The following is a 71,476-nucleotide window of genomic DNA, read 5'->3' on the forward strand; positions in this document are numbered from 1 at the left end:
CCCTGCTCTCTGCACTTCCCATGCGCGGAGAGGTCTAATGTGCCAGGGAGGACAGAGCCGGTCCCCTGGGCGGTACAAAGAGGGCCTCCGTGGTAAGGGCGTGTCTGGTGTGGGGGGAAGGGGTGCGGCTCCGTTTCTAGTGACAAGAACCTGGGAGACCTTCCTCTTTGCCAAATATTGTCTGTGGGTCCAAGTTACTTTTCGACACATGACTCTTGGATAGTGGCTACAGGTGCTGGCACTGTCAACCTGGGGGGACTACCCATGTGGGGTCCTGGAAGGAGGGTGTTGTGTTGAATTTGGGTCCCTCAGGGAGGCATCAGGGAGCAGGTTGATGTAGTACCGAAGATTTCCAGGAGGGGGCAGTAGGGACCAGGCAGAGACCCCTACCTGGGAGCCAGAAGAGACGTTACGTTTTCCTAGACATTTTCCCCACCTCTGGGTGGGCACTGAGGTCCTGGGTTGGTGTGAATTGAATTACAGTACCTAGAGCAAGAGCTGGTCTACTGAACCCATCACTGCCCCTCCCAGTCAGGTAGGGAGAGCACATGTCCTGGATCAGTTGTTCACTTGCGTCCCTCAGAGCTGGCCTGTAGAAAGGCAAGCCAGGTGGCTGTTTGTTCTTGTTCATGGGTGAGGAGACCAAGGGGGGGTTGCACTGTGGTGGTCACAGAGCAGTTGGGCTAGAAAGATGCAGCACGATGGGATTGGGTCCACCTAGATGGTCTGGATAACCCCCTCTTCTCAGGGTCTTTGCTTGTAATCCATCTGCAGACTCCTTTGCCACAGAAGGTGACATCCACAAGCCTTGCCAGTAGAGACAGACATCTGTGGCGTTACTGTGCCACAGAAGCTGGTCTCGCGGCCTTCTTGTCCTTGGGCCCCAGTGTCTTGTTTCCTTCCCGGGGTCGGCCCAGCTCAGGAGGATGCTCTGTGGCCAGTGAGACTCCAGCCTGGATTTGGCTTGTTGCACAGATGGCTGGGGTAGGGTCGTGCCTCCCTCTGCTCCAGGGCCCGGCCTTCCATGCTGGCATGGCCCTGGAGCTCCATCTCGAACTTGCGCAGCTCCTGCTGAGCTCTCTATTTGGGCGGCGCAGATGCCAGCTTCCATGAGGTGGGGGTGGTGGCGGACTGGGTGGGTGGTGTGAGATTATGAAGAGGGTGGCAGTCCGTCTTCAGTTGTCTACGAGGAAACTCGGGCTCAGAGAAGTAGAAACCTGCCCAAGGTCTCCCAGCCAGTTGGGTGAGTCCAGCCTGACTGTCAGCCACCACATTTAGAGTTCCTGTAAAAAACACATGGGAGGGTCTGGATACAGGAGGGGCAGGAATGAGGATAGTCCCCGCAGCTCGGAGCAGGGGCAGTGCCCTGCCAGTGCCCCGGGAGCCCTAAACTCTGCAGTTGAGTGGGCTGGGCTGAGTCTGCACGTTTTTGGGGTGAGGAGGCAGTTGGGTTGGTAAACAATAACAGTAAATTTGGGGTTTTCCTTTGACTGGGTTGGAGACAGGAAATTCAGAGGGCTGTGAATGACGAGTGGGTAGGTCGGGCCTGCTCAAGGTGTGAAGAAAATTCAGTTATTCAAGGGAGGAGGGCGAGGTAAGGTGGTAAGGTGGGGAAAGTGGCTGTCCCACTGAGGAGATTGTAAACAAACGGTGCCTAGAGTCCTGGGGCAGTGGGTGGAGACAGGAGGTTTAGGGGGCAGCCTTGGCATTCTAAGGTTGGAGAATGCAGTCCCTTCTGGATATGCTTTCTTTGGGTACTAGGGTTCAAGCGCAGGGCCTTGGCACTGAGCTGCACACATCCCCAGCCTGACAGCATCTTGCTGAGTTACCAGGTTGTCTAGGCTGAGTTGGAACTTGTGCTCCTTCTGCTTCAGACATCCAAGTGCTGGGATTCCAGGTCTGCGCCTCTTGAAGCTTGTGTCAGGGGCCCCAGCAACTCAACAAGGGTCTGGGTGAGTTTGGGACCAGCTGCTGTTCAAAAGGGACCTCAGCTCCATCTCTGAGGACCCATTTGATGACTTTGTCTGGCTCCCATGCCTTTACTTGGGCTGGTGTGGAGAAGCTGTTTGACACGATGTCACTGAGCATCTGGGCCTTCTCTGTGCCCTGTGCTGAGGGGAGCAATGATGTCTAAGACCAGGCTCTGCCCTTGGGGAGCTTCTGGGAGGTGCAGAACCCCTGTGTGCAGCAGCAAATGGTCTCCCTTTCTGTCCCCTACACCCATGCGCCTGGACACTTAGAGCCTGTTCCAAACAGGTGTGTCCTCCAAGCCCAGGCAGCACCAGAGCCTCAGGCCCTAGATGTTTGGAGACAGAAGAAATGAGTGAGTTAGAGGAAGTGGACACCAGCTCCTCAGCCTGTTTGGACAAAGCCCTCACGTCCTGCCTTGGTTGGGGGTGATAGTCACGCCTGCCCTTGCCCAGGCTCTTGAGGATGGAGTGAAGCCATGCTGAGACGGAGCAGTGGAAGAAGCACTGTTTGAACATTTGTAAGTTTAGGCCAAGCTCTAGGCCATCTTTGCAGTGGGTCAGAGGTTTGACTTCTTCAGCGAGATGTTCAGCCTCACCCCAGAGCACAGATGCCACTTGATGTGAGGAGCTCTGTGTCAGGCCATCACCCAGGACTTGGGGGCCATGGGTGAGAGCGTAGGTTCAGCTCCTACAGGGCTCCATGCACAGGAGTGGGTGGTGTCCCTGTGGCAGAAGGCAGGAGAATCTGTGCTGATGCAGAGGGAAGCAGGTGGCATGGTGCAGACAGCTGGCTCACTGGCCCTCTGTCAGTAGATCCTGGCAGCCCTTCTGGCTGGCAGCGAGGCACGATTCTGCGGTCTGAAGGAGACAGCAGCGTGGTGTAGGCAGCCGCATGGGGTTGCCACTCCAGTCTCTCCACCGCAGCAACATCCTCCTTCCTGAGGCAGCTCGTTCCTTCTGTCTTCTGGTCAGACGGAACTGCTGTCTGCTCTGCGTTTCAGTTTGACCTTTAACTCAGAAATCTGGTTGCTCCATCTCCTGGGGTGCCCAGCGATTTCTGTCCAATTTCTCTTTCCCATCCCTTCAACCTGGAGGCTTCCCAAAATCAAAACTTGGGAACATAGTCTGGCAGGTAGTTCCCCACTAATTTTTCAGTTCATTAATAGATAAAAAGCCTTACAAAATAATGTTTTAGACTTACTTTATTTATAGGTAGACATTTTATGAATCATTATCAAAGAGGAAGGCTTCACATGAAGTTGGGGGCCCTCCTAGAAGAGCAGGACGAGCGATTATTGGCTTCCTTGCTCTTCTTGCCTCTGCCACTCATGAGCCATAGCTCTTCACAGCTGCCCTCACCCTCAGCCCTTGTGTTCCTGCACCGCTTCTGAGTAGCTGTGAAGCCCTTGGGGGCCTCAGTGGGACGAATACTGATATTAATGTGCTCTCGTGTCTGTCATTTCTGTTTCATACACCAGCATCTCAAATGTGGGGTTACCTTGGAATTAATGTTTTCCCTCTAGAGGGAATGATAATTGCTCCCAAGGTAAGTCACTTCCCTAGGCCTTAGGGAGGCCTGCAGGGTTCCAGGTGGGGCCCTGCAGCAGTGGGATCTGTGCCTGGTAGGTCATTTTTAGGGACCAGGACTGGCATGCAAATGTACTCATTTGCATAACTTCCTCACTCTCAGGCACAGTAAAGTTTCCTACTCTCATCTCACACCCTTGCCAGGATTTGCAAGTGAAATATTAGGACTGGCTTTTTCCCTTTGCCACCCCCTCCCTACCATCTGTCCACTGGGGCTCACATGACTGCAAACTAACTAGTCTTCTCTGATCCTAAGGGTTTAGTGATCCCAGTGCAGGATTATGCAGTGCAGTTGAGGTCAAAGGCTGTGCAAGGAGTGCCCTGTTGGGGCTCTGGCTCTAGCCTAGTGGTTACTAGCACAGGCCCCTCAGTCTGAGCTCGTGTAAAACGTGCTCTTGCTCCCTGCCCAGCCCAGGCAGCTGTGGGTCACTTGTTCCTCAAACAGCTGGAGGCCCTTGGGGTAATAAGGCCTCAGGTTTCAGAATGAGCGGAGTGCTCCCTGTCCTTACCCTGTGATTTGGAGACGTGTGGTTCTGAATTCACCAGTCAGAGGTTTACTTTTCAAAGAAACCACGATCTCTTCCGAGGCTGAGACCAGACTTTGGTTAGCCGGAGTCTGTGGTGCAGAGAGCTGGTATTTGCAGTAAGACCTAGAGGGGCCTAGTTTTCTGGTACTCAGATGTCTACTTTTCTGGTCATAAGTATGTTCTAAGGAAACTGCCCTCATGGTGAGTCTGGAACCCTGCTTCTCACCCACCTACCCCTCTGCAGGAGGGGCAAGAGGACAGAAAGGACCATCCTCAGTGCAGCCTATGAGGAAGAGGGGAGATGAGAAATACTGTCTGACCGGGTTCCAAAAGACAGCTTACTAGGGACAAGTGCTTGGTATCTGTGGAATGAATGAATGCATCTGAAGAAAAATGCATGCAAGTAATTTCAGTAATTCAAACAAATTATGCAACAGAATAAAGTGTGAAATTCCTCTTTATAACCTCTCTGCACCATATGATGTCAGTTCTCTAGAAATAACTTGTAACAGCATGACATACTGATTTTTATCCAGATGTTTCTGTTAGTTTATCTGGATGCATGTATACTTATACATACAAATGAGAAATTTCTTTGAAGGTTATAGCAAATGTAGATGCAATCTTTAGATGTAATTCTGCAGTCTACTTTTCATGGAACAAAATTTAACTACCTTAACTATTTTTAAATGTGCAGTTTAATAGTATATTTACAGTGTTGTGGCCCAACATCTAGAACCTTTTCCTACCCATTAAGCAACATACTACCTGCTTTTTAATTTAGTTTATCTCATTTTCCAAGATTTCAGTCGTAGAACTATCTTATTCTATTTATTTTGCAGTGCTGGAATTGAACCCAGGGCCTCACGTATAATGGGCAAGTGGTCTGCCACTGAGCTCCCCATCCCCAACCCTCAGTCACGTAGGTGTTGCAAAGATTGTGCAAAGTATCTTGCACAGTATCTTGGAACACGTGTGTAAGGATAGATTCCTTGAAATGTGTAATAGCTGGATCTAAAGGTATGTACGTTTTGAATTTTGGTGAGCACTACCAAAAAGACTCAGTTCGTGGATGAATGTACTTTATATTTTGCTTTGTGAATGAGAGGTCTGTGAAAGGACTTTTATCAGCAATGGAGCAATCTAAGGGTAGAAAAAGCCAGCTGAGAATAACAGGACATTTGAAGCACTTCCTAAAATTGATAGACACATACCCTTGGCAGAGTTGTGAGCAACTAGAAAAAAACCGAGAGGCAGGGGGTTCCTTCAGCGTGTCCCCACACCGATAGCTCTGCTCTCTCAGTTACAGTTATTTGCATATATTTCGAACATGTAGACAGAATGGCTCAAAGACTAAACTCTTCAGCTTGTTCCGGCTCCCACTAGGTTTGTCTGGAACAGGCTACGTGGCCGGCTTTGGGCCGGGTGTGAGTGCCCCTGGAGACAAGTATGCTGTAGATCACACCAACATTTGGCAGGTTGCTGGGTGCTATAGAGACTCTCAGTGCTGAGGGCATCTGCTCTGATTTGGGATATCCAGAGAAGGCATGTGGCAGAAGAGGTAGCTCTTGCTCAGAGTCATAAGTGTGATGGGGACACAGGACATGCGCATGTATTTTTTCTTGCTGTGTAGGGCCTCAGCCCCATTGACAACCATGGGATCTTTATAGGGCTCAGGTCAGGCTTGTGATATGGAAGCATGCTTCCAGGAGAATGTCTAGGGGTGGTGGCGGGTTCACATTGTGGGTAGCAATGACATGACCTCTGAGCCTCTGTTTATCAGCCAGGAAAATAGGGGTGATTGCTGAGCTCCCAATTTTCCTATAGGAACTTAGTTGTGTAAGGGTCCTGGCCACTGTTAGAAATTGTGGTCTCATTTTTGAGGGGATCATGCTTGCCTGCCTGCTCCCAGCCACTGGCTGAACTCTGCAGGGTGCAAAGCCCTTCCTGGGAGAACCAGGACTGCAGACATGGTGGCTTTGGTACAAGAAGCCCCTGCAGCTTTGTGGAATCTTTCTAGACAGGCGGTAGATTAGGACCCTTGTGCCTTCCTCCACCCACTCCCTCCTCCCCTTTCTCCTCCTCCGTGGCATGGATATGGTCCCTCAGCCTTGCTTTGTGCTCTCCCAGACTAACCATAGCATCACCTATGACCTTGGTGAAAAATCATGTGAAACACTGGGCAAAGTGTAGCATGTGGACACCACTGCCTGGCATCTAGCGCTCCTCATTACCGTGTTACATACCACAGTAGTTAGGCATGGTTATTAAGCTGCTGTGAGGAGGTGGATTAACTTGAAAGGGTTGGATATGGGTGTCAAGAAGAGTGTTTTCCTACCTTTCCCTGTGCCGCCACTTCTGAGCTCTCCACCCCAAGGGCCCTCTGGATATGCTGGGTTGCCCCTTGCCTCTTGTGTGTGCAGGTAGGTGATTAACAGCACTATGGCTGTGGTTAGGAAAAGCTGCTATGAGGATCTGCTGCAGGGAAAGGCACTGCTTTGGGTCTGTGGCCCTTCAGCTCTAAAGACTTCCCTGGCCATGCCGAGGGGTGGGCTCACTAGGAGGCAGCAGCCGGCTGAGTGGTGGAGGATTGAGGAAGGAGCATGGGAAGCGTGCCCTCAAGTGAAACATCACGGGAGGCCAGGGTGAGTCACAGGTTCCTCTCAAAACCCCGTGCCCATGGTGTCTAGAGTGAGCTGAACATGGAGCCCGCTGGCCCCAGCTCAGTTCTGAGAATGCCCCCTTCCGTCCCTCCCACAGTTGCCAACACTAATCAGGCTTTCAGTGGTGGGGGAGCGGTGGGGTTGCTCTCTTATAAGAATTCAGCAAAGAAAACCCCTGGGTTGTATCCCAGCAAAGGAGGTGGCAGAGATTCAGGCTGACTGGTAGGAAATGTGAGAGCCACGGAGTCTAGTTTGGGTTTTAGAACCCAGTTCTTCCTGCTTGCCCCACAGACAGCATTTGGCTGAAGTGGTTTGAAAGAGGCCATGTGGTGTGTTCAGGGGGAGCCCAGGCACCTGCAGACTGGGGCTTCATTCCAGCTCCGCCCCTTGCCGTGATGTCCTGCTGAGTAAAACTCTGATCTTTGCTTGCTGTTGTAGAATGAAACAGCTGATTGGTGCCAACCATGGCCCATTTCCAGGCACACAGCACATGCGCAGTGAAGAGACTTCCAGCTCAGTTCAGAAACCAGCTCCCTTTGGACCTGTCTGGGGTTTTTGACTGCTCACAACACTAGGAGTAAGGGTCCCAATTCTTGTTTTACAGATTTGCAAACTGAGGCTTAGCTTGACAAAGAGAGCTAGGAAACACTCTCTTTTAGCACAGGACACTGAGGTTTGGCAGAGGTGTAGGCAGAGTGGAGGTGGTGGAAGCATCTAAGGCTCAGGAAGGCTCAGGCCCCTTGTCCTTATGTAGGCCATGCCATAGTTTTAGGGCCTACAGTGTTCATGGACCTAAGGGCCAGATGGATATAATGTAAGCCACTTTGTCTGCCCCCAGGTCCCCAACATGGAACATTCCTCTTTTAGATATCCACATAGACCATTTTATTCACATGCCACACTTTCAAAGCTGCCAACCCCTACTGCCCTATTTACAACTGCAATCTTTCCTCCTTCCCTATTATGGTTTGGATCTGCAATGATCCCCAAAGGCCACATGCTAGTAGCTTGGTTGCCAGACTGTGGCACTACTGGGAGCTGACTGGTATGCAGCCTTTAGGAGGGGGAGCCTAATGGAAAGAGGTGAAGTGCTGTGGTTTGAATATAACCTGTCCCCCACACTCATGTATTGAGGGCACTAACTCATCCACTGAGGAATCCATTATCTAAATGAGCTGTCAGGAGGCGGGGCCAGGTGGAGGAAGTGTGCCACCAAAAGATTATATTCTTGCTCCCAGCCCTGTCCTTTTTCTCTGGCCATCTAGCACTTGCTCTGCTTCCTGGCTGTCATGAGGTAAACAGCTTCCCTGTGCTATATCTTTTTACTGTGCCATGACTGCCCTGGAGCCAGCAAACCATGGACTGAGCTGTCTGAATTCATGAGCCAAAATAAACTTCTCCAAGTTATGTGTGTCATGTATTTTGTCCCAGGAATAAAAACCTGACTAACATATGCAGTTCCTGGAGGGGTGCACTTGAAGGGGATACCAGGACTCTGGCAGGTACCTATTTCCTGGCTACCATGATGTAAGCAGTGTTACATCACTGCACATCTACTATGTGCTCTCTCTGTCATGATGCTCACGTCTTAAGTAGACCCAAAGGATGGGGCCAAGGGAGAAAGGGCTGAAACAATGAACCAAAATAAATCTTCCCTTTTCCTTAAAAAAAAGAAAAAAAAGCAAAAGCAAAAAAAAAAAAATATTCCTTTGAAGAAGATGATCGCAGGAATTTTGTCACAGTGATGAAAGCTGACTGACGTTCTGCTTACTCCTCACTTGGCACCCTCAAAACCATACAGGGCGCAGCTTTCAAAAGCCATCTTGAGTGAGCTAAAACATACATACAAGACGCTGTCCCCTTATGTTTTCCCTCATAGATGTAGTCCCTAAAAACATGTATGCCTTTTTGATATGGTTGGCAGGTAGCCCCACTGTGACAGGACTACATGAGCTGCATTCACTGGCACACCCCAGTGGCTGGCGTGGTGCAGCTCGGTGGCTCCAGCTGGATCCCCATGCTCTGCAGAGTGTGTGGCACAGGAATGTAAGGCGCAGTGTGAGGAGGTACCAAAGCCAGTGGAGAGTACTGTGTGCTTACGGTCCAGGAGCAGCTCCCCAGAGGTCTGTGAGACCAAGGAAGGCCTGGAGGACACTGGCAGGCCCTGAGTTTTTGAGCTCCCCTTTTCCTAACAGGAAAGCTTCCCTCTGTCACTCCCAGTTCCTCCTGCTGCAATTGCAGCTATTTCCTCGCTTCTTGCCCTCAGTGGGCCCTGTGGCAAGAACTGTACCAATCCTTTTGATCTCTCCCATTGCTCAGCCACCTCCCAGCAGACCGAGCAGCAGCTGCTGCAGATAAGTCGCCCACAGGCTTGGTTTGCCTGGGTGCGTGGAGGACACTTTGCCCTTAGAGTAAGGTTGAACTCATGCAGGTGTCCTTGGTCCCAGCCATGAAGCCTGTCTTACTTTTCTCTCACTGCTGAGACAAAATACTTGACGCCGAAAATTAAGGAAGGAAAGGTTTATTTAGTTCACAGTTTGTGGAGGTTTCAGTCCACAATCAGCTGGCTCCAACAGAGAGTGGAATGGCACAGGGACAACACTCAAGGCCACAGAAGACAGCAAAGGTAGCAAGGGCAAAAGAGGGCGGAGGGAGCAAGCCTCTTCTTCCTCCCTTGTAATGAGGCTCCTCCCCCTCCGGGTGGGTACAGCACTGACACCATCATCTCCCTGCTGTCCTCTTGCACAGGCTCAGGCTGTTTACAAACCGAGGACCCTGGCCCACTGCTGAGTTGCTTAGTTAATTTTTTTTGTTTTGGTCTGGAATGGAACTCAAGACCTTGCACTTGCTAGGCAAGCACTTGTGCCACTGAGCTGTATCCCCGGCCCCTTAGTTAAATTTCTAAACTTCTCAAGTTGACAAAATATGTCAACCATTATAAAGCCCAACACCTAAGACAATCCTCAGTAAATATTGGATAAGTGAATGAATAAAGCAGAGGGTTGAAAGATTACTCAGCTTCTGTCTAGTCACAACAGAGCATCATTTTTCCTTTCTTCCTCTCCCTTTCCTTTTTATAGTAATAGGGATTCAACCCAGAGCCTTCACACTTTCGCACTGAGCTGCATTCCAGGTCTTCCTGTTTTTCCTTCCTCCCTCCCTTCTTCCCTCCTTTCCTTCCTTGAATCCTTCCTTATCGATTAGTCCCCCAATCTGCATAGAGTGGAGTACAGCAAGGGATAAAGAGAGACACTTTCAAAGTACATGGGGTGATGGCTGGAAGGTCAGTGCCTCAGGATGGCAGAGACAATGATACTCTGGGCTAGCCATCATTTATTGGGGGTACACAGTAACTGGAAGGATTACTGGGTGACAGAGAGGGCAGTGGTGATCTTGTGCTGAGAAAGTCTAGTATGTTGATGAGAATCACTTTTGATGACTTAGAGGGCTACAGCAGTCTGGTGCTAATGAGGATCTTTACTTTGATGAGGATGGTGGGGAGAGATGACAGATGACCAGGGAGTTTGTCTTTTCCCCAAAGTGAAACCCTTTTCTTATTATTACTTGGTTCGAGAAACCAGGATGTCTTCAGCTGATGTAATCTTGCCCTGGGACATCACAGCAGCACAGGGCCATTGAGGCCTCAGCTGTGACCAGAGGCACCTGGAGTTATGTTTCTGTGTACCATAGCCAGCTCTTACAGCAAGATGCTAGCCTCAGACAGCCCTAGTCACAATGTAATTGAAGTTATTTTCTCCCAAACATTATATAGAATGGCTCTTGACACTTTAAATTTTGAGACAGTTTCACTAAATTGCTAAATTGCTTGTGCTGGGCTTGAACTTTTGATCCTCCTGACTCTGCTTCCCTGTGGGCTAGGAATACAGCAGTGACATCATTAGGCACATATTTGGCTGAATTTTTACTTTATTATGTATTTGTGTTTAGTGTGTCACTTTATGCCACTTTTCCCTCACATAAAATCTACCAGAATTATAAGCAGTGTGATATAGCTGACTACAAATAAGAAATTCAAGAAAATAATGGAAATGGGAATGTGGGGAGAGTTGCATAGGGCCCATGAAACCCAGAAGAGTGAGACACAGGCGCTGAAGCCCAGCTGTTGTCCAGGTGCTCTTTCCCCAGTGAGCCACTCTGAGGGTCACCCTGGGCTGCAGCCCTGCTGCGGGCAGGGTCCTGTTCCTCATTCCTCGCCCTAGGGAAGGGGTGTCACAATTCCTAACTCCTCCCTGGGTTTATGTCACATGCTCCTACTGGGCATGGGCTAGAGCAGGACGGTAGTACTGGGCTTCTCAGAGTCAGATTCAATGAGGAATATTGGTGTTTCCCACGCTTTGTGAAATCACAGAATGCCAGTTGATAATATTTGTCATGCTTGTCAACCTTTCACTTAAAAGCTTTCCCTGTCTCCCATCCCTGAATAGTGATAGAGTAAAAGCTGATGGGACATACTTCCTTTAGGTTCTGAAGTTGCAAAGAGGCGCTATGATATCTGGTGCACTAACGGAAGATCTATGACAGTATTACCTTTCTCAATTCTTATGACACATTTGCAATTATTTTCAAAGGATCGAGGCTTGAGTGAGCTTATGAGCTCTATAGCTAAAGTCGCCAATCCCAGAGTTGGCTCGCTCCTACCAAGGAGTTCTGTGACACTTCAGAAACCTCACCCTGTGAAGGTGAGGAGCGGCTGGTGATGGCCTCTTTGAGTTATTCACAATAACTCAGGGACTAGGAGACTTCCACGGGGCTAATGTACCTTGAGCTTCTGAGCTCTGACTTGCAAGGACCCTTTGCTAAGTTTACTTGGTCTTGTGTTCCTATGTGTGGCAGGGAAGGCTGACTACAGGACTCTGCCTTCTGTACGCGTTGGGAAGGGAGTGCTGAGCCCGTTTCATTTCCCAACTCTCTCACATCTCACATCTTACATCTAGCTGACTTGGTTCTGCCAGGCAGTGTGGCCAGAAGGGTTACACTCACTGTTCCCAGGCCTCCCGCATTGGAACAGAACCTGCCACACAACACTCTGCTGTCCCTCTCTTGTCTTCTGGGTGCATGTTGATATCCAGGGCAACCTTGGAAGTTGAGCATCAGTGACAGTTTTGAAACCCACCACCTCTTATCCCCATCCACCCCACAGAACTGATAAGAGAGCCTAAGTACCCTTCCTTTGGCAGTGGCAGGAAGCTCAGACCATAAAATTCCCAGTCTGTACCTGGAAAGCCTTAACTCTCTCCATCCTATAACCTCTCTAAGCCCCAAGCCAGTTCCTGTGTCCTCTCTAGCCTTTTGTGGACCAGCTGGGGAGCCTTCCTGTTCTCTCCAGAAAGCCTCCTTAGGTGAGCAGCAACTCTTTCATTTCTTCTTGTGCCTGAGCATCAGACTGCATTGCCAGCCCTGGCACTTAACCCAAGTTCTGGGTGTATGATGTGCATCCCGTTTCTGAGGAGTGACTGGAGCACGGCTGCTGTCAACATGTGTGGCTGTGAGGAGCAGGGTGCTCACCTGTGCTGCTCCTGTCCCCTTCACTGCTGCTCCTCCACATACACTCTGAAAGAGGAAGAAACGCCTACTGTGTTAAGCCACTGAGACTTTGGAGGTTATGTATTCCAGCACCTTAACTAACGGACCCAGTGATAAACATGACTCCAAACATTCTCTGTGCAATGAATTCCAGTGACCTAAGTAGCTTTTGGGAAATATGAAAAAATAATCATTGAGTAACTTTCCTCTAGCTATGGAGAAAGTGCTACCTCTTTGTCAGCAAAGAGATTGTGGATAGCAGAGACTTTAGGTTCAGGGCACAGGAACAAAGATGCTGTAGTTCTGGAACTATGGATCTTTTCTGTTTCATGAAGAATATGTTTTTATTTACAGTACTTTCCCGAGGCAAAAGGATGAGAGGGAGGAAAGGGTTACATATGTTATGAAACAATTGGGGAAGGGGGACAGGAAGAGCTGCATACAGCAAAATCAACCATAAAAAATAAAAACCAAAAAAACTGTAGCACAGGTCCAGGAGAGATGCAGGTCAGGATTGAAGAGACAGGATGGACGCAGGGAGGTACACATTCCCCATACTGTCAATATGCAATATTTACTGCAATGCTTTGTTTTCTGGCAATGAACATGGAAATACATTTATCTCATTTTTATGTTCAACAGGCTTCAGCATCTGTGCCCCACTCCTCCCATCAGCAGGAGTTTCTGATATACACGTATGGTTCTTTCTCAATCTCCTGCCCACTCCCAGTTTCTGTGCAGAGGGCTCCCTCTGCTTGTCTGTATCTTTGCAGTGAAATACAATGCTCAATAATAGAACAATGGTCTGGGGTAAGTAGGAAAGAAGGCAATAGTCACTAGGGACCTCACTGTTTAGGTCCCACCTTAAGGGTATGAATGCCACTTACTGCGATTGTGCTTAGAGAAATGCCGGAGTCAGGAGGAATCTGTAGATGTGGATGCAGGGTCAGATTTTAGAGGAGCTGCAACGTCAGGTTTTGGCAAGAAACCTCAGGTGTGAAAGCTGAGGCAAGAACAGAACAAGCAGCCTGGTTGGAGTCAGATTGCCTGGAACAGAGGAATCAAAGTTCACTCATAATGAACAGATGATTATGGTCATACCTGACTTGTAGGAAGAAGGCAGATCTTAGGTCATTCCGGGAGAGATAAGTTACTTCTTTCACATGGCCACTGGACTGGTAGATTTAGATTTGTGGCACACTTGGTGTATCTGGATTTCATCAAGACATCAGAGAAAGTCTTACATGACAAATTTGTGGATAAAATATATACTATTTGTGGCTAGGAGAAGAATCTTTATTGATAATGGATGTACCATGTTTATTCCTCTATCGCTGCTATAGTTTGGATCTTAAGTGTCTCCCAAAGGTCTGTATGTTAAAGGCTCAACCCCCAGCACAGTTATATGGGAGGTGGTAGATCCTTTGCAAGTGGAAGGTGGTGGTAAGAAGTTAGGTCACTGGGGCATGACTTTGATGTGGATTGTGGAACCCTGGGTTCTTGCTCTTCTTTTTACTTTGCCACTGTGAGGTGAACAGGTTTGGTAGGCTTCATGCTCCTACCGTGCTGTGCTGTTCCCTCAGCAGGGGACTAAAAGTGATAGGTCCAATAGACCATAGACTGGCACCTCCAAAACTGTAAGCCCAAGTCAACCTTTCCTCTTTATAAATTGATTTATCTTAGGTCCTTGTTACAGTAATGAAAAGGTGACTAACAATCAATTTGGGCAAAGGGACAGAAAACAAGTGTATCAAAAGCTACATCAATTGCCTAAAGAATCTAAGAGTAAAGCAGAGATGGATGAACACAAGACATAAACTGAATTTTAGAAAACCTCAATGCAAAACACAGGATGAGGATGAAGTGACTTGGTCATAATTCAAATAAAGAAAGTTTGGGAATTTAGCTGACCTCAGGTATTAGCTTGATAGGGCTGCTGTAACAAATTACCCTGAATTAGGTGGATCCAAACAACAGAACTATATTCTCTCACAGTTCTGGAGGCCAGCAGTCCAAAATCAAGGTGTCAGCTGGGCCATGACAAAGACTAGAGTCAAAGACTCTAGGGAACAATCCTCCTTTCCCCGTCTAGGTTCTGATGGTGGCTTGCAGCAGCATAACTCCAACCTCTGCCCCTGTCTTCATGTGTCCATCTTTCCTGTGTGTTTCTATATCCAAATTTTGTGTAGTTAGAGGGACATCAGTCACTGGATTTGGGGTTACGTATTGTAACATGATTGTAATGACAAAGACTCTATTCCCAAATTAGATCAATTTCACAGGTGTTGGGAGGTAGGACTTGAATATATCTCCTGGGACACACAATTCAACTTACTACACCCAGAGTGGCCAATAGTATGGTGTGGCTGCTGCTCAAAGATCCATTAATACCTATATTCCATGGTGGCTTAAACCTTCTTCTTTTCTCATTCTATTTGAATGAATCCATATCCTCTTCCATGGCCTCAGTCAACATTTATATTATGATAACTCCATAATTTTGTGGAGATGTTTCCTGGAATACAATTAACCATCTCTACTTAGATATTTAGGGTACTTCAATGGAATACATCCAAAATTAAAGTTATTATTCCTCTTCATTTTTTAAACATATATGTCATGATTGGGATCAAAATGTCCTCTAAAAAACTCATGTGTTCAGAGGCAGGACTTTGCAGAATATCACCAGGTGTCTCCGTGTGAGTTCAGAGCCTGGTCTTACATTGTGGTAGGTTTCACAGAAAAGCAGGGTTTAAAAAAGGCCTTGAAGGATGGGAAAGTGCTGGAGGGGTTGGTCTGGTTCATGCTGAGGATGGAGCCCAGAGCCTTACACATGCTAAGCAAACACTGTCCCACTGAACTACACCCCCAGCCCCGGAGGTCCACTGCAGTAGAAAAGGCTGACAAAATAGCCTGGGAGAGGAGCAAACATGACCAGAGACACAGGCAGGTGCTCCTCCCACTTTCATTCACAGCCTCCTCATCTGCACTCAGCCTTGTAGAATTCTGATTTTCTTTGCTGAAACCAGTGAGGAAGTCAGGATGGAGACTGGCCTGAGAACTTGCTGAAACTTAGGAGTCATGTCCTGTGGTGAAAGCGAATGGACTCCTTGCCTCCTGAGATCCTTCAAATATTTGGGGTTCACTAGATGAGTCAGAGGTGACTCAGCTGCTGAGAAGAAGGATAAGAGTAGGGGAAGCCCCCAGACCTATTGCCCTACCATTGATAGCCTGAGAATTCAGCTATGTCCTTTGTATCTACTTTCATCTGCCATTAACCGAAAATCCAATTAACAATGACTTAATCAAGAGGAAAATGATTATCTCACATAATGAAAATGCTGAGATAGTTCTGATCTACTGGTGGTTACACCGTGGGTGGGGCCAACAAAGTCATCTAAGTCCTATTTCTTACTATTATTTTGTTTGTTGTTTTCTGTTTGTCAATTCATCCTCATAGGCTTAAGAGTCCCCAGAAGGCTTCAGTGAGTCCAGGCTTTAAATGTGGATAACATTCAGAGGCAGATAAAAGACTAGTTTCCGTGCTTCTTCTAAGAGAGAGAAAAACATTTTCCAGTAATTCTTCAGTCCTAGAGGGACTCAGGCCACCTGTCATGTCTTGTTGGTCAAGTGATATTATAAACTCATAAATCAGTGACTGGACAGGAGAAATAGAGAGACCCCCTCCCCTGAAGCACGGAGCACCTAATGCCTAAACAAAATCAACATTCTTTATCATAAGAGAACAGGAGACCTGTGGCTGCTACGTTTCCTTCCAAGATAGGATACGAAGTTCCTTAGCTAAGATGGAGACCAATCAGGGGCGATGTGACCAGTATCGATTGCCTTGCCTAAATTGGGGTTCTGGTTAGTTCATGCTGACTGTGCTAGGGAAGAGGGATTGGTTCGTCAGTGGGATCTGAGGGTCTCATGGGAGCAATAGATTTTGAGTTCAACTAGATGACCTTTAAGACAACTCCTAGTCCTTACTGTGGGCTTTTATTTTGCTGGTCCCACAGCACGACATCGTCTCAGGTTTACATGTCAAAGATTATTATTCCTACCTTCAGATAAGGAATAGAAATGTAGCTTACCTAAGATACCAGACAACGATAGGGTAGGGATTTGAGACTGGGTTAGTCTATGTAATAATATATGTATTTCTCCCATTCATATCTCACTATCTTTTTCTTCTAACTTAAAAGTGGTCATGAGTCTGGGAACAAACCTGGGAGTATGATTTAGATCTGTTATATCTTTGGCTAACAATTAGACTTAAAAAATTCCAACCATGGTGGATCCACATTTATGTAAGCTATTACAAAAGGAATTACTAGGACAATGAAATGAAAATATCATTAAGATATACAAGTACAGGTCCCATTTTAAATTAGTTAATCTAATAAACATACAATATCACTCTGTCAAATTACTATAAAGTTCTTATGACATTGTTAATTTCTGTACTAACCTTGCATGGAGTGGTAACAGGCAGTCTTTGGGCCAGTACTATTTCTCCATAGACTGCAGCTCAGGATGTTTGATGCTCGGATGTCTCAGCTGAGGTGATACTGGGAAAGTTACTGGTTGTATTGAGCCAAACATCAGAGGAAGGGGGTAAATTGTGCACTGCTGTTTTTCTGGGGATTTCTGCTTTTGCCAAAAGATTTATACTAGAATTGAGGAAACAATTTGGCCCACCTCCCTCCCTTCCTGCCTGCCTTCCTTCCAATTTTTTTTTTTTTTTTTTTGGTACTGGGTATTGAACCCAGGGGGGCTGATCTATATCTCCAGCTCTTTAATTTTTTAAAAAATTTTAAGACGTTGTGACAGTTAAATTTATTGTTATGTTGACCAGATTATGAAACTCATGGAACAATGATTGGATCATGGGGAGCTATAGTCATCAGTGGATTAATCCACTGGGGCCCAGGTGGAGGTAGGTCCCTGGGAGTGTGCCCCCGGAGGGGTATCTCTTGATTGTACCATTCCCCTGCTCTGCTTTCTAGTCCCCGTGAATTTACCAGCTTTCCTCTGCTATGCCCATCTGCTGTGATGTTTCACTTTGGAGCCTCCCAACCATAGACTGAGCCCTCTGAAATTGTGACCCAAATGATTCATTGTGAATGGCATGTGTTTCCTTCCCAGCAACGAGAACCCTTACCAATACAGAAAAGGCCTTACTAAATTTCCCAGACTGGCCTCAAACTTTTGATCCTTCTGCCTCAGCTTCCCAGGTAGCTGGCATTACAGGTGTGTGGCACCAAGCACAGTAGGAAACAATTTCTTGATGATGACAACTTTCCAACCCTCTGCTATGCAGGAAGGAGTCTGAGGTCAGTTTTGATGCGTAAGCTCCCAGAAGCTCAGGGGATAAAGAACCTGCATGCCAAAGAGAAGATCTGTGTGTGATTTGCTGTTGGTTCCCAGTTGGATGTGTCATTGTGTGATGAATCATCCTGGCCAAAAATAGAAGCTTCTTGATTTGAGTGACACCAAGGTTATATGTGGTTAATGTTTGGATATTTGTTATTCTTTTGACGTAAAAGTGACTTCAGTCTGGTAAAATATATTTACAAATATACAGGTCCTTTCATTCATTAGGAAATTCCAACTGTGTTAGGGAATCTTTTCAAAAAATCTAAATGTGTTCTCCTCTAAGTTTCAGGAAATCTAGAATGGCCAATTCTCCAATGTAGAAAACTCTGGGAACATGACACAGGTAGAAACTGGAATTCACAGACACCCAGGATGCCCATGTTTCTTTTTCCTTTCTCCTCCATTCACAAATGACTGGACACCTCTCCCCTTTTCTTCCTTCTGCCCTGTACTGACCTCTCTTCCGTTGTGAGGCTGACAGACTTCAGTATCTTCTTGGATGACTCATCAAGGTGTGGCTTTTCAATTCTATGATTTCCATACTTCCAGTGTCATATTCCTCCACCCAATCAGCCATTTGATCTAATAATTAGAGCCTGGACTTTGTCATTGCTCAAAATTGCCCCACCTCCAAAATCTCCTCCTCAAACTCTCTGGTCACAGCCTCTGCCCTTTGGTGGTTCAGATTCTCCCTCATGGCTATCCCTGATCTCATGGCCAGGACCCAATACCAATCCACGGCTTATTTACATTATCCTTTCTTTTTAAAATCAGCACCGTCCTTCATTTCTTTTTTTTTTTTTTTGTACTGGGAATCGAACTCAGGACCTTGCACTTGCCAGGCAGGCACTTGTGCTGCTGAGCTATATCCCTGGCCCAGCACTGTCTTCTCTGTGTCCCCTTTGTCATTCAACTTTGTTTCCTGGTCCATTCTTCCTATCAGGCTCTTACCTACTTCCAATCCCTTTAGCCCTTGTGCTTTATCCTGCTCAAGGAACCAATCAGTTCTGCCTTCCACATGCTCCTCCAAGGCCCCCAAGAAAATTCTAAGAAAACCACTTCTCATGATTGCCCACCTCCACTGGACTCCTCCTGGTCTGGAAATCTGCTACATTTCTCTGGAGTTGTTTGCTTTCAACATTTTTGCAAACATCCTTTCCAATCTTCATCTTTTCCTCAGACCTTGCATTCTCCTCTTCTTACTCACTTTCTTAAAAGAAAATAGAAATCATGTTATGGAAGCAACCTCAACTTCCTGCTGACAATTCTTCAAGCCAACTTGCTTTGCTACCCATTACCTCTACTTCCTTCCTGTGACTGCTCAGTGGAGGGTCTTCCTTGTTTCAAAGGCGGTTCCTTCCTCTGTCTGCATCCTATCACCCCTGCTTTCTAAGGAGCCTGATTTATCTCTTTTCCTATCTCTCCATTTTCCACTGCCTGCCCTCTACTGGCCCGGTGTTTTGAGAGAACTCTTCACACCTGTCATCCTCCTCTTTTTCAATCCTCATCTCATGCCAGCCCGTCCATCTCCCCTTTCCTAACCTGATATGCCTCCTGATTAAGTCAGCCATGGCTCCATTTGCCACCTGACCTGGTGGCCCCATAGCACCTAATTTGACTGACTACTCTTGAAACTTTCTTTCCTTGTCCTTGGGAAAGAGGACATGCTCTCCTGCTGTTTCTTTTACCACTCAGGCACACTTGAAGGAATTCCTTTATCAACTTCACCTGCTCTGACTTATAAATATATGGGCTCCCCAGGTTTCTTTTCTTGCTGTACACTCTTTGCCTGGGACATTATGTCCACCTCTATGTCTCTTACCACTGTTACAGTCATGACTCCTGCAGACTCATTTCTGCACTAGATTTCAATATCCATCTGACCACTCTGGGTATTTTTATGCAGAGGCACCTCCAGCCCAGCAGTACCAACATAGAAGGTCTCACCTTGCCCTTCATATCTGTTTTTTCTCTATCCAACTGCTTAGGCCAGAAGCTTGGGGTTCATCTTGGCCGCCACCCACTCTCACCTAAATAATGAATAATGGCTGAATATTTAAACCATCTCTCAGTTCATATTTGTTATCACTGTAGTCCAGACCGCCATTGTCTCTCGTCTGATTGGAGCAAATGGCCCCTGAGTGGTCTCATGTAGAGGACATACGTTTTCTTCCCTACCTAGTCACCCTCAGTGGCTTCTCCTTGCTCTTTCCATTTAGTGTTTCTGCTGTAATGTACCAGCTTTGAATAATCAGGACCCTGCTGGTTTCTCTAAGCTCATCAGAAATCTTCCTCTCATACATTATGCTTCTCATTCTGTGACTCATTCTTTGGTTCTTCCAACTGTTTAAGTTCCTTCCTACTTTGGGGTCTCAGAACATGACATGGGATAGGGAAGTCAGAGGGTCCTGCACAGGCTTGAGCTAAGCTGTGAATCAGTTCAGATTTATACTTGCTTCTTAGACAAGCTCTTCCTAGTTTTTGCAGTCCTAAGGGTCTCTATGCATCTCTCTCTGCTTCTTGCCACCTTCCTCTTCTTTTGACCAATTTCTACTAATGCTTCATGTCCAACTGAATGTTTCCTTCTCGTGGAAGATTTCACCCATCTAGGCTAGCTGCTTTGTTAACTCTTCCACTTCTCATTAATAGAAATCATCACAATTAGGGCATGACGTCATACCACTGGAACCCCAGCTACTCAGGAGGCTGAGGTAGGAGGATCATCAGTTCAAAGGCAGTCTGGGCTACATAGTGAGTCCGAGGCCAGCCTGAAGTATGTAGCGAGTTATAATAAAATTGTATAGTTCCTTTTGTAATGTCTGTTTCCTCCATAGCTGTTAAATCCATGAGGGCGGGAACAACGTCTGTCTCATTCGCTGCTATTCCATTAGCGTCAAACATAGTGCTTGGAGCATACCAAGTTCTGAATAAATAAACGTGTCTCTTGTAAAAACTCTGATTTGGGGAAGTTAGGGAGAAGCCAATCTGTTTTTCTTTTGGTTTGGGTTTTAGCATTGTTAAATGTGAGTGTAGAGGGTATCCTGTGAGATGATTAGAAGAGCTATTTAGTTCCATGGACTGGTCAAATTTACTAACTTATCATCGGTGGACAGGACCTGGTAGGGTCAGGCTGGGGAGTGATGTTCCGTCCCGTAAGTAACCCAGGCAGAGTCTTCCGACAGGAACAACATCCTGGGTTGTGTATTTGACAGATCGTGGGTTCTCTTATGCAATGGCTTCGTGACTTTGTGAAACTTTTTCTCTTCCCCCTCAAATAAAGGGAGGGAAAAAGCAGGGCAGTAGAGTTGTCCCTAAAAAACCAAAGACATTTAACATCATTTTCCTAAAATCCCCCTTTTAGGTCTCCAAGATGCCTGTCAAGTCAGGGCAATATGACAAGCAGACAGGGACCAAAATATCCAGATAAGTGTTCTCTAAGGACACTGAAAACCACACAGACTGGTGTTATCTGAAGGAGTGACCTTCCTGCCTGGATGCAAGTCAGCCGCTCCTTAAAATACAGCAAAGGAAAAAAAAAGCGAATGATGTCACTGCTATGGAGTCTAATCTGTAACACCCGCTCCTGCAGTAACCCTCTGTGAGTGATCCATAGAGCCAGCCACCACTAAATTGCTAGGTGACACTGTGGTTGGGTACACAGCCCTCTGGGGTTAGGCTGGGGTGCTGCGGTTGTGCAGGCACCCTGTGGGGTGTGGATTTGGTAGGCAGTACTGTTGCTTTGTAGATGCTACCCTCCCAACCCCCTGTAAGGGCTGCTGGGCCGTGCTGTTGGATTTTCCAAGTGGCGCTCTTAAAGAGTATTTCTGGCTGGTCTGGCAGCATATATGCACTTGGGGAAGCTGAGTCAGGAGGATCACAAGTTCAAGCTCAGCCTGAGCAAATTAGTGACTTAATGAGATCCTATCTCAAAATAAAAAATAAAATAAAATAAAAGGCTAGGGATGTAGCTCAATGCAAATACCCTGGGTTCAATTCCCAGTATCTCTCTCTCTCTCTCACACACACACATACACACGCACAAACACACACACACACAAATGTGCATTCCCCTTTTGACCTATCCATTTGCAGTTTTGTGGCTATGCCCTCATTTTGTAAGTCAGTGAATCCTTCCCTCTTAACATCTGTTAGTAAGACTTAATAAACCTTATCTCTCACCAGCTATTTTCAAGTATTTTCTTCTGTCTTTCTACAACCTACTGCACTACCCCAGCGCATGTGGGCTGTGGAGGAAACACAGGCTGATTTCTTGAATTTTGGGTTGCTAGCAGACCTAGAGCAATAATGACAGACTTACATGAACAAAATCAAATGAAACTGTTTGGAATCAAATAAAACTTTCTATACAGTTATTCTAGTGCATGTGTAACAGTGTGTGCAATTGTCACTGCTCTGAATGGCAATGTGGTATCTATGGCAAGAAGTTCACAGGATTTATGCAACTCTAGTAACTGTAATTTTTACTTTTTTTTTTTTTTTTTTTTACTTCACCCAGCCAAAGCATTTCTGAGACCAATTTCAGGGAATTGAAAGTAGGCAGTCAAAAAATGTTACTTCCTTTCTTTCCTTCCTTCCCAAGTACAAAGGATGAGTTGTTCTTTCTACCCAGAAATGGTGGGTAAGAAGGCAGAGGCATTTTAAGGAAGGACCCTGGTCTAGCGAATGTCACAAGTATAAGGTGGGTCATGATGGTTAGCACTTACCTGTCCATCTGGTTCCATATGAATATTTGCCCTAATGTCAAGGGATACACCTGCTTTTATCAAGCATTTGCTGTGCGCCAGGCACTTTCCACGTATTCATGCCTTTATTTCTTACAACAACCCCTTGAAGGAATGATTATTCTCTGCCTGTCATAGGGGTAGGGAGCATCAAGGTCATGCAGTTGGCAGGAAAGTGGCAGCTCCGGGCTTGGTGCCAATGCTTGTCTGCCTCCAGAGGCTGCACATATCATCCCTGTGCTGTGGGTAGCATTCTCTAGTCAGGGTGCCAAGCAGGTTTCTGAAAGCTCCAGGCCCTGTGGGAGAGGCAGGCCTGGGCATGCAGGTGGCCAGAAGCCATCTGGAAGGATGGCAGTACAGACTCCTAGGTACAGGTTGTGTCCCAGCCAATAGTGGTGTGGGAAGGGGCCCCCTTGACTGGAGCACTCAGAGCCAGGGTGAGGGATCGCAGGCTGGAGCAGAGCTTGGAGGTCATCTAACCCAGTGGTTCTCAGGCTTTTCACTACAAAGGACTGCTGCTGTTCATTTTCCCTAGTGAACTCTATTTTAAACTATTTCATCTGCCTAAAAATTTTTAAAGAAAGAATTCTGCTTTCTGGTTTTGTTAGAGAGATATCAGAAATGACTACAGAATAGGGATTTGATGAGCAGAGGCAACCTGTCTTCCTCCACACAGAGGCTGTGACTCCCTCCAGGCAGGACGAGGAGCTTTGGCATGAGTTTGTGCACACTTCTCTAGGGGCCAGTGGTAAATGGACACCTTCCACTAGGCTTTTTCATAGTTCGGAAGTTGTTGAGGACAAGCCCTCTCCTTCTACAAACTGCCTTTGCTTTAGTGGCCCTCGGTTGAATTCATTGATTCAGATCTCATTTCTATTTAGTATTGAAAAATATGAATCCCAGACAGGCTAAGGAAATCTCCAAAGTTGCCAAATGAGTTAGTGCCTTTAAGCGATATTGGATAATGGAAGTCACATGTCACTGTGGACCCTCCGGCCCCAGTGAGAGCTATTTAATTCTGCCATCAGTTCTGTAGTTTATATAAAAAGTTTAGAGATCTTCCTGTCATCTCAGATGTGGGGATTATGCTCTTAGGATCTGCTTCCTATTTCCATGAAGTGCTATGTCTTACTTTTCATTAAGTCCCCAACCATCGAATCTACTCCTCCAAATATTTCAAGGGAAAGCAGATGGACAGTGTCTGCCATAGAACCAGCTCACTTCTTTCTGTTTGCTTTCATCCTATGATCTCACTCTCAAGCTTCTAGACTGTACCTCATTCCTGGGGTGGGAAAACCTATTTGCTTTTTATCAGCCTAATTTCTGTCAGTGGCTACATAGGGTAACCACACTGCTATCAAGGTTACGGTGTCTTCCGTCCCTGGCCCCATACTTCTTATCTCATCAGCAGGATCACAGACACACTGTGAATCCCATTTTCCACTGTCATCCAAATGCTGGTGCCTGGGGACAGCATGGGCATGAGAGGAGATGAGGTGGCTGGTCTTTTTAGAGAATAAGTCTTGCTACCTATATCCACTCCACTCACCAATATCCTCATCCAAACCTCATTTGTATGCTCCTTGTTTAAAGGACCATTCAGCCCTCATACCAAAGCTGGCAGTGCTGGTTGCTGTGGGAAAATGCTATAGGCTGTGTGGCTTCACAGATTTTCTCATGCTTCTGGTGCCTGGGAAGTCTAGGACCCAGGAGCCAGCAAGGTGGGTTCCATCCAGAGGGTTCTTCTCTTGGTTTATAAGTGGCAAACTACCTACAATCTTATTGTGTGTACACATGGTCTCTGTCTTGAGTCTACTTGAGGGGTGCATGGTGGAAGGGGACAGCAAACTATGCAGTGTCTCTTCTTATAAGAGCACTAATCCCATTATGAAGGCCCCACCCTCCTGACCTCATCTACCACCCTCAGATACCATCACTTTAGGTATTTGGAAGTAGGTGCAGCAGGGAGTTGATAGGGACACACACAGTCCATAGAAACTGGGAAGAAATTTTGCTAGTTTTCCAGATGAGAGAGAGAGAGAGAGAGAGAGAGAGAGAGAGAGAGAGAGAGAGAGAGCTGAAGGCTGCTGGTATTGATAATGACCTGGTCATGCACACGGATGCCGCCCAGTCCTCTGCTCCTTCTGCCAGTTCCGCAGCACAAACTTACTTCCTCTTAATTCTTAGAAGGGTGTGGTAATTTTAAAATGTATGCACAAATTCTTTTATATGCTTCTCTTCAAGAGGTGGAATCTAATTCTCTTTTCCTTGAACATGTTCTATACTTTCCCACTTCTAACAAGTTCAATGTAGCGGAAGTGAGGTTTCTTTTTTTAACTTTATTTTTATTAGTGTGTGATTGCAGTACACAATGATTACATTAGTTGTGGGAAGTTGGTACATGTACAGAACACATCTTAATTCTTTTTACTTCCCTTTCTTCTTCCCTCCCTCTTCCTCTCTCTTGGACTCCTCCATATCTGCAAAAGATTAATCTCCCAGTTTTCTATTATCTTTTACTTTGTTCTTTAATTTACTTATACCTTGGGTTTCTCATCTAAACAGAAACTATGTGATCTTTAAGCTTCTGTGTCTGATTTATTTTACTTCACACAATGGTCAGAAGGTGCATCTGTTTTCCTACAAATGACTCGAGTTTATCTTCTTTATTGCAGAGTAGTACTCCATTGTGTGTGAACACCATGTTGTCTTTACCCATTCATCTAACGATGGACATATGGGACACTTCCAAGATTTAGCTGTGTTATTAGTTGTGGTGCTACAAGTGTGGGTTTTCATGTGTCATTGTAAGATGATGTCTTTAGCTTTTTTGGGACGATACTGAGAAGAGGAGCAGCTGGATCAAATGGAATTTCTGTTTTTAGTATTTTGAGAAGTCTCCATACTGATTTCCATGGTGATTGTACTAGTTTACTTTCCCATCAGCAATGTAAAGCCCCCCGCCCCCAACCTTTGTATTATTTGATTTCTTGATGTTGTCCATTCTTTCTGGAGTAAGATGGAAGCTCAGTGTTGCCTTAATTTGTATTACTCTAATGGCCAGAGATGTTGAAAATTATTCATGTATTTATAATTATTATTTTCCTATTGAATTTTTCCCTTAACTAGTATGTAGTGATCTTCTTTGACTCTTCAGATCAGTTTTGGCTTGAAGTCCATTTCATCTGAAAACAGGATAGATGCTCCTGCTTGTTTTTGGTCTTTTGTTGCACGGAATATTGTTTTCCATTCTTTGATTTTTAGTCTATAAATTTTTGTTGGGATTTAAATGTGTTTCTTGTATATAGCATACTGTTGGGTTTGGTTTTTTTTTTTTTTTTTTTTTTAAATCCAATCACCAATCTGTGTCTTGATTGGGAAGATGAGACTATTTACATTGAGAGTTATTACTGAAAGATATTGACTTACTCTTGTCATTGTGTTATTTTCCTATTCTTTATTCCTTTTTTAATTCCCTCCTGCTCACTCTGTATGGTACATTTGTTTTATTAGACATTTTGGCATTGTGGCTGCATTGTTTCTTTCTAGGATATCCTTGAGAATTTTTTTGTGCACTGCTTTGGTGGTCATGAATTTATTAAGGTGCTATTTGTCATGGAAAGATCCCATTTCTCCATCAACTTTGAATGATAGTTTTGCAGCATATATAAGTGGGTTGGAAGTTGTTTGTTTTTAGGGCTTGAAACACTACACAACAAGCTCTCCTGGACTTTAGGCTTTGTTTTGAGAAGTCAGCTGTAATTCCAATGAGTTTGCCTTTATAGTTTGTTGTTTTTTCTGCAAAAACTTTTAAGATTCTATCTTTGTGTTGGACTTCTGAGATTTTGACTGTGTTGTGTCATGGAGAAGTGCTTTTCTGATCATGGTTACTTGATGTTTATGCCTCACTTATCTGTATGTTAAATTCTTCCCCTATGTTTGGAAGGTTTTCTGCTATTATTTCTATAAACAGTTTCTTATGTCATTCATGCTATCTTCTGGTTTTTCCTTGATTCAAATAGACTAGTCTTTTTTGTATTACCTAGTAGCCACTGGGTCCATTTTCCATGTCCTCTTTTTTTTTTTTTTTCCAATTTTTTTGTTAGCACATATTTGCAGTACATACATTTTACAGTCATCTTGGGGAGTGGGTACATGTAAATAATAGTTTGTTTTTTTAAATCCCTTGCCCCTTCCTTCCTCCTCCCCTCCTCCTCTAGTTCCTCTTTCCACCTTTCCATTCTTTTCTTTTTTTTCTGGCCCATGCTCCACCCCAGCCTTCCCACTGGCTGGGGCACTGGGCCTCCCCTTTTCATTCTTATTGATACTATTGAACTTAGTTCATGTTTCTGGCATAGAATGTTTATATTTATTGAAGTTATTAGGATCCTGTATATGGCTTTTCTTTATCCTACTTATTTCCCTACTCCCTCTTTCTTACCCTTGATTCCTTGGAAGAGGTAATTTCCTTTTCTCCTTCTATCCTTCTTTTGTTATTCTCTTTGTACTTTGTCTTAGAGTATATGACCACTTGCATATCTTCTAGTTCTGACACTCTATCCTCACACTGTTCACATCTCCTGCCATACTTTTAATAGAATTTTCTATCCCCTGGGTTTCTGTCTGGTACCTTTTCACAGACTCTAATTCTTTGTTAACTGATCATGGCTGTTTTGAATCATTTTATGTGGCTCAGCTAGCTTTTTCTTAGTGTTTGCTGTAAGCTCACTATCAATTTTGTTTATTAAGTCCATTATCAATTTAGTTACATCATCCTTGAACTTACTGAGCACATTATTGATCTTTTTTGTCTCATCTTTTATCATTTCATATAATTTAGCTCTTTAGCTTTTGATTTCCTCCCCATCCATACCCCCTTGATTAGCTTTGGGGGAGCTAGGAGTTTTGAAAGCATTTTGTTGCCTTGTTTTCTTATGCTTTATTTGTTGTTCTTCTGAGGGTTGCAGGTCAATTATGGTGGAAAGACTTTGTCTCTAGTTTGTAAATCTCTTTTGTTGGTGTCTGCTATCCAGTGATACAATGTGGGTGAGGCTAGCTATAGGCCTTTGCCTCTAGCCCAAGATCTGACCACCTCTGTTAATTTGGGGAGGAAGGGTGCAGTACAATTGGCCCAACACCAGGTTCTCTGGAAGCGAGCTGCGGGATTGTTGACAAACCAGATATTGGTATATAATGAAAACCAATTAATAACAAGTAGTATTCCACCCTGGCAGTAGCAATTAATAACAATAATAGAATCAAAGACATAGTGGACATCAACATACTATAAAAACCAATAAAAGCTACCACTACTGAGTGTGGTGGCACAGGCCTGTAATCCCAGCACTCGGGAGGCTGAGGCAGGAAGATTGCGTCGAGTTTGAGGCCAGCCTGGGTTACATAGTGAGTTCAAGGCCAGCCTGAACTATGCAGCAACACCCTGTCTCAAAAAAGAAGAAAAAAATAAATAAAAGCTACCACTGTACCACCCTTTATAATAGAAAAGAGATCTGTAATAACAATACAGATATAAAAACAAACCAAATATTGACATACAGTAAATATCTACTAAGTGCAACAACTAAACCACTATTAACCATAGAAAAGAATTCAACAATAACAGTACAGAGTTAGCTAGCTATCTAAAGATTGATAAAGCTTAATAGTAATACTGGTAAAGATAGGGTGAAGAAAGAAAAATGAAGTAAAATTTGAAAAATAACAAAAAAAGGTGAGAAGGAAAAGAGAAGTGAGATAAAGGATTCTACTGAAGAATGAAAGAAAATTTATAGAATTAGATAAAAGTAACAGAAAAGAACAAACATGAAAAAGAAGAAAGAAAAAACAGAGAATAAAATAAAAAAGAAGAAAACAACAGAAATATTAAATAGAAAAAAGAAAAGGAAAAGCAAGCTAAACCTTCCCTAAAAATTGAAGAAAAAGCTAAATGAGTCCAAAAAAATTCTGTGTGTTTTTGAACATGGTTTCTTTCCAGGATCTGCAGTTTTGGAATTCACTGGAGGAAAAATTGTTAGATAGCAAGTTTGTTGTTTTCAGCAGCTGAATTTGGGAGTCAGCCACAGACAGTTAATTCAAAAGGGGGAAGGGGTCTTCTGCTGTACTCAGTTCTCCATCCTCTATGTATCCTATGGCCAAGCAATATCAATGCTTTCTGTGCTTCTGAAAATCTGATGGGTTGAAGGATTTGAGAGAAATGAACAAAATATCGTGAGGCAAATAGAAGTAGATATGCAAAGTAAAACAAAGAAAGTGGACAGACCATCTACTAAAATCCACATCTCATTTTTTCTTTCTTTCTTTTTTTAAAAATTGGGACAGAGTTTCACTTCATTGCCTAGGCTGATCAAAAACTCCTGGGCTCAAGAGATCCTTGTTCCCCAGCCTCCTGAGTAGCTGGAACTACAGGCATGTGTCACCATTAATTTTTAATCAGATATAATAGAAAAATATTAGAAAAGCAGATGATGTAGTAATTTAGTCACATAAAAGTTTAGTATGGTCATTAGGATCAGGAACTGCCATTTGCTAGCTGGTCAAAGGTAAATTATATAAATTATTTTCATTATATGGAGATATTTATAATTAATATCACTTAATTTTACATTATAATAAGTGAGCTAATGTATACCAAGGACTTAGTAAGGTAATTGGCAGGTAACCTTAGTTAATATTCTTGTTATTATGAACATAAATAACATTCTACTGAAATACTGCTACTGGGGACCCCTGCAGTGGGCCCTAATCTCCGGCCAGGTGCTGACACACAGCAAAAAGAAAGAACAAGAGTCAAAATGGTGATGCAGCAGGGAACTGGGTTGACCAGTTGTTCACTGGGAACAAAAGGCCACAAGGCAGCCAGAACCATGATGTTTATTGATTGAGGAAAATGGTGAGGGGGTTATCAGATGACTCAGAGGGCAGGGGTAGTCTTATGCTGCAAGGATCTTTATGTTGATGAGGATGGTGGGGAGAGATGGCAGGTGACCAGAGAGTTTGTCCTTTCCCCCGGGTGAAACCTTTTTTTATTACTACTCCCTTCTCAAGGAACCAAGATGTCTTCAGCTGATGCAGTCTTGCCCTGGGGTGTCACAGATTGAGATCTCAGCTATGGCCAGAGGTACACAGTTATGTTCCCGCGTACCATAGTCACCTCCCACTGCAAGATACTAGCTTTGGACAAGCCCTAATCACAATGTAATTATGAAATGATTTCCCCCCAAAATTATATAGGATGGTCCTCAATACACTGATACACAGAAACAGCTGATAAGCAGTATGGAACTGAGGTTTTCCTTGAGATTAATCTGTGATCACCTCATAGGGTTTGAAGAGTTGGATTCATATAGTAGTTCAAAAAACTTGAACTTCAAACTGATTTATAGAATGTTAGATCATTGAATGAAATAAAACAAAAGTAATCCTGAAAAATACTCTCATGTTTCTGAGCTTACTAATAAAAGAATAATTCCTATTGTAGGAAATAGCAAGAATAGTATCATATACTGTGCCTGATAAACATATACTTAGTATGTGCCTACACATGAACATATACCTACAATCTCAGGGCACGTGCTCAGTAAGTTGCAGCTGTTTTTAGCATTGGCCGTGTAGATTTTCCAGATGTTTCTGTTTGAGATGCCCACACCCCTTGAGGGAGTCACTGCCCTCCCACGGGCATTAGTATGCATTGCCTGGCAGCGAGCCCGCCAGGCTGAGAGACTTATAACCTTTTCAGTTACTCGAAGACGGGGAGCTTCCGTCCCTTCCTCCTCATCTTCTGAATTAAGCCTCCATTCTTAACCTTAAGCTTTCATCTCAGAATTTCAGCTTTGATGCTTCCCACTTCCTTCCTATGGTTACTTTAATCGAAGTGAGTCAGGTTTTACTGAAAAAATGACCACAACTGGTCTGCTCCCACCCGCTCCAGGCCGGTACTGCCGGGGCGCAGTGTGAGAGGGATAGGTGTTTACTCAGCCCATTCCGTCCCTCCTCCCCTCCACATCATGGGGTCTGTGTAGGGCTTCCCCAGCGACCATGCTCCCCTCAACAGACCGCAGTCAGAAGCCAGTCTTATTAGTCTGGTGGCTCAGGGAGAGGACAATAAGAGTGGCTGCTTGGGTCCTTGTGTACCCTATTGCATGGACCAATTTGTCTGTATTCTGTTCTCTTGGATTTGGTCCTGATGCCTCTGATCTCAGCTCAAAGAGGACTTGGTAGGAGATTTTGGTTGTGATTACCAATAGCAACCATCTTTGTTCAGTGGGACCTTCTCCTAGTGCTAGAAGCCATGCTAGATCATCAGGATAACCTAGGCAAAACCACATTCATGCTCTGGATCTTTTGAGCTCAAAGAAATAAAAACAAAATAAAAACAAACAAAAAATCCCCCAAACAAACAAACAGTAAAACATGTTCCTTCTCCAGCTTTCTGAGTTTTGCATGTACAGAATCACCTTTAGTAATCTTAAAAATTAACATGATCAGCCAGGAGAAGGGGCACACACCCACAATCCCAGAACTCTGAGAGGTTGAGGCAGAAGGGACACAAGTTTGAGCCCATCCTGGGCAATTTAGCTGCCTAAAAAAAGTTAGCATGATCTTTAAGGAATTAGTGTTGTGTCTTAAAGGATGGAGTTGTGGGGAAACCACGGTAGTGTTCACTTTTGGCTTTGAAAATAACAATCCTGATCAGGTTTGGAGCCTCCCCTGTCTCCTGGAGAGGTTCTGGCTTTCTTTCTCTGGAATGCAAAATACATTTTCCCACTCTCTTCAGTCTACTGGAAGCTTTGAGGGGACACTTTTAGTCAGATGGGAGTCAATGACACACAACATGAGTTGGATAAAAGTCCATTTATTTTTTTCAAAATTAAAATCTGCTATGAAGACAGACAAACAATGTACCATTCCCAGAGGAACTGAATTACTTCTTGTTAAAAATGAGTTCTATTAGAACCAACTTTAGGCTATTATAAATAACACTTGAGCCACAGCTTTGAAGAATGAAGTGGTTGGAGGATGAGGTCAGGGGAATCCCTCTGAGCTGCTGGAGAGTTAATCCTCAAAGGCGCTCTCTGGTTTCTCTTCCTAAGAGGGAGCAAGTCTGCAGCACTCCGAGAGCTCCATGCCCAGACACAAGAGAAATTAGAGGGAGGTTATGGGAAATAGCTCACCAAGCAGGCTAGAAAGTATGGTCCTGCTTGGAGTGGAAGTTTTAGTTGGCTCCCCAAGGAACATTTTTTTCCCTTATATAAATTAAAATTTCTATTAAAACACTCAAGTACCATAGTGTGTTACCCTATGGAAACAGCTTAAAATAGGTGAAAATAATAAATATTGAAAAAATTATAATATTGGGCTTCTTTCTAAACAATTCACAGAGAAGCTCAGTAAATAAATAGGAATGAGTAATAAATATTCTAGGACAGAGGTACAGTGGGGTTTTCCAAGGAGCTAGTTCAGGTAGCTCAGAATCCTGGATCAGATTTTGATCTTCAATTTCTGACCGAGAGTCCAATAGAGTTGCCATCCTTGGGGTTTTAGTTTGTTATCTTCATTGTCATGTAGGCTTCTATGTAGTTGATGAAGATGTCAAACTCACTCATGGCTTTGTAGACACCTTTCTCTTGGAGCTGTGCAGGGAAATAAGAAACACATGGTCAGAACTCTATCAGAGGACCAAGGGACTACTCTTGCTCCCTTACACTGGAAGTAAATCATGGAAACCCAAGTATATACCAAAGGGTGTGCCTTGACCTTCAGCTCCCCACAGCTTTAAGCGCAACCAGTGAGCAGAAGGAGGAACATTCAGTCTGTACGCTATCACCTTCTAAATGTGCCATTTCAACATTTTTAAAGGTCATGTGTTCACTTGGTGCTTATGCAGAATTTGATGAAAAGATATTGGAGGAAGCAGTTTGAAAGCAGGACAGGGAGTCTTTTTTGTGTTTATGCTTTCCCAACAGTCTGAGTAGACCCTGCCCTGCCACTCTGGCCCACTGTAAGGGGATTCCTGCCCCATGATGTTGGAGCCTGCCCAGTCAGTCTCTGTCCCTGAACCATGAAACGGACATAAGCCGCATGGCTTCTGGGAAATTAGGTACCAGATGTTCACAGGCAGTTGGTAGTGCAAAACCCCATTTGCTTTGGGAGTTAGTATTCTCAGGCACCTTTGGAGATGCGAGGGGCAGATGGAAAATGAACTGAACTAACTCTAGGTAAGTGAGAATTCTGCTTCCTGCTCATTCTGAGTTTGGGGGAGTCCAGACTGAACCTAGACGGGTCTGTGTGTGCACATGCACGCGTCAGCTTCCTGCACGTGTGGGTTCAGCCTGGACTCCTAACAAGCACTTTCTGTACTTTCTGTTTCCTTTGTCACTCTCCCCAGTGCCTGGCTCACTGCGTTCTTAGGTTGGCTAGCTGGTCAAGCCGAAAGCCTGCAAAGGCGAAGAGCAGTCATTTAGAAACCCCCAAAGACACTTAGCAGAAAGCAAGTAGAACTAAGGCAGCAGCTCCTCATTGGCTGGGGGTCACGCCATTTCTCAGGTTCCCACATTCTCTCATTGCAGGACAGGCCTAGTGAACACCTGTCACCCTCTGCCCTCGGGGGAGTGGGCCAAGGCTCTGCCACCATGCACGCTTACCTTGCTAAATGCAGTCTTCACCTGCTCCACCGCCTTGCTCTTATTTTCACAGGGAAGAAATCGATGCTGCACAAGAAAAGAGAAAGTATTACTGACCCTGGATCCTGGTTCTCCTTTCCATGACACTTGGGGGACAAACTGGTAGCGTGAAGTGGGGCCAAATTCATTCAGAATGCTTACCCCTGTGTCCCTTAGGGGGAACCAAGCCCAGCCAGATCCTCACCACTACTCAGATGACAGAGAGAAAATAGTCAGGGATACTAAATGTCTTTCTCTTGGAACTACTCAGGGAACTGGTGAGGCTTGGATGAGAATCCAGCTCTTGGCTTCCCCTCCCGGAATCCCTACTGTCCTTTTCCTGCCTCTTTGTCTCCTCTTTCCCTTAATCTCCAAGGACCATTTTTAAGCATCTGGGGAATGAAGACACAGTGGCAGCTAGGGAACAAAACCTTATGCATAGCTCTGTTCTACAAGCAGACACCAGCTGACTCCAATATCGGTGAGAACAGAAGCAACCCAGCAGTGGCAAAGCATCACTTCAGATGGAGAAGTAAATCATCTGGAGCAGTTGTTCATGGACATACCCTGGGTACAGGAGACCCTGGCCCTTTTGAGAACCCAGGGACAATCGTGTCAGTGGGGTATTCTCCCTCGTGTTGCTTTCCAAAAACCAAGAAGAGATGAACGGTGTCCCCTCCTCTGCCTGGGAGCCTCAGCTCCCAGCCCAGAGCCTGGGCCCAGAGACAAGGGCGCTCTAGGCCCCTTTCACAAAGAGAGGGGAGTAGTTAATAACCCACAAATGACTCACAAATAACAGGAAAGCTGTGTGCAAATCTTCACATGTAAATGCCTTGCACCCACCCCCACCCTTGCTTAGAGAGAAATGAGCAAGAGATCTGACTTCAGCACCCTTCTGAATTTGTAATCAGCCCCAAGGGCCTTGGTCTGTGTGTGTTTTTGGCTGTACCTGGCCCTGCTGGGCATGGAAGATGGGATACCGGGGATAGCAAGGGAAAGGCCTGGTCTGCTACTCACACAGCGCCGCAGCCGCTGCCTGAGGGTCTTCAGCTTTTCTCCCAGGGAGTTCACATGCTCCTTGATATCTGGGTCGTGGTTCTCCGCCTTTGGCATCACCTCCGCCAGGTAAAACTGGATCATCTCTGACAAGGCTTGGCAACCCAGGTAACCCTGAGGACAGGAGCGGAAGGAGTGGAAGGCAGTGATGGTGAGGAAGAGCTGCTACAGCCACAGAGGACAGCCCTGTCCCCAGGAACCCTTCTTAGCCAGCTGTCTCCCAAGGACTGAGTCCTCTGTAACCCCTGGCTGTGGGCAATGTGCTGAGTTAAGGTCTTCCCATTCCCACTTCTCCTTTTCAAAGCGAAGGAAGCAGACCCAGCTCCCTGCAGTCAGCAGCAACCTCCCTTCCCTAATCACGCTGCATGTTCCCCCACCAACCTCCCAGCCTCACCTTAAAGTCCTCCAGCAATGACTCGTTTAACAGCACGTTGTCCAGCTGATCCTGCGTTTGCTGCAAGAGCAAAAGGCAAGTGAACTGGAGGCTTGGGGGAAATCCCTGAAATGTGTGCCTTTTTGATGCCCTTTTATGTATACTTTTTGATTTGTAATTCATGTTGCTCTGGCCCAGGAGATGAAAGAGACTTGTAAGAGGATGAGATGTGCTGCAATCAGTAGTTAAATCAGGTCCACTGCTTGGGATCAAGTAATTTAAGAAATCTGGCCAATTTGGATGGGAAGGCAGAAGCCTGATTCAGTCCCGGTCTTCTTCCTGCAAAGCCATTTCAGTCTTGAAGGAACCACCCACGCTAGCTCTCCAGTCCTTAAGCCCCTTTGCATGGCCTGCTGTCTGCTTTGCTTTTTGCCCACTGTGGGCCTCCAGCTCCAGCACTAAGAATGCTCTGGGGATGGGAGCTCCTCACAAAGCCAGTTTCCCCCATGCATGGTGCTGCCCTAAACCTCAGTATTTCTGGTATCGGGACTCTCCAAGAAGAGGCAATGCATATTTTCCTGCCACAGGATAAGGGGGAGCATCTTCCCCTCCGATCAGACCTGTCTTCATTTCTCTTAGCCAATAAAGTACCAAGCTGCAAGGAATCTTATACAAAGTTTCTGAGCATAGATGAGACAGTGCATTTACCTTGTAGGCAGCTTTTCCTGCACATTTGCTACCTAATCTCGGCTTAGTTTAATTCACTAAACTTATGTCTTAATATGGACCTTTCTTAAGAATTTAAATCTGAGGGGAATGGGTGGTAAGGATTGAGGGGGAAGAGGAGGAGGAGGAGGCAGAGAAAGATTCTTATAGCTTCAGCAGAATGACTAGTTCTGGCAGTCCCGGAAAGGAAGAAAGAGCATGAGGGCACGATACTCACAAAGAAAGTCTTCACCCTGCCGAAGGCAGCTCGGAGCTCGCGGAGCATGTGGGGCAGGCCAGCTGGAAAGTGGGCACAGCTGTCCTCAGACTGGGTGCCCATGCCTTGGCCGGCCCCAAGCCCAGCCAGTAAGACCAGGCAATATAGCAGCGCTGAGCTGGGCATGACGGAACTCTGCCTCCTTCTGCGAGGCTGCCTTGTGGTTTGGTTTTGCAAGAGCAAGCCCCTGGTGTATAGACCGTCCCTCTCGTGTCCCCCTTTTATATTGTGGCTCAGTGAGGCCTCCCCATTGATGAAGCCACAGACTTAAGATTTCCTGGCAAGGTTGTTTTTTTTTTTTTTTTTTTTTTGTGTGTGTGTGTGTGTGTGTGTGTTTTTACTCAAGCTCCTCCCTGCCCTAGACCTCTCCAATTTTGCATTCGTTGAACTTAAATTTTAAAATTTTTGCATCGTAAGCAAAAGGACTCAAAAAATGAACTTCTGCATTATTATAGCTATTTTTAGAATGGGCTATACCTCTCTTTTTTTTAAATAACTTTTTCAGCTTCTCAACTTAAAAAAAAGTTGATTTCCTGGGGAGTACAGCTGTCTGTGCGCAGAAGCCCACAGCTGTAAGTTCCATTCGCGCGCTCCTAGGTCACAGTGACGTGGACAAACTGGCCATCCCAGAATGTACTAGGATTGAGAAATCACTAGGTCTCCCCTCGACCTCTGTTGAGTACCCAAGACTTCTCCTTGCTGACTTGGAAAGTCACCTTAGCTCTCTGGGACACAGTTTCCCCAAGGTGAAATGAAGGGTGGGTTAAATATCTTCAAGGTTCCCTTCTAGTTCTTTCATTTTCTGTTCAGGACTGTCCCTTGAAGAAACTGGCTCCCTACAGAACAGTCAGGGTCAGAGATGGGCTCAAGCTCCTTCTAGGCCCCTGACCTCCTTGCAGTTCCCAGCCTGGGCAGTTGGGAAGTAGCAACTCAACTTTGTAGGGATCAAACTGAGGCTTGGAGATGTTACGTGACCTGGCTACCAAGCGGGGGGCAGTGCCCTGCTCTTCACAGTCCCAGTGGGTGAATGAAATGGGACTTCGGGTTTCTTCAACTTTTATGGCTGGAGCCTACAGCTTGAGAGTTAAGGAGGATGAAGTAGAAATAATAAGGAAACGCAGCCAGGATTCCCCGAATGCTGGGTGGAAGGGCCTTTTCTTTCCTCTTCTCTGTCCCTCTCCTCTTCCCAAAGAAGCCCTCAGAGTGCAGCCTCAGGTTTGCATGGTGCATGTGTGGGCCAGGTGGGCCTCCATGTGGGGTTAGGGCGGAGGAGTGTCACTTACCTTCAGTCAGTGAGCACCGGGCCCGGGAGCACAGGACTTGTGCAGATACTGAGAAAGTTTCTGGGGCTCTTTGATTGTTCCCAGCCCTCCTCCCTCCCCGTTGCCGCCGCAGGGTCCTCTCCCACCACCCCAAGTTAGAGAACCACTGGGGCTCTGCCCTGGCTTTGCCAGTTTGCACGCAGAGCAAGTCACTTGTCCTCGCTGCATTGTTTTCCATCTGGCCCACAGGGGCAATGATACCTGTCCTCTTGCCTGCCAGGGGGCTTTGTGCTTAAGCAGTAAGTGGACCCAGGAGGAATGCAGCTCACAGTGTGATTTCCTCACCTTCCTGGATGGCACTGAGCATCTCTGCTGGCACTGAGCCTGACTTTGGAGGAGACTGTTATGCCAGAGCAAGGATAGGGAGTGACATCCTGGGTCCAGCCAGTCTAGAGTGAGCAGGAGGGAAAGGGAAGAGGGTCAAGGTCCCTCTTTGAACTTACCTGCTGCAGTGCCTTGTAGATCAGGAACTGGAGACTGTGGCCTCTCCTCCCAGTGCTGTGGGTAGTGTTGGTGCAAAGCAGTTGTCAAGGGAAAAAAAGTCTTTCAGAAACTGGAATGGGGCTAAAACCAGAATCGCTGCTCCTGCCAGATTCATGCTGGGCTGAATTCTGTAGCCAGTAACCAGAGATAACCCCAGGGCTGGGATTCCCACCTCTTCTTTCTCTTTCCCCCTCGACTCCTGGCTTCCTGGGCTCTGTCATCTGTACCTGACAGTAGCTGGGTGTTCTTGGATAGACGCAGCACTGCAGATCATTAGGCCAGGCTCTGAATCCCAGGTGAGGCTGTGAGGTCCTCCCTGATCCGGGCAGGTGGGTCCTCTCCATGGGTTCCCTATGATGCCCCATGCTCACCCAGCTGTGAAATCTACAGCCCTACCTCACTGTCATCCATGTGAACTCCTTGTCTTGCCCAACCAGCGATGAGCACCCTGAGCAGGATGTTGCTTTATTAATCCTTGAGTACCTGGCAACCAGCACTGAGTTTGACCCAAAGAAGGTGCCAACTGTATTTAGGATTTGCGTAACAGAGTGCTGTGTGAGCCTGGACTGGGGCTGCAGACTGGACCATCAGAGAGGCTGGTGCTGGGCACAGGCAAGACCCTCAGGGAGACAGACAGCACTTCTTACATTTCCTTCTTATAATTCAAGGTATGCATGTAAACACACTCAATTTTACATATATATCAATGGCAAGGAGAAGGGAGGAGGGTAAAAGCAATTTCCATATTTCTTTAATTCATAACTCACTAAGTAGGGTTAATTTAGGATCTGACTTCTTAATCTGCCATGAGATTAATTTGCCGTTTTCAAGTAGTTGATCTTTTCCCCCACTGAATATTATCATCTTAGAATTTTAAAATCTAAATGGTCAGACATATCTGCAGGAAAGTTCCTGGATGCAAGTCCTTATTTTACCAGTGGAGATGCTATCTCCTCTATAACATATCTCCTAGTATTGACACCAAGAGACAGGTTAAACACACTTGAGAAAAGTGAAGACCATGTGTGTCTATAAAACAAGACAAAACAAGAGAGACAGGTAACTTGTGTGTTCTAGGGCTGTGTGCTAACACAGATAACACCTGTATCTCAGGCTGCGAGCAGATCTGTTAATCTGAAAAGTCTGCTGGAGTGCTCTGGGAAAAGTCTCAACCAAGCCTGTAGGCCACGTCCAAGAGACACACGTGCCAACAATTGCATGTTAGGGGCTTGAGTTTGGGTGTCAGTCGAAGGGAGGAGCTATGTGGGAAGGAAGTGAGGGACAGGCATCTGTGGATGGACGGGGGTTCATCTGGTGCCATTTGTTCCTGTGAGTTCAAGAAGACACAGCTACTGCTCATCAGATTGTGAAGTCCTTGGGAGCAAACGGCTTGAGTCCAGTTTGACCTCTAGTTCAGATGACTTGCAGATGTCTAGTAAATGCTTATTAAATTGAATATTAATGAAACTTTCCAGTGGAAACCCATGGGGAAATCAGAAGAAGGTTATGAGAGTGGAAGCTCTTCTTCTGTCCCTGTTCTAAAATATTCCCTGATATCTGACTTCAGCTATAAATGGGAGAAAATCTTACTAAGCATGGCTTTAAAAAGGGAAAAGGGAGAGAAGTCTGGCAGCTGGCAATCTTGGGCTGTATCTTATGCATATATTATCCAGGGCCTGTGTTTTCTTCCTTCCTGTTCCCTCAGCCCTCAAGATGTCAGAGAGAAGGGAGGGGGTGAGGTCTAAGTCCAAAGGTACATCAGCCCAGGAAATCCTAATAATCTGTTTGGAGGCTCCACCCAGTAAGTTTCACCATTTTAGCTGCAAAGGAATCAGGCAGCTAAAACGTGTGTGTGTGCGTGTGCACGCGCACGTGTGTGGATGGTAGGAATGGATTTTAGAGGATCTTATTTATAGTGCAGAAGATCTTACAAGAAATCCACCTTTATACTTGGCAAAATGGCAGCCCTCTTGGTATGGTTGTCCTGAGCCTCCCTTCAGTTCTGCGTCTTGGTTCCCAGGGTGGGGAACAGGCTGGGAGTCCTGTGAGGCGGCAGTGGAGCTACAAAGTGAAGGCTAAGGAATCCAGGCTTGTAGGACTCCGGGTTCAGCCAGCTTGCCCAGGAATGGGGTCAGTGCAGGGAGCAGGCAGGTCAGTGATGTAGGCAGAGAAGTTGGGAGTGTGGGATTGTGTCTACCTGGGGAAAGGAGACAGCTGTGCTGATGCAGGATCTTTTGGAGGCTCAGCTTCTTTTGACATCAGTAGGTATTTTTCAAAGCCTGATAATTGGAGTTTCATTTCTTCTTATCCAGGACATTTAGTGTGTAAAGTAATGTCTTGAATAACCTTCCTTAGTTCCCTGGATTTCTTGGGGGGTTTGCTACAACAGACCCCATGGGCATCACATATAGGAAGTGTGGCTGGGTGAGGGCCTGGGGAGAGGGAACTGAGGGTGGCATCCTCCTTTAGGCTCCTCTGGCTTTGGCCTGGTGTCTGGGGTACTTCAGAAAGGCATGGTACATCAGAAGTTTGAGAGGAGCCTGAGTTGGAGAAAGCCCCTAGGCCAAATCAAGCAAGGGTTGTGCAAACTGGATCAGGTCCTCTTCCAAGGTGGCTGTCAGACGCTGCAAACCACAGCGGAAGGGCTGATCTTCCGACAGCCAATGCGGAATTCCCCTTTGTGCAACTGTGGCATCAAATCAAGCAATTTGGATTTTCCTCGGGGGATGAACACTGTGCTCTGTAACTTCTTGGACGAGGAATTTAGCCTCTCAGGGCCCTGGACACTAGGTATTGCTGCTGGCCGCCCAGCAGATGCAGCTGTTTCTGCTGTCTCTGTGGCCATGTGGGGTCACTCTGGGCACCTGAACCTATGGTGCCAACGAACTCTCCAACTTCAGCGGAAGTGCTTCCCTGCCTCAGGCTGGCACTCAGTCTGACGTGCTCCAGCAGGGCTGGCTTCATGGACCAGGGACCTTTGCAGTCACACGGGCTCCTGTGGTTAGAAAGGCCCTACCCTTGCTCTGCTCTGTCTTGAAATTCTTAATAATTGTTGACCTAAGTGCCCTGCACCATCTTCAGTTTGCACTGGGCCCCTCATTTACCTCGGTGAGTTTGGATCTGAGACTAAAGTCATCATCATCTCTGCTTGGTCTCCCCTTCATCCAGTGTTCAGGACATGGGACCGTCATCTAACTCTAGAAATAATTTATTGTTTCTCTCTGCCAGTCTATGTCAAATTGTCAGATCTATCACCAGGTGCCCCAGATTTTTCTCCACGAAGGTTTCTTCTGTGTACCCACTGCTAGCAATTTCTGTCTTCACCAGCAATGACTGCTTCAAACTTCTGTCTCATCTCCTGTGGGCTAAAAAATATTAGTTGGTCTTCTAACATCCATTCTCTACTCTCCTCCATGCTGCAGTCAGAGTGAGCATTTCTGAACACAAATCTGGCTACCCTTGTCCTTTGAATAGCTTCCCAGTTTCCTTCTGAATACTGTTTAGGAGGCCTTTTATCATCTGACCCTGCCAATTGCTTCTGCTTTAACCCCCAGCCCTCTCCACTTCCCTTTAAAATCTAGCCTCAATGGTGTTGTTTCTTTCTTCTTCAAGTGACTCATGCTTTCTCTCTACTACCACAGGGCCTTTGTACAGGTCATTCTCCTCTTTTGCTCCGCTCTTTGCCCTTCGGCTTTCAGCTCAGATGCAACTTCCTCAGATGAATTTTCACTGATTCCTCAGTCCAGGTCAGGCCTCCTAGGCCTATCATAGATAGGAGATAACCATAGATTTCAGATAACCTTGTTCATTTTCCTTCTGCCTCCCTCCCTGCTCCTTCTTTCCTTCCTCCCTTCCTTCTGTCCATCTGTCCTTCCTTCCTTCCTACCTTCCTTCCTTTTCTTTTTCCCTCCCTCCCTCCATCCTTCCATGTCTCTCTCCTTTCCTCCCTCCCTCTCTCCCTCCTGTCTTCTTTTCTCTCTTGTGGTACTGGGGATGAAACCCAGGCTTTTGCTCTGATCTATACCCCTACCCCTTTTTATTTTCAGAAAAGGTCTTGATAAGTCATTATGTTGTCCAGCCTGGGTATGAATTTGTGATCCTCCTGTCTCAGCCACCCAGAATGCTTATATTACAGATGTGTGCCACTATTCCTGGATCTTGCTACTTTCTTATATGGTAGTTATGTCAGTTTACAATTGCACATGTGGCCACTTGATTATTTTCTGTCTCTCTGATTATCGCAAGCAGCACAAAGGCAGGCCTGCATCTGGTCTAATCATCCTTGTTTGATTATTACATAACAGAGTTATGGGCATGTCCAGGCTTCTCACTAAATATCTGTTGGCTGACTGAATGAGTTGGGCATATGCTTCCTAAACTGACTGCAGCCCCACATCTGTTGGTGTTCCACCTCATGTATAGTGGAGGATGAATCCTTTTGGGGAGACAGCTAACTTCATAAACTATATGCTTATTCCCATGGTAGCTTTTCTATTAAAAAAATTGACCTGGCTACTAATTAATGCTTGCCCATGCAGATGTGAAATCCCTATGATTGGTGGAATTTAAACAAATTCTTATTTCTAGGATGCCAGAGGAGAAGCTTTAGACATGATCCATCCATACTCCTATTTTACAGGTGGGTAAACCAAAGCCAGGGGGAGAAAATGACTTCCCCAGTTCCTCACAGCAGAGGTGGAATCTGAACCCATCCCCTCTCTCAAATCTGCACTTAAATCCTTGACTTCAAAAGTATCAAGTCGGTCTGAATATCTGAGGTTGCACAAAAAGCTGGGGTGGGTTGGGGAGTTGTCTAGGATGTGTGCAGCACGTGGGCTTGCAGTGGTGAGGAGAAGTCAAAAGTCTGTGAAAATGTTTCCTTCCCCCAAATGATTATGACTCAATTATGGCTCAGGGTGCTTAGCCTTCTGTTTAGGAACTGGGTTGGGGGTGAGGGCTGCTTCAATATTTTTGTCTAAGGGAAATAGTCAAGCTGTAGAGTATTTCCGGACAGAATGTTTTTACTGTAACTTGACCTTGATACCTTCCTGCAGTTGTGTCAAAAGCACAGTTCACGAGCCTTCTCCCTGTAAGAAGGCTCCCTACAGGACCTCTATGACTCTAACTCCCTACAGAACCTTATAGAAAGCTGAGTACTTCCCTCCACCTTGCCTGTTGGGATCTTTATCTCTCAAACATGCCAGGGACTCTAAATCTTCAACAATCTTCTGCTTGTCTTTGACCTTGACCACACTCCACGTGTGTTTGGTGTGCTTTGGGTGAACAACTGTATTACACCTGAGTGCACCTCCCATCCAGATCCATGCCTCTGCTTCTACTGTCACTGTGTCATTTACAGTGTCTATCTTAGGTCCCAAGCCAAGGGAGCTGGAAAAGGGAGTGGGTATGTGCAGTTGTGCTCATCACTGAGCTAGGTCCCTAAGGAGGCTGCGTACAAACCATTTGGATGCAGTATCCTCTCACACTCTTAGTAATTATTAAAGATCTCTCAAAAAGCTTTTACTTATGTGGGCTGCACCCACCTATATTTATCATATTAGAAACGAAAACTGAGACATTTAACAACACCTATTTATGACATCATTTCAAAGTCATAAGCAATAATAAACCCATTTCTTGTTAACATACAAAATATATTTTCAAATGAGATACTAGTTTCTAAACCAAAGCACATTTATTGAGAAGATGGCAGTGTTTTACATTTGTTTTTAGATCGCTTATCTGGTTTGATAGAAGCTGGATTCGCACATATACTCCTACATTTAGTCCACTGTTTTGCTTAGAGTAGTTGAAGAAAAGCCAGCCTCGCAGAGACACAGTATTTGGAAAAGAGACGGCCGCCCTTTGAGAAATCTCTTAAGGGTTTCAAAAAAATTTCTGGGTAAGGATGAGTGACAATGAATGGTCCAAATGGGGTAGGGGACCCACCCCTGGGCACCTGGCCCTGGTGGATGAGGGAGGAGCCTATGGCTCTAGTCAGAGTTTCTGATGGCCAGTGTAGTCCTCGCATTAGCAGCTCTCATGAGCACATGGTGTGTCATGGAAGCCAAGGTGCCTCCCTCACGGGCTTTGTGGTTTCGAGTCAGAACCCTTGGGAGTTTTGGGGTGACTTGCAGTGCTCTACCTATTACTGTAAACCCCTTCCCCAGGGCCAGGGTTCTCAGGTGGACATGGATAGGGGTGGGGCACAGGGTGACTGCTGGACTGTCCTGCAGGTTGATCTGAGGCTCTATTCTCCTCTTCCACTTTTATTCAACCCTCTTCTTTTCCTCTTCCTCTGATTCTGAGGGACAGCCTTCCAGTGTGGTTCAAAATAACACACCACAAAACTGTTTAATGAATCCAAGGAAGCCCACTAAGGTTCTGATACTTCTCTTGATGATCATTCCTGTGGTTGTAAGAAATGCTACTCTTTTGAATTATTAAAGGGAATCTGTGCTTCCACTTTTAGGCAATCCCAAGTTGTTCTTGGTATGCATGCTGAGGTCGGGAGCCTCAGCCAGAGGTTGGGAAGTAGTCAGTTGATTGGTTTGATGAAGGAGTGGCCAAGTGCCATGTGGCAGACCTCATTGACTGGATCCACCTTCCCCACTTTGCTCCCTCTAACCCTGGATCCAGTGTTCTCTTACTAGGGGCCATAAGATGCTCCCCATCTTTTGATTTGTCACTAGAGCACACTGGGGTGGTCAAGTGGATAGGCCCTGGAATCAGAGTGAATTTGCAGCCCAGCTCTGCTCCTTACCATCTGTACAAGTTGAGCAAGTTACTGAGCCTTCCTGTGCTATAGTATGTATGTAATCGGAGAGGATCGTGGATCTGTTGTGTGTGTAAGGATTGATTGAAATAGTGAATGTGTACCAGTGGTTAGCTGAGCTCCTGGCACCTAGCAAGCAGTTGGTACCTTTGCGATGTATTGAGGATGTTCTCTGGTTGGTCAGAATCCTCGGCTGCTAGAGCTGGATGTATCTGTCCACGAACTTGAAGACTTGGAATGGAGCAGGTTCCCATCCCAGTATTCTGAGGACACTACAGGGTGACAGAGAATTCAGTGCCATAGCAGAAAGGGCTCTGGTTCAGGCATTTAGAGCTTAGCTTCCAGCCTTGATTCTTGTATCAGGAGACTCCAGACAAGTTCCTTCTTATCCCTAGCCTTATTTTCTGCATTTCTAAGTGGGAGGTTTGTCAGAGTAGATTTTCTAATACACTTTTCAAATCTAGAATTGTGTGATGTCCTCCTCCCCTGCCCTGTACTGCCCTTAGCAGGAGTTAGTTGGCACATTTGGTTCTGATGCATAATTTCCCTCCTCACTGAAACCCCTAGGTCAGCACGAGACAAGGTCCACTTGGGTCTCTTCCAGTTCATAGCTCCTGCGCAGCACTGGAAGTGCCGTTCTGTAAGAGAAACAAAACCTTTCCCTTGGGCAGCTTTTGCGTGCGTTCACCTGTATTTCCTTCTCGCCATCCTGGCCCCCAGGGCTTTGAGGTTGCAGTTTCGTTGTGAGTCAAGCATGCTGAGAGCAGTGGAAACCAGAGGGGCCTCCATGTGGTAGGAGGACATGATGCTGCCTTTTCCTCAAGAGCGTGGCTAGGGGTGTGGGAGGGAGTAGTGACCACCTTCCGGAAGTGGATTTCCCACACTGATTGTGTCAGTGAGGAAAGAATATTACTGGAAAACCCTAGAGAGCACAGTGTACCTTATTCGGGAGGGCCTTCTTCACTTCTTCACATTCTTGAGAAGCGATCTACCTAAAATGTGCCCTAAAATGTCAGTGCCATTTTGATTCTTGCTGCAGGGCAGGCTGGTGCCAAGGAGGAAGCTTCTAGGTGTGGTGGGCACCTGACACTGGACTGAGATGATAGTTTTTCTTCAGGAGCTAGATTCGTCTGACAGAGCACAAGGAGGCCAGTTTGGGGGCTATTTTAATCCTGAGGGGTGGCTGTCTGAGGCTGTAGGCTGTGAGGCAGTAAAGTCCCTCAGCCACTCCATTGTATCCCTGGGGGAACAGGAGAGCAGGCAGGGAGGAATGCCCAGGGATGGAAATAGAATATCGACCTCTGTGAAAAACACTCCTATCTTACAGGCTCTGAAGCAGCAGATTCACAGCTCCAGGCTGAAAGTCCAGGGGGAGTTGAGCTGCAGGCCTGCAGAACAGAAACACAAGGGTATGAGCCAAAGAGTACACTGGCCATCTCTAATTTAGAAGTACCTGTAGGCAACCATTAGGTCTTCTTAACCTCTACTGTTGGAAATTGTTCATGAAATGATCAGTAGCTTCAGAGAGCCTGATGGACAAATGCAGAGGTGGGAAGAACCAGGGAAGGAGAAGCAGGGACCCCTTCAGCACAATGACCCCGGAGGCTGAGTTCTAAGCAGGGCTGGGGGATGAGCCAGGGTGGGTAGGGAGAGTAGCTAACCTGAGACCATTTGGTTAAGCACAGCACATATGGGGATTTTCAATGAAGGGCCTAGAGTCCCTCAGAGAGGAAGGGAAGAGGGACCTCCCAGGGAAGGGTGGGTCACAGGGAGAGGGAGTACAGTACAATAGAAGATGACCCAAGACAATTTTGTCTATTCAGGCATTGCTTAAGTCTGGTCATATGTTTCATAGGAAAGAGAAAGTCTCCTTTGTAAATCTCACAGGACTCATCTCCCAAGAACCCAAACGGAGGTTGAGACTATTTATAGTATAACCCAGTTGCATTGTAGGCTGGGAATAAATCAACATTTATAAAAGGAGTTTTCATGAAGATACTGTTCTGGGTCCTGGAAGAGTGACTCACAAACATCTGTGCAAAAGCTGACAGATATCTGCATCGAAGTGCATAAATCTGGTCAAAGGGTTGCAAGAGATAAGTTGTGTGTTAGGGTGTGGTGGGGGCAGGGGCTCACAGCTGGAGAAGTGGATGGGGAGGGATAATAGGGCACCCTTAGAGGGGTGCCTGGACAAGTTGGGCTCTCCTTAGCTTTGCCTTTGGGAGCCAGAACTTCAAATACACCTCCTCTAAGGAAACCCTATCATATCTGTCAGATGGAAAAATTAATAATACCCATCTCCTGCTGATGGGAAGAAAATGGAATAAATGCTCATCATAGTGCTGGGCACATGTCGCGTACTTTGAGCCTAATTGCCTGATGGCCCATTGCTTGCACCATAACCACTGTAACTGCACTATGACTACTACAGCCACTCCAGCCTCTACTATCAGAACAGCTATGACTGTTGATACTGCCACAATTTCGCTTTCCCTTCTGGGCCTCCCAATATGATTTTAAACATCCAAAGATTGATAAGGTGGTGGAGGCCAGACTGTCCCATTGGCCAGGTCTTTTCTGAGTAGGTAGAGGCTGGGGAGAAAACCAGGCATGGCCCTCGGTGGAGACCAATGGTGTAGTGGTGGGGACACAGGAGCTTCTGGTCACGATGACCACAGCTGGGGCTTTGTTTCATTTCAGGGAAAGTCAGGGTGCTTAGAGTAAATGGCAGGGGAGGAGAGGTTGGGTGCAGCAGGTCACACCAAGCCAGAGCTTGCTCCCGTATGGGCCGTGGTAGCGGGAAAACACAGGTCGAAGTGACTGGGGCTACGGTAACTGAGCGCTAAGTCTGTGAAAACGATGTGAGGGATGCTGGGCTCCTCACATTGACCCCACTGTGGCACCCTGGACTTCTCACCCTTGCCGAGCTAAAGGCCACGTGGAGGTACACTGTAGCTGATAGTTACAGCTGTCAACACTCTGCCATCAGCCTTGTTAACCCTCTACACATGTTGTCCCCTCCACCCCCCAGGCTACTGGGGGGCAGAGTGTATTATTAAAATCATTTTAGATTTCTGCAGTTCAGCAAGCAAAGGGCATCTTTCTAATGTATGAAGTTCATGACCAGGCCCCTAGGCTCACAAACCCTCAGTAGTGACTTCGAGAACAGAGGCTGGCCGTCTAGCTTGGTGTTCACACTCCATGTGCCACACGGCCTTCTTTCCCAAGATTCTCTGCACAAGTCTCCAGCCAAAGCTAGTGGGTCGCACCACTGTCAGAGGATGCCCTGCCCTTGCTTGTGCTTTGCCACATCTCCCTTCCCTCTCCACCCTCAGAATTCTCCCAGTTCAGCACTGCCTCTGCTGTGCACCTTTCTTCAACAACTTAAAGCCACTGAGATTTCATCTTAAAAAAATCCTCCAGCCCTTATGAGCATTTTCTACCTTGTGAAAGGGAGCCATTCCTCGAATCCTTTTCCTCCCTCGAAGAGGACTGCAATGGTGGGCCAACCCATGGATATGCGGTGAGGCCACTGAACACTTGTAAGAGCTAGCCCCTGTGTGGTCTTGTCCTGGACTCAAGGAAGGAGCCCTGTGGCTTTCCGCAGAACCAGGCCAGGAGTGGGACCCAGGGGTTTCTCCTTCCTGGCCATGCCAAAACTATCCGGCCACGAGGCCTTTTCTTGGGCCTCGTTTATCTCTGCACTGCACTGTGTGGAGCAGCCTGGCCAGGCCTTGTTTTCTTTCCACCTGCATGTTTACAGCCATAGATAGCAGTGCTTTTCAGTCAGCTTCCCTCTAAAATCCCCCGCTGCCTGGGATTCTCAGGCCCCCTGTGGACCTTCCTTCCTTTTGACATGGCAGGGTAAACACATTGGTTTGCAGACCTCTTATTCATCTTAAAACTGTATATGGTGAGCTTAAGCAACTGGATCTATTGAGTGTGACTCTGTGCTCATGTATGTATGCTCATGTGACTCTTGGGAGCTCTCCTATGACTAACTGAGGCCAGCTCTCGGAGATTACATGTCGTGTGCCACAGAACTGACGTATCCTGATCCAAGTCAGAGCCTCTGTGGATGCCCACTCCAGACCATTACACATCTTAGCTGATTTGCCTTTATTACTCTTTGATTTCTTAGTATGTGCCGGCCACTTTATTTCTATTATTTAAAGTTTTGCAGAACCCCAAGAGTTCATCTAATGATTACAGAAGAATAAATTAGGGCTTGAGTTAGGTCATGCCGTTAGTAAGTGATTGAGGCAGAAATGTGAAACCTGATTTAACCCTAAAATTTAGATCTTAAAAATAAACTATGCCACGAAGCTTCTTACTAGAACAAGACTTAAACACATTTTTATTAGCACATATTTGCAGTACATAGTAACTCCACTCCTTGTGGGGAGTTGGTATGTGTCCAGAACACATCTTAATTGTTTTTCATCCCCCTTTCCCTCCTCTCCTTCCTCTTTCTCCTCATCCCACGCATGGTTTCTCTTATATGAAGAACCCGAAATACAGTAGAGAGCTAGAGCAAGACTTTTCTCTGAGTAGCTATACCTGTGCAGTGAACTTCCCTTTCTGGGAAACACTAACCCATTCTTTACTCTGAACCTCCTCTGCTTCCCAGTCTACTCATCAACACACTGGGAGGAAGACACTGTCCATGAATTCATCCTCTGAAGCCGTCCTCCAGGAAGCCACCCCCAGGTTGCAGTAAGGACAGGAGATGGGACATGGGCGTTTAAATCCAAAGGTCCACCCCTTACATGAGAACACCCCCAAAACCAAATTTCTCAGACTGGAAGGGATCTGGCAGTCATTTGGATGAGGCCTCAAGAAATGGCTAACGAACCTGGCACCATCCTTGTCTGTTCTTTTCCTGAAGATTTGAAGTAAAGGATCCATGCTGTCCAGGGATCCTGGTGACCAGAAAGTTTTCTTCAGTCTATCAAAACCCCATTTTCCTATGGGGCTATTGTTAACATCATGGAACAGCTGAAGTTCTGGATAATTAAAGCCTTCTTCTAGTGGCACTTATTGGGAGAAGCAGAAATAATGTACCTTTCATATATCTGAATCTCCCAGGTTCTCAAAAGACCCTCAGTCTTTTAAGCCATTGGTCCCTGCAGCCGCCCTAGGGGATGGCAAGATGGGGTTTTCCCTGCATGTTCACAGGTAAGGATGGCCAGGGTGTACTAAGCCAGTACTTGGCTCTAAGTCAGATGCTTATGAGAGTGAGAAGGACCTTTGGAATTTGTTTTCTAGTTTATTTCCATAACATCCCCTCTTTTTCATGATGAGGACATTGAAGTCTGGAGTCTTTTTAAAAGACTCATCTGAGTCACAGAGTAGGAATTAGAAGTTTGGTCTCTTGACATTTGGTTCATTCCCTTACCTGTATCACCACACTGAGACAAGCAATGTTGCTTCAGTAACTTCTAAAAGAATAAAAATGTCACAAGAGTGTGGTTCTCCCTTTGTCCTATCCTCTCAGAATTCCAGAAGACAGCCGCAGCCCCATGGCATTCAGTCTCTTGCTTTGGCTGTGTTCTGCCTAGGGCCAGGCAGCCAGCAGCCCCCTCCACTGCAAAGGAATACAATTCCCCACTGCCTCCTAGATAGGAAAAGAAAGAAACAAAAAAGAAAAAAAAAGCCCAAGGTCAGCAACCATGGGGGATAAACACCATCGAGTCTCAATATAGTTCATCGGCAAATTTTCCCCGGCGCCAACGGCCCGTGTCAAAGCGATATTTTCCACTCTGGCCACTGTGATTTGGTTGGGGCACGCTCACTGCTTTCTTTCCTTTCGATGGAGACAGATTGACGTGGGTTCAGAGCCTCGCCAGGTGTCTGGGGCTTTACAAGCTCATCCCTGGCCTCTGACATCTCATGTTTTGGCCACAACCCTTTCCCTCCCTGACAGCACCAGGTCAGCTGTTGCAGAAGCAGTAGAGGAGCAGAAAGGGGCTTGAATTTTGGCACCTCCAGAATCCCCTTTGCGTGTGACCTGAGCCTAAAGGTAGTTCAGGCAGAGCAGAGGGGGGAGCCTCTGTTCTATGGGCACAGATTCCAAAAAGTGAGTGGGGGATGACTTAAGAGATGACATTTGATCTCTCTCTCTCTATTCCTTTTTGCGAAGTTGCTCTGCCTTGTGCGGTGCTCGTGTGAGATGTTTCTGGATGGGGTGCTTTCCCGAGGATAGCCAGATGTACTATCTCATCTGCAGATCGTGTCATGAAAGATGAGCAGTGACTAGCCTGATCCACTGCTAGCCTGATCCCACTCAGCCAGCGTGACCTCACCCCCTTTTTTCCTGATAAGACAGAGTGTTTTGAGGGATAGCCACAGGGGGATGGAGAACCAGTGAGCAGAAATAATTTCCTCGTTCTCAGGACGGGCCTGGGCCCTGCTGCTGGGTGTTACCACTGGGTCCCGAGGTTGGATTTTGGCCACTGTACACTGTGTCGGGTCCCGTCCCTCCCTGTGTCCCAGCTCCACAGAACCCTTCATCAGTTCTTTAGCTTTCAAAACCTCTGTGTGGTTGTCTTCACTGAGATCTTCACTTCATTCAGGTAGTCCTTCTCTTCCCCACAAAACCCCTGTTTTCTTAAAAAAAATTAGTATTAGTATGTATTGATTCTAAAGAATATCCAATTTCATTATGACTTTTTCATACTTTCGGAACCTATTTTGAACATATGCATCCCACCATTACTCTCCCTTGCACGCCCTCCCCCTTATCCCCTTCCTCTTGTCTGGTCAAAGGACTTCTGAAAAACCCCATTTTCTTAAAGCTATCTGGCCAACTGAACACTGCCAGAGAAAAATTAGAGCAGCAGTCTTGCCCTCTCAGGAAAAACACCAGGGGTTTTAACTGGTAATATTTAAGTAAACTTGGAGCATTCCTCGTGAGTGTGTGTGTGTGTAGGGGGGCAGTGTAGGCCCTGGGCCTTCCCAGGATGTTTGGATGTGTCATGTCACCTACTCTTCCCAATATGAAAGATGAACAATGCCAGTCACAGGCAGATGCTCCTGTCCCAGGAATTGACTCATGCTGGTAATATCTCTGGCTTCTGAAGGTTGAATATGAGCTGCTTTTCTTCTGAGGAAGCCGGGGAAACAGTATAAAAAGTCACCCAGGAAATCATGTACAATCAAAGCAACTGTTGCATGACTCTTGATTCCAGGCTTTTCCCTGGGGCCCGCCCACTCACTGAGTGAATGGTGGCTGGAGGTTCCTGAGGGCCAGAGGGCAGCTCTGAATTCCTCAGACCTTCTACTTCCCCAGTCCCAACCTGGTCATGGCCTCCCCCAGTGGCCCACTACACTACATTTAATTGGCAGTGATGGGTGATCTCAGATGGGGCTTCTCTAGGAAAAATTGGGCAACAGAGAAAATGAGATGTCCTGGTTGCCCCTTTGGGGTACAATGCAGTCACATTTTCTATACTTTTAAAAGCCATTTTTAAGACTGAGAGTGACACAAGTGTTGTGTATCACTTAGAATAAATAATAAAAATGAAATAGGAGCCAGCCCTTGAAATACTTTAGGCACAGCTCGAAGTGGCATATGTATATTTGTCTTTTTTAATTCTAACCAAAACACTAAAAGTGATGTAAGTTCTACTTCACCCACACTATAGCTGGAGAGTTCAAAAAGATGTGGTGCCCAATTCAACCCCTGAAGAAAGATGTCAACTGGGCCATGTGGGTGCAGGGGCCACACTCTGCTGTCCCTTAACAGAGTGGCGGGGGAAGCACGTGGCATAGTTTTAGCTGGAAGGAGACACTTCACGGCACCCAGTACACACAGTACCCAACAAATGTGGGTTCCTGGCCCCAGGAATTGTTCGTATTTTAATAACAGTGTGATGAAAGGCTTCCAAGGTGCGTTGGAGTTGGAAGGATTTGTGTTTGTGGATGCATTTGGGGGATATCCAAGCAGATCACTGAGAAGCACCCCTTCGCTGGGCCTGGCTCCTCAGAAGCTGAATCCTGACCAGATCTTCCATGGATGACTTTCCTGGCACTTTAGTCTGTCCGTCTGAAGGGGGGCAGTTTTAAAACACAATGCGAAGTAGCACGTGAGCCAGGCCCCAGCAGGGGAAAGCCATGAATCAGGAGTCATGTAGCAAGACAGGGTTTTCCTGTGAGCCGGCTTTGGTCAGCATGGGTCCATGGTTCCCTCGAGGGATTCCCCGACTGAACGCTCCGAGGTTGCGCTCTGGTAGATGCTTCCAATTCCCCCGTCTGGCCTGACTCACCCCAGCCCCAGATTGCTCAGACCTCCATCAAGGTGTAGCTTGATGTCAGATAGAATCAGCAGGAGGCTTGGGGGCACGGGGAAGAGTAAACAGCATGACCACTCAATTCCGGAAAGACCAGGCCTCCCTTTCACCCTCTGCCTCACACCTGGTACCTCAAAGGTAGGAAAAACACAAAGGCAGGAAGAAATAATTAGAGTAATTATCAATGCTTTCTGCATCTGTAACACCGGTAGATTAGTCATAGCTGCAGCTTGGGTGATTATGATGATAACACCTCCCCAGCGCTCTAACAGTCGGTGGTAGTTAATTATGTCCTCCAGTGGGAGGCTCAGGGAGGAGTGTGCCCGTTGACAGAAGAGAGTCCAGGTGCCAGCGACCAAGAGTGAGGATGGATAGGCATGGGGCCAAATGTGAATAGCAGCCTTTGTGGCGAAGGCTAATGTTAGTGCACCTGAGGGTACCATGGGCAGTTCTTTTCTTCAGCACCCTGGACACCATGGCCATTACTGTCCTGTCATCCCTTCCTAGCTTGGCTACTAGTAGACTTCTTGTAGGCCACCATGTTGAGTCTAAATTCACACACATCCTTCTGTTTCTCCATCTGCAAAGTGGAAATCATGAAACCACCACTTTGGTTGGGAAGATAAAAAGAAACAACAGCTGAGAGATGCCTGGCACAGCAGATAACTCAACAAGGGGCAGCTTACTCCATGCCAGTTTCTCTCTATGTCTGTCACATGCTATGCTCCAGGACTGTGCTCCTTGCTCCCTAGATGCTGCTTTCTGGCTCTCACCAACACCCCTCTTCTGAGCCTCTGACACTGCAGTGTGGCCTTACTCACTGTGTACACATTGGGTACCCCTACTCGAAGCATGAGTGTAAGTTTTATCTTCCCACATAGTGTGTAGCTGCTCAAGTTCAGGAACTGGGCTTATTGCTTCTTCTCATTCCCATGCCTGACAGGTCACTACTGAGCAACGGATTCTTAGAAGAGACCTGGGAGGAGGTGGGCAGGGTGTGCATGTGTGGCAATGGAAAGTTACCCAAGGTGATGGGGAAAACAGCTGGGGCACTTCTCTATGGGGATTTCCCTGGACCATGTTTTATGACCGAACCAGGGCTCTTCCTTTTGTCAAACTGTAATCCTTCCACGCTCTCCACTTTCCTTACCTATTTCTACCTTGCGCGGCCATTTGAACTGGCAAAGCTGGATGAAAACTACTGGGAATATCATGGCAAAGGCCAGTGAGGACACCCTGCGGGGCAGGATGGAGGCTCTGAAGATTACCCAAGGGCTCTGGAACCCTACTGCCATCTCTCTGTGCCATAAAGCAGTCCTGGCCGGCCTGTCCTGGGCCTTTTGGGGCTTCCTTCTTTGTGCAGTAAGTTCAGATATAGAGGCTGTCTGGACCCAGAAGCAAGAAGCAGCTGCAGAACTTGAGAATTAGAGTGACATTGGCACTGAAGCCAGTCCTGCTCTGTCCTGGTGGACAGTGGTCTATGGGCAATGGTCTGTTGGTGGAGGGCTGGCTGCGTATCTCAAAGCTGCAGCTTTTTTCTAGAGCCCATCCCATCTTCAACAGACATTCTGCTTCACTGCATCCAGCTGGTTTTACTCTGCCCCAGACACAGGTGACCTTCTGCTCTGTGACTGCTGTACAGGGACAGGTTCTGCATGATGTTTGGTCGGGGATGCAGCTTGAGTTTGCTCAGCTCAAGCTAACATCCCTGAATTACTATCACACTGGATGACTCAAGTTCTACCCCACCCAGGCCAATTTGCCTTTGGACTCCTTCCTACACTTTTAGGGTTGTCAGATGCACAATGCTTGAGTTGGAAGGTGGCATAGGCCCAGCTGGTTTGCTTCTTTTCTTGTTCTGTGGAGGGGGAAAGAGACCAAGGGCTTGGGAGTCCCGTGCTGTGAGCTCGTGCAGCTCTGCACAGAGACAGCTGTGCACATGCCTGCCCCTAGGTCAGAGCCTACCCTCGGTTTGTTACTCCTAACCCACCTTCAGTTCCATCAGTTTGATCTGAATGAGGGGCTCCTTTATCCTCATTTACCCATCTTCAAAGTCTTCTTTTCTGAGAAGCTTTCCTTGGTTAGTCTAGTTCATCCTTCTGTTAGGATTCCCCAGAGAAATAAGACCAACTGAGTGACTCTATCTATCTATCTACCTAATGAGGTATTTGCTTATATAATGTGGAGGCTGAGAAGGCCCCCAGTATTCTGAGTGCAAGCTGCAGACCAGGAAAACCTGGTGCGTTTCGTAGGCCCGAGTGCCTGGGAGCCAACGTTGTAGATTCCAGTTCAGGTTGAAGGTCTGAGAACCAGGAGGTTCAGGGCAAGAGATGATGCACGTTCGAGTTCCAGCAGTCAGATCGGGAAGGTGAATCCTCCTTTCCTTCCCTCTTTTGTCCATCTGGGCTCTCAACAGATTGAATGATGCCCACCTCCATTGGCAAGGGCGATCTACTTCACAGTCCACAGATTCCAAAGCTGATCTCCCAACAGCACCCTGGCAGTCACACCCAGAAATAATGCTTAACCAGACATCTGGGCATCCTGTGATCCAATCAAGTTGACAGAAAATTAACCACCACCATCTGCCATCCTTTACTGAGTGGGTGGCTTGTGCTATGTTAATTTTTACTTACAGTTGTTCTCCTCCATGCATTCCTCGGTATTATTTCAGTGTATTCTTTGTCATCTCTATGAGTCTGGCAGCTTCCTCCACAATTCTAGAAGCCCTGAAGGCAATAGCCATCACCAGCATCTTGGTCTGGATCTTTACCCTTTGTCCAGCTCTGGGCTACAGACTCAGAGATGTGTATAATAAAGGAGGTAAGGAGCATTGCCTGATGACCAGGTCCAAAGCCTCCTCATCTGATTGTGAGGCTGTGATAAGACTTGGAGGAGGAAAGCCGAACACCTCCAAGGGTAAGGGCTCATCCCTGCAGTGCAGAATCTGTCACAGGGCAGGATGTGATCACCCTTGATTTTTGTGTGGTCAAGTCTCTTGCCTGGGGTCACATTGTGACACATTCATTACCAAACCTGTTCCTTTCATCAGGGCCCCATGGGATTTGCCAAGTCAGTCTTCCTTTGTACTTTCTTGCTCAACCCATGCAGAAATTTAGAATTCTTAGGCAGGAGAGGAATCTATGGTGGGGTGAGGTGAGGTCATGTCCCACACATCCTCCTAAGCAGAACATAGAGAAATCAGAGGCACCAAAGTATTGCCACACTTGCCCCTCATTTCAGCATCTCACACCTCTCAGAGTTAGGGGTTTCTTGCAGATATCTAAATTTCTGCTGTTTTAGTTTCATACTGAGCTCCTCACTATTTTCCCTACAAGATAGGGAAAGACATTGAGAACTCCTGTAATGGGAATGGACAGGTATCTATGCTTATTGCGTAAAAAAAAAAAATTACTGGAAAAAGTTGCTCTTCAGATTGAAACATCTTAGTTCCCTTATTTGTGTGTGTATGTGTGAGACACAAGCAGGTTTCCTGCTGCCTCCTGCAGACTTTCCCCAGTCACTCACAAACGCCAGAGTACATGGCTGGGGGATGATGGCAGCTCCCCATTTCAGCCTGTGTCTCCCCAGGGACATTCTCTGGGGCTTGATGGGAGGTCAGATAAACTGTTGTGATTGGCAGGAAGTGCCACATTCAAGGATGTCCTCTGAGTGATTTTGGGATGAAGCAATTTCTGAAGAGGTTTAAGAAAAGAATCCCACACAAGGATTTTACAGACAGAACTGAATCTCAGTGTTAGCTAGGGGCAGAGCTAGGAACAGACAGGACTGCAGACCTCTTGACTGCCAGCCCTTGTGCAGAGGACTCAGAGCCTTCCATCTGTACTGAGTTGGAGCAGAAGGAAGCAGCAGAACACATCGTCTGCAGGTCCCGGGGATGGATGACTTTCCTTGGACCATGTGCTACCTCCTCCTCCTCTTTTAAAGTTCCTGGGCAGAGTCAAAATGTCCCACAGGACTGCCCCAGCCTGCCTCCATGCAGACAGTAGTCCTGATGGGCCGTGAGGCTTTGGTTCCAGGTGTAGACAGGCTTTACTTTTCCATGAAGGCTTTGGCCCTGCTCTTAATAACTCTGGGTTGTAAAATGTGGAAAATTGTACCAAGTTCCTTATCTGCTGCTGCAAAGCGTCTATCTGAGAAACTCCTTTTTTTTTTTTTTTTGTCTTTTTGAGACAGGGTCTTGCCATGCAGTTCAGGCTGGTATTGAGCTCACTTTGTAGTCCAGGCTGGTCTTGAACTCACAATGATCCTGCTGCCTCAGCCTCCCGAGTGCTGGGAGTACAGGGAGTACAGGTGTAAAAAACCAGGCCTGGCTGTTTTTTTCTTTCTTTTTTTTTTGTCTATGAGACATATTTTGAGTTCCTCAGAGAGAAGGTGAGGGAAGAGACTGCTTCAAAGCAGAGGGTACAGCACTCATGAGTGTGGGAGGCCAGAGTGTTTGGTCAGACAGGCTCCTGGGGACCCAGGAAGAGTCCGCCTTACAGTTTCTTCCTAGGAGAGACATTTTTCCTGAGTTATTTTCATAATAACCTTATGAGGGAGGGCTTGACTTTATCTCAGTTTTATGAAGAGGAAACAAAGCCAGAGAGCAGGCGAGCTAAAATAACTCTCGTAAGGTCAAGTTAATAAATGGCAGAGCTGTGAATCCAGGCAGCCTGACTTCCAACTTGCATGCTTAACCACACTGCAAGAAGAAAGGCGAGTCTCCTTCCTGCCCTCTCCCCGCAAAGGAAGGGGTTACATGATCTGGAGTCCAGAAATGAAGATGGTCTGGGAAAGGGAGAGGCAAAAGGATCAAAATAAGAAAGTTCGAGAACTTCTGGGTTCCAGGAATTGCAGAATAGAAGAACAGCTGTTCCTTTTTCTCCCTTTCACGTTGTCTGGCTGATGTTGTCCACCTGGCCCTGCTTTCCACCCCATCTAGCCTGCAGGGGACTCAGGCATCAGTTCCAGCGGGGAAGTGTGTGTTTGAGGAGCCACAGTTCTGGGCTTCAGTTTGTACCGGACAAGGGCAGAGGAAAGGGAAAAAAGTTGAAGTTCAAGTTCCCACCTCCCCATCCCCCAAGGCTACTTCCTGTGATGCTAATAAAGCTAAAGCTTCAAACTCTCTTTCTTGCACTGGCTTTTTCCAAAGCCCTGGACCTAACTTTATAACTTTATATTAATAATCATATATAATTTTTTCTTAAAGAGAGCTCTTCCTCCAATTGTATATGGTTCAGGGCCCCATAAAACCTGGCTTCCCCTTCCCCTACCCTGCCCCATCAGCCATAGTTCAGAAGCCCACAGTGCTGAGAAACACTGCGGATCCCTTGGCTCCCAGAGCCCTCCCACACAATGCAAGCCTTGATTGAGGGTGTGATTCGATTCAGTGTAGCTGGGTTAAGTTTTTGTAAAGAGGTTGCCATATGTGCACTTTTGTAGACCTCAAAGCCACCAGAAAGTGGGGGTTCGGTCTACTTTTTTTTTGTAATGATGATTCTATGATTTCTCTTCATAGAGAAGTGCTTGCCTACACTGACATGATTTCAAGATATATGAACATTTACAGACATAGTAGTGAGTTGCTTACCATCCACATGTAGACACGCACAGCCACACATGTGTGCAGAGACTTCTGGGCTCTGTGGCAAGGGGTGGGACACTTCTGGTATAGTCTCCTGTAGCATTCATTCTCTGAAACAGGGATAACTGATTTATCCCATGGATCTGCAAAGACTGGGCTTCCAGACACCCACAAGTCACTAGGACTGGCTTTATCTGGCCATGAGCTTCCTAATATCAAGCTGCCAGCTAGACCTGGGGAGATGGAGGAGCTTCTGGGTTTGATATGCTGGGGTGGAAGGCAGACAGGGCAGAAATCCACCAGTGAGCTATATCTTCATGCCTGTTCCCCCTCACCCTAATCATGGCTCATTTCTTTATACCTACAGTCTGCACCAAGCGGTAGCCCCCAACCAGCCGAAACCAAAAGGGAGAATTATTGCATGGAGCCTGGGGTGTCTCAGAATATCCTTGGGTGGAAGCCATTGTGGGTCACAGAGGGGTTGGAACCAGAGCAGAAGTCATCAGAAAGCCAGTCCTCACTGCAGCGATGGTGAAACTTTTAGAGCTTTCAAGGATAGAAACAGCTCTCTGCAGCATGAGAGCCATGGATTTGCTATACCCTCGCCTTTTCCTATCTGTGGCCATCTGACCACTCCTCTCTGCTTTTCTTGGTGCCCCTATCCTGTTCTCTTCCCCAGCCCACCTTTCTGTGAATCTGAGAGCAGTTTGCGGAGCTGCCCACTATACTGCTCCAGAGGCTTCTAGACTTGCAAGGAAGGGGTCAGCAAGGGCTGACTAGCAAGCGGTCTGAAGTCCTGAGCCTGGAAACTTAGGATTGATGTCCATTCTTCAGTCCAATATGGCTGGGGACCAATGCCATGAGGCTGCCTGGGTCAAGGGAGGAAACATCTTAATGGTGTCTTTGTCCAACAGTGTGTCCTTTTTGAAGATTCCCTGAGCAACCCTGTGTCGGAAGCATTTGCCCCCACCCTGAATTCTCACAGCAGTTTCTGTCCATCCTCTTGACACTGCTTTCTATCTTGTTAATAGTATCGTTATAACTGTCTTATCTTCTTCCCCGCCTATCTATAAACTGGTTTGCTTACCCTCATATATCTTGTAGCTTGTGCCAAAAGAGCTGAACAAGTGCTCATTATAGATCCAAAGTCACAATAATCTTCAAATGAACTCATTTTCAGGAAACTTCAGTAACTTGATCAGATCTTTCATTTCCCTAAATTAAACTGAGCCGGTTAGATCGAATTAATTCCACCAATTTTCTGTGAAATGTATTTTTAAATTCTGACACATGGTGATTGAACATATTTGTGGCATATGTGGTATGACATCCCAAACGTGTATTTGATATGTAATGATTTTATCAAGGCAATTGGCATATGGCTCATTTCAGACATTTATCATTTTTGTATGTGTATTCTTTGTGTCTGAACAGCAGGTTTGAAATCCTCTCTATTAGCTATATTGGTTCTATATTGAAACAATCCATTAATTGCTGTCATCCATCATTATCCTGCTGTGCTACAGAACATTAGAAGTTATGCTTCCCATCTGACTGCACCTGTATCCATCAGCCATCCCTTCCTATGTCTGCCCTTCCAGACTTTGGGAACCACTCTCTGTCTGTGTTTCTCTGATGACCAATTTCTACTGAGTGCCTTCTGCACACCATGAACTGAACTGGCTGCTGCAGATGTGGCACCACACAAGACAGAGAAAATCTTTGCCCCATTAAGCTTCCAATTCCATTGCAAAGGCCAGCAGGAAATGAGTTTCCACAAGCTGGACTTGACACTGGATGCCAGGAGCTGGAACTCAGTTCCCCCGGGCCACAGACAGCTGGTTAGATGGGTGCCTGCACAACAGGACAATGCTATTATGGGATGGGGAGAGTGCTATGAGACTCTCAGAGTGATTTACCACCTGGGGGGAGGCAAGAGTGGGCAAGGGAGGTTTTGCTGAGAGCAGCGGCATTTGACTGGACTTCAGGGTGAGTATAGTTTGCCAGGGACAGCATTTGTTGGGCATGTGAGTGGGTATGTGTTTGAGGCACTGGGGGCCAGCGAAAGGAAATAGGAGTGACAATGGTCAGACCCAGAAAGGGTGGCTTCCTGAAGGAGATTTCAGGCATGGAGAAAGGGCTACTGTATCTGGAGCACAAGGAGTATGGGGAAAATAATGGAGAGGTTGCCATGAGGCCTCCTGGCCGTGTCTGCTAAGCCCAGGAGCTGAGTGTCCACAGCCAGCTGGCCTGTGGTCAGGAGAGTAATGATTTGGCCAGGCATTAATACCAGTCTGAACCGGGAGAGCAGCAGCAACCTCTGGCCAGGAGCATATTCTAGGAAGCCCAGGAATAAGACTTTGCTTCTGCCCTATGGTTGTTGACCTCTGACTCTCGGAGACAGATGGGTGGGTGGTAAGATGCTGGTGAAATGGTTACTTCCAAATGGCGGAATACTTCACAGAAAGTATTAGATCTTTCAGCTTTCACTCTTCAGTCAGTGGAATGGGATTCTTTAAATTTTGCAACTGAAATTAAGAAACCAAAAGAAAAGTCATCCGTTTGTAGTTAAAAAAGAAAAAAAAAAGAGGTCCGCAGAAGTACGGACCTCCATACCCCTATCTCCTTTAAATTAGAAGCCAGGATCCCTTAGCCAGTGACAGGATGAGGACTAACTAGAGGTAAAAGATTTCTAGAGACTGCTCCTACAGGCAAATGTCCCTTGTGGGGCCACAATTTTACTCTCCACCGTCCCCATGTGTCTGCTCAGAGACTCTCAAAAATACTCTATTGGTTAATGCAGGGTGGCTTATCTGAGCATCTTGTCTGTTGGGGCTGGAGTAGGATGAAGATGACTTTGGGGATGGAGCAGTTCAGGTAGAGGAAATACTGGCAAAGGTGAAGGAGCAGGAGAAGGACCCCAACAAATATGGGAGCCTAGAGGGAGTGGGAAGGGGAAAGTTGCAGCCGGCAAGACAGATGCAGAGTGCTGGGCTTCTTACACGCATCTTTGCTCCAGGTCTCTGTCAAAACTTGGCGAGGGGGTTGTTTTGTTACCCACTGAGAAGGAAACTGAGGCTGGGGATGTCATACAGTTGGTGATGAAGATGGGCTGAGACTCTGAAGCTCAACAGGGCCTTGGAGAATAGTAAGTAGTTCAGGTTGCCTGTTTCCTAGACTACATGCAGAGGAGTAAGAGGATGTAAGTGGAGGAGGATGTACATTTTAGAGTTATATTATTAATAATACCCAGGGTGTGTTTTTATTTTTGAATGCCTTCCATGTACCCAAAAGTGTGCTAGCTACTTTAAATATATCATCTCATCAAAACTAATAGTGTCCCTAGTAGACAATCAGCCCATTGGATAGATAAAGGAACTAAATCTCAAAAAAGTTCAGTAATTTGCTGAAGGTCACACAAATAAATGATGGGGGTTCGATGGAGCTGATAAATGATGGGCCTGAATTAAATGCAGGTCTTTTGATTCTCTGGCCCAGCTTTACTAGGCAAGAGCTTACCCAGGGAGTCATGCCTTAATACTTTAATCCTCAGTGATGTAACAGGTATAATTTTTAATTTTTTTGTCACAGGCTTGTTTCAGGCCTGGGCTTTTCTCCCAACACTGGCTCTTCCATCCCCGTAGAGCACCACCCCTTGTCCCATCTCCTTGCCCTGTCCTCTTTGCCCAAGTGTCTAGAACTGGACTCCCAAGTAAGGCTTGCTGCTGGCTTAAAGGAAAGACTAGAATTCTGGCAGGTGAGAAGGTTTCTTAAGGCAGACGGTGGGGAAGGAAAGTGCAGCGGCTGTCACAGAAATGTGGGACCTGCTGTGATCTCAAGAAGAAAGGCAGCAGTGGCTCAGGAGGGTGGGGTGGGGGGTGGCGGGGAATCATTCCCTTTTCTGGCTACTTTTCTTTTTCAGGGTTTCCGTTCCAAATGGGTGACGTACAAACACCAGCCTTGCTCAGAGTTACCTGGGCTTTCTTGCTCAAAAGGCGGATTTCCTGGCTCCACCCCAATATTCAGAACATGTTTTTGTGGGGCCCAAGACTCTCGTCTTTAATACCAGCACTCCCGAAAATCTATGAAGCAAGTACAGCACCCCCTGCCATGCAGTCCTGCCTATGGGCTGTCACTGTCACAGCCCAGGGAAACGGAGGTGCCAGGAATTGGAGGTTGGACACCTTCCAGGCCTCTGACCCAATCAGTGACATTGACCTGGAGGCCATGTGTAGGAGTCCCCATCTTTCGGAATTAGTGATGTGGTTAGAATGGCAACGTGACTCTCTGTGGACGGAGGGAGGGGGTCGGATGTGAGAGTCTCCCTTCAAGCACATGTGTGCGTCATCTGAGTCATAGCTTGTATCTTTACTCTCAAAAACAAGTCGTTTTTGTTCCTGTCAGCAGCTTGGCGGCTCACAACACAGGAGGCAAGCTAAGTGTGAGCTGAGGCGCAGAGGTCTGGCGGCAGGTCTCAGGTGACCCTTAGGGGTGGGCTGCACTTGGGGATAGCAGGAAAGCATTGTTCCCTGGGGGCTGAGTGGAAATGCAGCTGCCTGGAAGATGCACAGAAGACACAGGAATGAGTTTTTCACCACCAAGGGTTGGGGTGGCCTAGCTCAGAGCTCTCTGAGGAAATGAATTTCAACCTGGATATTCTTCAAAATAATCTTTTTTAAATAGAGATGCCCAGGCCCCACCTCAGATGTACAAACTCAACTTTCAGGGGTGGGACTCTGAACGGTGGCCCCTGGGAATTCTGGAACAGCTACTGTAGCATTACTCCAGGGAATAAAACTTAGAAGGTGCTAAGATGAGAAGGAAAATTATTCCCACTCGGACACCTCAGTATTGCCACCTTCTCTCTCTCTGGCCCATCTTTGGCTCTTCTCCTCCCTCCTGCCCCTTGCGACTATCATCTGTCTGTGTGAAGCAGCACAGTGGCCTACCTAACTGTAAGTCTATTTCAGTATGAGTTGCTTGCCACTGACACCTGCTACCAAATTTAAGGTAACTACATAATGTGGGCTTCTGGGCTTTGGACATCATGAAGCAGAGTTGGATGACATCTGTCCAGTCATGGAAAAGACAGTCCTTGTGTGAGCAATGAACTCTGAGGTCCTTTCCTACACAGTTCTTCAATGTTAACCTTTTTGAATGGTTTTTTGGAATTTTCTTCTGTCCTCTGCACCTCCATAGGTTCTCTTTTTTTTGGTTTGTTTTGTTTTTTTCTGGTACTGGGAATCGAACTCACGACCTCACGCTTGCCAGTCAGGTGTGTGCCGCTGAGCTAAATCCCCAGCCCCCATCCATAGGTTCTCTACCTGGGGATAACCCGCAGGTTGGGTGCACTGGAACAATTTGGGTAGTGAGAAGCTGAAAGTGAGCAGAGATGGAAGGAATTAGGGCATCTGAAGTCTCCCCAAGAGTGCGTTCTTTGAGTCATAGGCTGCGTCTTTGCTCTCAATAACAAACTTTTATTGATGTCAGCATCTTTCCTGGCATAAGAGAAGCTCAGTAAGGAGGAAGGTTGGTACCTAAGAGTGTTCCAAACCAGAGAATGACCCAGGGATCAAACGGAGACCAAAGAGAGCAAACCCCAGGGAATCCTACCTCAGCCAGCTTCCTGGGATGCTTTCTGCACCTTTGTTTGAGGGTAGAGGAGTAGCAGATGGGCTGGGCCTGTTCAATCATTTATTAAAGTCCCCAAATTCCCTTACATTGTAGGAAACGTAGCCACATCTTTGAGGGGCAGAATGGCACTGAATGCTCAGGTGGAACAATCAGAATCCCAGAGGAATGGCCTTTGGAAGAAGGGCCCACAGCTCCTTTCCTTTCCAAAGCATGCCCCTTCTTCCTAGTGCCAGCTAGTCCTGAATCATCCATGGACACCCTTCTGATCATTCAAATACTAAGTGATCTGGCCTTGCCGACACTTGGCTCTGATTCTAGAGCACACATCTGTTTCTGAACAGTTCATTCAGCTCTCAAGTGTAAATGTACTTCTAATAGCTCTTGGTTAATGGCCTACTTACCTGTCTGTGCTAGACTTGTCTTCTGAAAAAGACTACTTACCTTTCTGTGCTAGACTTGTCTTCTGAAAAAGACTACTTACCTTTCTGTGCTAGACTTGTCTTCTGAAAAAGACTTTGAACATACCAGGAATACCTATCCTCATTCATGGTTTACATATCCATAATTTGTTCCAGAGCCAGCAATCATTTTAGGTCTTTGTTAAATACATGTACTATCTCAGGTGTAGGTGCTAAAGACAAGGCCAGCTAGGAGGACTTAATATGATGAGGGGCATTATTGATCAGGAGAATAAGTGGCAACTTCATTTGTTTTTTATTTTGGTGTCATACTATGTGCTACATGCTGGAAAAAATTTACCTCTGTGTGAATGTAGTCAGCCACATTATTAAGATGAAATAATCCAAATAGAGTAAAAATCGTATTGGACTGGAAACCATGGTTATTGAATTAAACTCTAAAATAGAAGTCACAACTTGCACATGGGCACTGCAGGAAACTCAATGAATGAGTAGAAGACAAACTGAAGATGAATTTCCTAGAACACAAAAGCAAAAGATGAAGAAATGAAAATGAAAGAATAGAATAAATGTGAAAGAGAGATATCAAAGGGCCAACAATAGGAGTTCCTGAAAAGAATTCACAGCAACATTTGTAGCAGAAGTCATAAGTCGAGAACATATTAGCTCGAGGCAAAATCAGATTTAAATACTGAATGTGTCATCAGCATCAAAGTAAATAAGTAGGATAAAATGGAATAAATGTGCTTCCTGTGTTAGTCAGGGATCTGGGCATGTCCATTGCCCAGCTCAAACTGGCTTAAACTCAACGAAGCTTTTGTTTTTTTGTTTTTTTCCAGTACCGGGAATCTAACTCATGACCTTGCGCTTGCCAGGCAGGCGCTAGGCCACTGAGCTAAATCCCCAGCCCCAACACAATGAAGCTTATGGGTTCACCAGGAATCTGCTTCTCCGGCCCATGCTTTCCTTGCTGGCCTTCCTTTATGAGTGGGTGGTTTCCCTAGGGAGACACACAACCTCTCTGCATTTGCCTTCTTCCAGCTTACCCAGCCCAATTCAAAGAAAGGGTTTCTTCCTGTCTACTGCTTGTGCAATTGACCTTGAAGTGATCCTTGCTGACCTTGATTGGGTTGGCTTGAGTGCTGCATTTGCCCTTGGATTGGCCTGTGCACCAGAGAAGGATTTCTGCCTTCAGGCATGGTGGTGTGTGTCCATTTCTGGAGAGAGGGTGGGCAGCTCTACCCAGGTTCACAGGTACTGCCAGTGAGGCTTCTTCCCCAAAGGAAAATGGGGCTTCTTCTATTCCAGAAGACGGGGGAATGACGGATGCTGGGCTGGCTGAAGAACTTCATCTTGGGCTTAATCATCATGGTGGGGTTAATAAAAGAACTACTTTCAGACCTATCCAGGTAGAATTTTTACACCTGAAGGATGACAAAAACCCCCCTAAACACATATGCAGGGAGAAGGAATGTCAAGCATGCTTCAGACTTCTCTGCAACGTAAATGTGAGAAGTCAGTAAAACGGTGTCTTTGAAACATGGAAGAAAGGTGTGTGTGACCCAAGCACTCACCCTATAGCTAAGTAAATTGTCACTAGTAATATGTGGACTTAGAAAACGTAATTTCCAGGATTCTCCCTGAGCCAACTAGTAAAAAAGTATGTTTCACAACAGGAAGGATAAAGTAGGTATAAGTGAGCACTACATCCCGTGATTTCACATCTACAATACACCTCTGACCTTAGGTCAGTGTTCATTGCAGTACTGTTCACAGTTGCCTAAAGGAAGCAGTGGAAGTGTCCACCGACAGATGAAAAGATAAACAAAACGTAATCTATCGACACGATCAAATGTTACTCAGCTGTAAAGAGGAATGACATTCTAATACATGACAAATATATTGTCTGACCTGTCCCCGTCCCACTCTGACCTGTGTTGCTGCCTTGGTCCAAGCCAGTGCCCACTCTCGCCTCATACCGCCAGCTCCCATGGACTTCTCTTTTGGGCCCAACATTTTCTGAGCCATTTCCCACCTATTATCTAATGGTCTCCTGGTAAATAGCACTTCCTTATTTAAAGTAACCTTTTGCTTCCTATGGTATTTAGTGTAAATTCAAGTTCCCTACCATAGCTTGAAAGGCTTTGCCTGGCAGCCTCTGCACAGTGTCCCCTGCCATGTTGTTTTTCCCTCCTCACACTGTGGTTGCGCGGCCACCTGCCCATCTTTGCCATGCACACACCAAGCTTCTCCCTCTGGCAGGACCTTTGCACACGCAGTTCCCTTGGCCTGGAACTCTTTCCTCAGTCTTCTTCACTATATCTCAGCTTCCTTACCTCCCCTCCTCACATGCTACCTGGTCTCATGATCTAGCAGTAGGCTTCCTTCTATATTCTTGGGCACCCTTCTATGAATCCACGAGTAACATTTTTAATTCATGTACATGCACGTGTTTACTTGTGTTGCGTCTGTCTCCCTTTAGAATTGTGAAGGCAGCGTGTTGATTCTGTTCACCACTGAATTCGCAGTTCTCAGTGCTGTGTGTGACACAGACAGGATTTGCAATATATTTTTGGTGGAAGGAAGAGAGAAAGAACATTGAAATGAGGGAACTATATATAGAATAAATGTATACAGAGAGAAGCTGAAACAATTGACTAAACCGTAATTTTTAAGGTGATGCAAACCTTTTTTTCTTTTTTTTTGGCCATTTGTAAGTAAGTCAAAGACAATCATTTTCATAATCTTGTACAACCATCACTATCTGTCTAAAACTTTTCTATTCTCCCAAGTAAAAACCCATTAAGAAAAAATTCCCACCCACTCCTCCCAGCCAGAGCCCCTGAAGCCTCTGATGTACTCTATGAGTTTGCCTATTTTAGATGTTCCATATAAGTGAAATCACAGTACTTGTCTGATTTACTTTGCTTAATAGTTTTAAGGTTTGCCCATATTTGTCATGTATTAGAATGTCATTCCTCTTTACAGCTGAGTAACATTTGATCGTGTCGATAGATTACGTTTTGTTTATCTTTTCATCTGTCGGTGGACACTTCCACTGCTTCCTTTAGGCAACTGTGAACAGTACTGCAATGAACACTGACCTAAGTATCTGAGTTCTCCATTTGGCTTAGGTGCATATCCAGGAGTGGAATTGCCAGTTTATAGATCATTCTGTGTTTAACTTTAAGGGAACTGGCAACCAGTTTTCTATAGCAGTGCTACCATTCCTTCCAGCATTATAGGAAGGTTTTAATTTTGCCACATCCTCAGCAGTATGTTATTTCCTGTATTATTATCATTATTACAGTCCTAATAGGTGTGAACTGGTATCTCATTGTGGTTTTGATTTGCATTTCCTTAATGGCCAAGAGTGTTGTGCTTATTGGCCATTTGTACATCTTCTTTGGAGAAATGTCTAAGTCTTTTGTACATTTTGAAAATCAGGTTGCCATTTTGTTGAGTTCTTTACATATTCTGAATAGAAAGCCCTTATCCATATATGATTTGCAAATATTTTCTCCCATTTTGCCATTTCAGGGGCTCCATTTTCTCCCATTTCAGGGGCTCCATTTTGTGACTGTTTTTTTCTGTTTACCTAATAATGTCCTTTGATGCACAAAAGTTTTTAATTTTGATGAAGTGTAGTTCATCTATTTTTTCTTTTTTGGCTCCTGCTTGTGATGTCATATCTTAGAATCCATCAGCCCCTCCCCCAGTATTAGACCATCCTTTTTGCTCACTCTCAGCTCATGAATGTCCCTGTGAGGGTCCTTTTTTCTTTCTTTGTTTGTTTGGTACAGGGGATTGAGCCCAAGCCTTACCACTGAGCTACATTCCCATCCCTTTATATTTTTTAATTTGACAGTATCTCCTGGGATTTCAGACAGGCACTGCCACTGCACCCAGCTGTGATGAGCCATTTTATGTTCAGCTTGGCTGGACTAAGGGATACCCACAGAGCTACTAACACATTGAACGTGGGTGTGTCTGTGAGGATGTTTCCAGAAGAAATAAACATGTGGATCTGCTGCAGGGTAAAGATGCGTCACCCTCACCGGCATGGGTGGGCATCACCTACCTCAGCGAAGGCTGAGTAAGACAAAATGGCAGAGGGAGGCAAATTTTCTCACTCTGCTCGGGCTGAGACGTCCATCTTCTCCTGTTGTCAGACATGGGAGCTGTGGGTTGTCAGGCCTCAGACTCCCTCTGAGTCCCGTACTGGCTGTCCCACTCCACAGCTGCGGACGGTAGTTGGGGGGACTTCTCAGCATCCGTAGCCTTGTCAGCAGATGCCATGACGCCTCCTCGCACCTCTGTCTGTCGATCCTTGTGGCTGTTTCTCTGGAGCGCCCTAAGTCTCCACTAAGCTCTCCTGAGTGATGGGTGGAGGCGCCATCTGCTGGTTGTGAGGAGGACTCTGATGGAGGCAGGAGGGCTCACAGCAGCCTCACACACCAGCTTTCTTTGGTGACTGCTGCTGCCAGCCTCATCCCCAGGATGGAGATCTGTCTCTTGTGCCCCTGGGGGGGGGGTGGGTGGCTGGTGCACTGGGGCAGAAGGACCAGCTTGGGCCAAGAGTTCTGGGCCCTTCACAGCATGACCTGGGCCAGTCACTTCTCTGTGGGCTTTATTTGGCTCATCCACAACATGGTGCAGATTGCGGTGCTCAGTAGCTCTGCCCATAGCTGCATCCAGGATGCCCCCAGTGGGTGCCCCCTCCCTGTGCCAGCCAGCCACACCTGCTCAGCACGTTTCTCCCAATGCCCATCTTCTGGGGTGAGCTTCTGCAGTGAGTTCCTTCAAGATAGGCTGAGGTGGAGGCTGGTGATATAGCTCAGGGGCACAGTGCCTGCCTTGCAAGTGCGAGGTCATGAGTTTGATTCCCGGTACCACCACACACACACACACACACACACACACACACACAAAATGATAGGCTGAGGGCTCCCAGCTTCTCTCCCCGGGCACTGGCACTCATCTGGGATCAGATCTGTGGGTTCATCTGCTCCTCTGCTGCTGGATGTGATGCCCCATGCCTGCAATCTCAGCTGCTTGGGCAGCTGAGACAGGAAGATCACAAACTTGGGTCCAGCTTGGGCAACTTGGTGAGACTTTGCCTCAAAATACAAAAGAAAAGGGCTGTGATATAGCTCAGAAGTGGAGTGCATGAGGCCCTGGGTTTGAACCTTAGTACTGTACACACTTTCACACGTGCAGACACACACACTCATATTCACACACAAAGAATGAACTGTGATCTTAAAAGAATAGAAAGCGAATTTCAGAGTTCCAGATTAAGTGAAAAATCCAGTTTCTGTTGCTTTGGTTTCTGACTTAGTGCCATAAAACTGATACAGACTGGAGGGATACAGAAGCTGTGAGAGCAGAATCAGCTGTGCGTGGAGAGTGACTGGTCTTGAAAGAAGGATGGAGTTAGTGAATGGGGAGAGGCATGAAAGGCACCGTGTGTGCGCGTGCGCATACACGCGCATGGGGCAAGGCAGGAGAGGTCTCAGTGAGCAAGGGTCTGGAACTGAGACAGTGAGTGGTGTAAGTAAGGGGAGCAGGGAGCCCCTGAGAAGTACCAGAGGACACACAGCGAGCTATGAATTAAGGAGTCTCCGGCAATATTTGGACAGTTCTAGCTTCCTTGCAACAGGATGGCAGCCTGCATGTGCCTCTGTGGCTGACACAAGCCTCAGCAGGAGGTTTCAGGCCCCCCAGTCTGTGGGCAATACGGACACCTTGTGGTGTAATAAGGAAGGGGCAGGACAGACACGACAAAGAAGACCCAGGGGTGGCCCCCGAAAGGCACCTGAAATGCATCTACCAGTGAAGGTGGGAGGACCTTGCATGACAGAGAAAGAAGGCAGAAGGCTCCAAATGGCACTGCTCCCTTGGAGCCCGGGAGAAGGTCCTGTGCAGGGAGAATGAACAGAGCCACTCTCCGTTTTTGGGAAGCAGCTCTGCCACGTGTGCCCCTGGAAGGCTCCCTGGGTGCTGCTGCTGCAGGTTGGGCACCTCGGATAGCCAGAGAGGCAGGTGTGGCATCCTGAGGCAGATATGGCTGCAACACCTGCTGCTGCTGTCTAGAACCTTCACCCTGGCCAGGCCAGAATTTGCACACTGCTCTTATCAGAGCAGATGGGGTGATAATTCATGAGCCCCACAACCCTCTGTGTGATCCCATCTGCGATAAGCTTTGTGATACTTGGTTCTAGATGGTGTTAGAGTGGGGTGGGCAAGAGTTTCTGAAAATGCCTTGAGTGGCCTGACTGCCACTCATGTGAGTTCAGCCTCAAGGGAGGACTTTGCAGGCCAGCTGCGTGCACGTTCCTCTGTCCATCCCATGACTGCCAGGGACTTTAAAAGATGCTTTTATCCTTTACCCTAAGAAAGTTTGCAACATACCCAACCAACCTTTGGGTATCTATCTACTTTTATGAAAATCAGTAGGAGATATTTATCATCTATCTATCTATCTGTCTGTCTGTCTCTCTATCATCTATCTATCTATCTATCTATCTATATGGAGAGGAGGTGGAATACCCACTTCACAAACATATTTGCAGTCCTATGTCCATTGCAGCATTAGTCAAAATAGCCAAGGTGTGAAAGCAATACACTGATGGGTAAATGGATAAAGAAATTGTGATCATCCATCCAACTATCCATCCACCCATTCGTCCATCCATCCATCCATCCATCCATCCATCCATCCATCCATCTACCCCATCCATAATGGGATAATAGCTTTAAAAAGAAGGAAATTCTGCTGTTTGCTGCAATGTGAATGTATCTAGAGAATATTTTACTCAATTAGGAAAGCAGATAGAAGCCAGGTGTGGTGGTGTCTGCCTGCAATTGAAGCTACTTGGGATGAAAAGGTAGGAGAATGATAAGTTCCAGGCCAGCCTGGCAGGTTAGAGAAATCATGTCTTAAAGTAAAAAATAAAAAGGGAGTGTAGCACTTCTGGGTTCAATCTCCACTAGTGAAAAAAAAAAAGAAAAGAAAAACAGATAACCAAAAAAATATTTCCTGGTCACACGTGGAATATAAGAACTCAGAACACAAAGAAAGAGAAGGAAGCAGTGGCCACCCCAGAGAGAGGAAATGGGGACACATAGGTCAAGAATACAAGGTAGCAAACATGTAGCACACACAAGTCTAGAGAGCTAATGCTCAAAACCAGGGTGAATGTTAGTGAAATAGTATTGTATTAGAACCTGGGCAAGTGAGTAGATTTTGGTTGCTCTTGTTAGACACACAAAGTACTTGTGTAAATGAAAGATATGTTAAAGCTTGGTAACCATCTTACTATCTGTATCCCATAACATCAAGTTGTAAATTTCAAATATACACACACATCTGAAAAGAAATCTACTCCCTTTTTACCTATTGCACCTACTGGGAGACCATAAGGCTGGAGGAGAAGCTGCCACTAGATGGCGCCATAGCA

At 46.3% G+C, this 71,476-nt stretch overlaps 1 protein-coding gene across 1 annotated transcript; it reads right to left on the bottom strand.

Annotated features, from left to right (window-relative positions):
- Window positions 1–31,268: 31,268 nt before the first annotated feature.
- On the bottom strand, window positions 31,269–35,735 carry Il10 (interleukin 10). Its single transcript, XM_005375404.2, has 5 exons — window positions 35,464–35,735; window positions 34,542–34,601; window positions 34,109–34,261; window positions 33,074–33,139; window positions 31,269–32,062 (listed from the first exon to the last, which is right to left on the bottom strand). The coding sequence occupies exons 1-5, from the start codon at window positions 35,626–35,628 to the stop codon at window positions 31,970–31,972; spliced, it is 537 nt and encodes a 178-aa protein (XP_005375461.1). The 5' UTR covers window positions 35,629–35,735; the 3' UTR covers window positions 31,269–31,969.
- Between the last annotated feature and the right edge of the window lie 35,741 nt (window positions 35,736–71,476).

Source organism: Chinchilla lanigera, unplaced genomic scaffold, assembly GCF_000276665.1.
Source record: "Chinchilla lanigera isolate Chin_1 unplaced genomic scaffold, ChiLan1.0 scaffold00005, whole genome shotgun sequence".
NCBI lineage: Eukaryota > Metazoa > Chordata > Mammalia > Rodentia > Chinchillidae > Chinchilla > Chinchilla lanigera.

Excerpts from the sequence above, each read along its gene's own strand:
- Il10 (XM_005375404.2), bottom strand. The coding sequence starts at position 35,628 with ATGCCCAGCTCAGCGCTGCTATATTGCCTGGTCTTACTGGCTGGGCTT. Across the intron at positions 34,602-35,463 it reads GCAGGGTGAAGACTTTCTTT|CAAACGCAGGATCAGCTGGA; the intron begins GTGAGTATCGTG and ends TTGCTCTTGCAG. Across the intron at positions 34,262-34,541 it reads CATTGCTGGAGGACTTTAAG|GGTTACCTGGGTTGCCAAGC; the intron begins GTGAGGCTGGGA and ends TCCTGTCCTCAG.